The sequence below is a fragment of the Morus notabilis genome, unplaced genomic scaffold, assembly GCF_000414095.1.
Source record: "Morus notabilis unplaced genomic scaffold, ASM41409v2 Scaffold235, whole genome shotgun sequence".
Taxonomy (NCBI): domain Eukaryota; kingdom Viridiplantae; phylum Streptophyta; class Magnoliopsida; order Rosales; family Moraceae; genus Morus; species Morus notabilis.
Genome location: NW_010360036.1, coordinates 11,706 through 81,558, shown reverse-complemented (window position 1 = coordinate 81,558; position 69,853 = coordinate 11,706). Strand labels below are relative to the sequence as shown.

The 69,853-nt window shown below is 33.4% G+C and overlaps 9 protein-coding genes across 11 annotated transcripts in view; 7 read left to right on the top strand and 2 right to left on the bottom strand.

The window, feature by feature from the left end:
- The first annotated feature begins 3,871 nt into the window (after positions 1 to 3,871).
- On the top strand, positions 3,872 to 5,496 carry LOC21401035 (phosphatidyl-N-methylethanolamine N-methyltransferase). The gene is made up of 2 exons (XM_010095738.2): positions 3,872 to 4,150; positions 4,964 to 5,496. Exons 1-2 carry the CDS (start codon positions 3,906 to 3,908, stop codon positions 5,211 to 5,213), a joined length of 495 nt encoding a protein of 164 aa, XP_010094040.1. The 5' UTR covers positions 3,872 to 3,905; the 3' UTR covers positions 5,214 to 5,496.
- Positions 5,497 to 7,912: 2,416 nt separating this feature from the next.
- On the top strand, positions 7,913 to 10,174 carry LOC21401033 (autophagy-related protein 8C). The gene is made up of 6 exons (XM_010095736.2): positions 7,913 to 8,164; positions 8,304 to 8,366; positions 8,785 to 8,840; positions 8,943 to 8,995; positions 9,638 to 9,756; positions 9,842 to 10,174. The coding sequence occupies exons 2-6, from the start codon at positions 8,330 to 8,332 to the stop codon at positions 9,934 to 9,936; spliced, it is 360 nt and encodes a 119-aa protein (XP_010094038.2). The 5' UTR covers positions 7,913 to 8,164; positions 8,304 to 8,329; the 3' UTR covers positions 9,937 to 10,174.
- A 5,547-nt stretch (positions 10,175 to 15,721) lies between these two features.
- Positions 15,722 to 18,560, bottom strand: LOC21401031 (ankyrin repeat domain-containing protein 13C). The gene is made up of 2 exons (XM_010095734.2): positions 17,041 to 18,560; positions 15,722 to 16,379 (listed from the first exon to the last, which is right to left on the bottom strand). Exons 1-2 carry the CDS (start codon positions 18,412 to 18,414, stop codon positions 15,984 to 15,986), a joined length of 1,770 nt encoding a protein of 589 aa, XP_010094036.1. The 5' UTR covers positions 18,415 to 18,560; the 3' UTR covers positions 15,722 to 15,983.
- An 11,283-nt stretch (positions 18,561 to 29,843) lies between these two features.
- On the top strand, positions 29,844 to 34,101 carry LOC21401029 (arogenate dehydratase/prephenate dehydratase 1, chloroplastic). The gene is made up of 11 exons (XM_024164067.1): positions 29,844 to 30,603; positions 31,432 to 31,499; positions 31,577 to 31,669; positions 31,756 to 31,956; positions 32,381 to 32,461; positions 32,546 to 32,641; positions 32,758 to 32,835; positions 32,951 to 33,040; positions 33,124 to 33,191; positions 33,356 to 33,437; positions 33,655 to 34,101. Exons 1-11 carry the CDS (start codon positions 30,315 to 30,317, stop codon positions 33,709 to 33,711), a joined length of 1,203 nt encoding a protein of 400 aa, XP_024019835.1. The 5' UTR covers positions 29,844 to 30,314; the 3' UTR covers positions 33,712 to 34,101.
- Positions 34,102 to 34,755: 654 nt separating this feature from the next.
- On the bottom strand, positions 34,756 to 37,748 carry LOC21401028 (lactoylglutathione lyase GLX1). 2 transcript variants are annotated; one of them, XM_010095731.2, is made up of 9 exons: positions 37,656 to 37,748; positions 37,243 to 37,400; positions 37,032 to 37,156; positions 36,393 to 36,457; positions 36,102 to 36,314; positions 35,804 to 35,851; positions 35,580 to 35,687; positions 35,326 to 35,478; positions 34,756 to 35,078 (listed from the first exon to the last, which is right to left on the bottom strand). In XM_010095731.2, the coding sequence occupies exons 2-9, from the start codon at positions 37,365 to 37,367 to the stop codon at positions 35,028 to 35,030; spliced, it is 888 nt and encodes a 295-aa protein (XP_010094033.1). In that variant the 5' UTR covers positions 37,368 to 37,400; positions 37,656 to 37,748; the 3' UTR covers positions 34,756 to 35,027. The 2 variants fall into 2 exon arrangements, with proteins under 2 accessions (XP_010094033.1, XP_024019837.1); XM_024164069.1 differs by having other exon boundaries at positions 37,243 to 37,405; positions 37,656 to 37,743.
- Positions 37,749 to 47,814: 10,066 nt separating this feature from the next.
- On the top strand, positions 47,815 to 49,626 carry LOC21401026 (5'-adenylylsulfate reductase 3, chloroplastic). The gene is made up of 2 exons (XM_024164059.1): positions 47,815 to 48,148; positions 48,607 to 49,626. The coding sequence occupies exons 1-2, from the start codon at positions 48,099 to 48,101 to the stop codon at positions 49,550 to 49,552; spliced, it is 996 nt and encodes a 331-aa protein (XP_024019827.1). The 5' UTR covers positions 47,815 to 48,098; the 3' UTR covers positions 49,553 to 49,626.
- Positions 49,627 to 55,126: 5,500 nt separating this feature from the next.
- On the top strand, positions 55,127 to 57,878 carry LOC21401025 (5'-adenylylsulfate reductase 1, chloroplastic). The gene is made up of 4 exons (XM_010095728.2): positions 55,127 to 55,271; positions 55,629 to 55,784; positions 55,884 to 56,016; positions 56,475 to 57,878. The coding sequence occupies exons 1-4, from the start codon at positions 55,187 to 55,189 to the stop codon at positions 57,499 to 57,501; spliced, it is 1,401 nt and encodes a 466-aa protein (XP_010094030.1). The 5' UTR covers positions 55,127 to 55,186; the 3' UTR covers positions 57,502 to 57,878.
- Positions 57,879 to 64,534: 6,656 nt separating this feature from the next.
- LOC21401024 (glucan endo-1,3-beta-glucosidase 1) lies at positions 64,535 to 67,763 on the top strand. The gene is made up of 4 exons (XM_010095727.2): positions 64,535 to 64,946; positions 65,027 to 66,301; positions 67,148 to 67,175; positions 67,356 to 67,763. Exons 1-4 carry the CDS (start codon positions 64,844 to 64,846, stop codon positions 67,504 to 67,506), a joined length of 1,557 nt encoding a protein of 518 aa, XP_010094029.1. The 5' UTR covers positions 64,535 to 64,843; the 3' UTR covers positions 67,507 to 67,763.
- A 1,165-nt stretch (positions 67,764 to 68,928) lies between these two features.
- Positions 68,929 to 69,853, top strand: part of LOC21401023 — a 2,509-nt gene continuing 1,584 nt past the window's right edge. Inside the window, exons 1-2 of one of the 2 annotated variants that reach the window (XM_024164082.1) lie at positions 68,929 to 69,491; positions 69,730 to 69,853. The exon at positions 69,730 to 69,853 is cut by the window's right edge and continues 22 nt beyond it. In XM_024164082.1, coding sequence (XP_024019850.1) covers positions 68,978 to 69,491; positions 69,730 to 69,853 — 638 coding nt within the window. In that variant the 5' untranslated portion in view covers positions 68,929 to 68,977. Of the gene's footprint in view, positions 69,507 to 69,729 lie in introns of both variants that reach the window. The other variant, XM_010095726.2, reaches the window with a different exon arrangement.

Below are 69,853 nucleotides of genomic sequence, written 5' to 3'. Positions count from 1 at the left end.
TAAATGAGAAAAAAAAAAGTTGTCGACAAATTTTTTTTTTTTTTTCCTCAAGGGGATGAATAAATCATTAACCAAATATAAATTTCTTAGACATAAATGGATAAGTACACATATAAACACATATTACAAATTGGCACGTTGCTAGCTACTAGAATTGTGGTGACATAGATTCAGCCATTGAAATTCCTTATCCAACAAGGACAATAGCAAGGTTATCACAAATTAAAAAGGAAAAATAAAAAGAATGAAAGAAAAAGAAAGAAAAAGAAAAGACCATATAACAAGGCCAACATCATGACAGTTGCAATATTTTTGAGTACTATGTAGTAGAAATAACATGCATCCCTTTCTTGGGACCATTAGATACTTCGAGCAACATGTGTTTGCAATGTGTCCAGTATTAACGTTAATGCTTTGCCACACATTTACAATACCTTTTTTTTTTTTTTTTGGTTTTTGAAACATATAATTCTATTTAATTATTATTATTATTATGTGTATGCTTTCTGTTTATGAGGCGAAAAAAATCAAATAATTTGCTTCACAAACGTATTGGAAGAATAAAAGCCCAAGCAAAAATTTTATAGGTAAAAGGTGAATTTATTTTGAGAAAATGAGACAAATATCTTTAGAATACATGAATCTAGATTTTTATTTTTTATTCTTGATTTAAATTCTTTTTAGTTAAATAACTATATTAGTTAAAAGAGTATTAATCAAAAATAATAAATAAAAATCTAGACTCATACACTTCAAGGATAAATTAATAATTTTATTCTTTATATTATTTTTGACTAAAAAAGGGTTAATTCTTTTTTGTGATGATTACACCACATGAGAAATTTTCATACCTTAATTTAAAATTTAACAAAATTTTCAAAATATTATAAATATATCAAAAATGACATAATTATTATCATAATAATGTCATATTTTATACTATATAATAATATATTCATTATTCTAATGATATCAAAATTTCACTATTTTTGTAATATTTTAAAATTTTTGTTATATTTAAAGTTTGCCATCCAAATTTTACTAGTGCGTAAAGAACCTTTCATTTTTCAGATAAAAAAAATACACTAATAAGTAATAACATTTCATTTTTTACCGGTCATAGTGTAGTAAATAACATATATTTTAAAAAACGGTAATTATACGAGGTCTTATCCGTTAATTGAGAAAATACCTGAAATGCCCCTATTATTCTTGATCTCTCTCTCTTCTTCCCATCTATCCCCCACGGTCGTCTCTCTCTCTTCCCTAATCTTCAGACATCTCTCTCTTTCTCTCTGGCTCTCTTCTCCGATCTCTCTCTGTCCTCTCCCCACGTTTCTCTCTCTCCCCCCGAACTCAGTATGCCGTTCTCGGACTAGTGGCAGTGTGATTCCCTGGGCTCGCCAAAGCTTGGCCGTTGAGGTGGCAGCGGGATTTTCTTGGGCTTGCCAGAGCTAGGATGTGGAAGCGGCGGCAGCGGATCTAATTTGCAGAGATGGAGGGAGCAAGTTTTTAGCAGTTTTTTTGTTATCAGATTTGATTTGCAGGTTTTTTGTTCGTTTGGTCCTGAGTTTATGATTTTTGTTGATCTAAATTTATGAGATATAAGAATTTAGGTATTTTTGTGATTTTTTATCTTTTGAGATGTTAATTGTGAAAATTTTAAAAAAAATATGATAAGTATAATACTTATCGATAAATACAGTATTTTACTAGCCGTTGGAGTCAGTATTTGATATTTGGATGAATATAATAAATATGATATTTATTCATAAATATGATATTTATCAATAAATATGATATTTATCAATAAATATGTTATTTATTAATTGTCAAATTTTTAGATTAATATAATAAATATAATATTTATCAGTAAATATAATATTTATTAATAAATACAGTATTTTACTAGCCGTTGAAATTGGTTTTGAATTTTTAGATTAGTATGATAAATATAGTATTTGCTAGTAAGACAGTATTTATTGGTTGTCAGAGCCGGTCGTTGGCGATGGCTGCATGTCGTCAGAATTGACTATCAGTCACCGACATCGTCCATAATCTTCATATTTTTAAAAAATATAATATAATATTCCTATTTTAAAAAATATGTTGTAATTTACTATTTTTAAGAAAATATAGGTTTGGAAGAGGAAAGAGATGAAAAAAAGTTTAAGGGTATGTTTTGGTTTTTAATAATATTTAAATTTTAAAATATTAAATTATGTTATAATTTATCTATTTTTTTTTAAATAAATGTTATAATTTATTAAGTACTTTATTAAATATGATATTTTTTTTCTTTTTTTTTTTAGATTGATTGATGTAAGGTAATTTTGATGAATATTCTTTAAAAATATATGAGTTATAATTTTATTTTTTTCTAATTTATAATTTTTTTAGTTAAATAATTATACTAATAAGAAGGTATTTATCATGAAAAAGGTCTTGATTCACGAAGTAAATTCTCTATTTTTTCTTGGTGTGAGGGGTATGAGAGTCCGGGAGCAGTATGTCACGAAGTGGCCAATTGCTTGGCTAACCACCATAATATGGGCCCAAGTGGGCCCATCTGTTTACATCATAACTTTGGGCTTAGTTCTCCCGAGTCCCAACTCCACAAAGGCGGCCACCCCACCCTACTCGTGAAAGAGAATCATGGATAGCATCACGTTTCTCGTTTCGTTAGTCCGATGAATCGGAAATAATTATATTTTAAGAGAGTTGACGCTACTTGTTCTAATTAATTCAAATCATAATTTAAATTTTTTATTATAGTATTTTTTTTATAAAAATTTAAATTCAACTTTTTACTATAATATTTTTTTTTATATACTAAACTAAAATTTGAGAAAAGAACATGCCTTGGTGTTTTGTAAAAGTGATAAATGTATGGATAACTAGATTTTATTAGTATACGACCTAAAAATAAATTTATTTAAATCATTCTAAATAATTAAGTGATATTATGATATTTTATTTTTTTTTATTAATTGAGTAATAATTATTTATTTTTAAGTGGAGCGGCATTAATAATATTTTTTATCATCTTAAATTGTATTTCTAATTTTTTTTTCTTAATTTATACCCGTTTACTCTATAGTAAAAACACAAAAGCTCGTCAATAGAATGGAACAAATATATGATCAAATTCTACTTAAAGAATAAGTCCGGTTTCACTTCCACCACCACAAGTCATTGATAATGTAGGGACCTCAGAGTAAGACTCTGGAGTATTGACCTTTGAATCCATCCTGAGGGGAAAAAAATCCTAATCGTTGCACCTTGTTAGGCTTCAATATAAGTATGTAGCAAATAGTAGAATTTTAAAACTAAATTAAATAAATAACCGATTTTAAACTATTTCAACTAAATAACAATTTAAATGATAAATGAATCATTTACTGTATAAATAATACATTCACGGTTAGTAAAGATATTTTTTTCACGTAAATTTTCTTTAATAACGGGTAAAAAGAATTATTTCCATGTAAATAAAGATTTTTTTAAAATTTTGTACTATGTAAGTTATTTTTTACCAATCGTAAAATAAATTATTTACATTTACTACATAAACTGTTATTTATTTCAAAGAGTTTTAAAATATATTATTTACTTAAAATTTAGTTTCAAAAATATTATTTACTACCAATTTCTCAATAGTTAGGGGGAAAAAAGACGCAAGAAAAACGAGGTAAGTGGCTTGGGGTCCTTCAGTGGGCTTGACGTAGGCCCACAATGTATTCATTCCAGTTTGTTTTGAAACGGGCCGAAAGACAAAAGGGACGAGAATATCCCGGCCCATATCCAATTCTAAAGTTCTTTTCGCGAGCCTAGGAAGAAAGATCGTTCGTTGCCTTGTTTTCCCGAGAAAGTGAAGGAAAATAGGCCAGAAAAAAACGGAGAAAATGAGCGTAGCAGCAGCAATTGGAGTGATCTCACCGTTCCCCTTCTACTACTGGCTATGGAATCATCCGCAAACATGGGTGGACCTTTGTGGGAAAGGGCGGGACCCATCGAAAGTGATGGCCACGTTTTCTCATTTCCTTAAGCTCATTCAATTACTCTCTCTCTTCTCGGTTTCTTCCTTCTTTTGGCCTCCACCTCTCTACTTTTGGCCTCTTATTGCCTTTGGCCAATTCCTAAACTTCAGGTCAGCTTCATACATTGATATACACATATACATATATATATATATATATATATATGTTTTTAGGCTGTGATTTGATATAATAAAGTATGTGATTTTTCTTGATTTCCCTTCGGAACTTTTGCTATTTTTATCAGTATGTCTTTGGCTCCAATAATAAGTTATAAGCAATTACCATGACATTACATTACTAAAACCAAAAAACAAAATCTAGAGGGGTAGGAGACATTTGGGGTTTCCTTGTTATTTTTGCCTTAAAAATCCTAGTATTAGTTCATGTGGTAATCTAGAGTCGGTGTTCATAGCTATATTAATGTGATTATTTGCTTAAAATTTAAATACAATGTCCTTTTGATGCTTTTAGAACTTCATTGACTCTTTTTGGATAATTTTATGCCGGTAGAATTCTGATTTGAACCGTAGGGTGGTTTGGTTGGAGGGTTCAAATCCTTTGAGCCCAATTGAGGTTCAACCAGTCTTTATTTACAAAAAGTAAAAATGGATTTGAACTCTTAATGTGACATTTAAACCCTCAAAATAAAAAGATTTCTAAATCCAAATCTCATTTGAGTTCTCAAAGTTTGAACCCAAGTTCAAACCCCATAATTCAGAACCCACATGGTTCAAACTCACCCTGTTTTAAACCCCTTTTCGAAAGGAACCATTAATACGTTTCAGAGAGTTTCACATAAGTTTTAATTTTGATGAGATTTTGCCCAGATCTAATATTCAAAAACTTGCACTTTTACTGAGTATTGTGACATCATGTTGTTTATGTTACCTACTAAAAGTTTTGGTGTCAAAATCAAACCTCAGGGTGTACCAATTGCTAGGTGAATCCGGGACTTACTATGGAGTGCGGTTTGGGAAGAACATTCCATGGGTGACAGAATTCCCATTCGGGTTTATAAAAGATCCTCAGTACATAGGAAGCATCACGAGTTTATTGGCTTGCCTATCTTGGGTGCCTTTTCAATACATTCTCTTGTGGATTCTGGGCTATGTCTTCATGATACGTCTAGAAGCAAAGGAAGATCCTGCTACTAGCGCCAAGCCGCTCTCTTGATTCGTGTCTGCGGCTTGGATTCGGTTTTCATCCATTACTCTTACGAAGGACGAACTAAGAAGAAATTCTTCTATGTTCCAAGTGACACTAGATTTTTTTCAGTGTCTAGTTCATTTGTGTTGTCGTTGTTGTTAGTACTATGACATTAGAGATTTAAATGCACTAATTGCTGGTTTCTTTTGAGACGGTATTTTTGTTTCCTTTGTTTCTTTATTAGATTATGGCTTTAGCTTCTTTGAAAACTTGTATGAGAAGACGGCCAAAAAACTGGCTTGAAGACTAGAGGTGGTGAAGCAATGAAAACTGGCTTGAAGACCAAATTTAAACTCCGTTCTGTTGATTCTAAACTAAAGACACGAAGCCTCAGTTTATTTTACTAGTTTAAATTACAACTTAAGTTTTTACTACATAATTTTTTTTTATAAAAATTTAAATTTAACTTTTAATGTTTCAATATTTTTTTTAAGATGAATTTACTTTTTAATTTAAGTTTGTTGAACGTGTAAAACGAACAAGATGAATGAGTTGTTTAGTTAGGAGATTCGTATCCCGATTCGAATCATGATTCGTGATTCGTTACAGTAATTTTTCTTATAAAAAATACACATAAATTAAAAATGGTTATAATCTTATGATTCTAATCTATGAATCAAACGTCTTCGAGATGCTCAGATGATTTTTCATGTGCCAGATGATTCGCCAACTCAGATTATCTTCTGCACTGGAAATGAACAGTTTTCCCAACAAAACGATGAAATAACATTATTGAAATCTAACTTTATACCTTTCTAATAATATCACATCTGAAACGAAATGGAGAGGGCGACCAATTCTCCTTTTACCTTTTTATTATGGCTTCAAATTTGGAATCTTAAAACATGTTCTAGAGTTTGTCCTTATTTCTTTCAGCTAATCATGTTGCTGAGTTTGTAATTGTGAATCTAAATATTTTGAAAATTACTAATGGCTAAAAAATTTAAAAAATGGAAAGAAAAAATAATGATAAGTACAGAGAACTACGAAGTATGAAATTTACAAAAAAGTCTAGCTACTCCACTGCATTTTATCTCTCTCTCAAATCCGCTATTACCTTTTTCTTTACATTCAATATCCTCTCGTCCTTTCCCAAATAAAAATTCAGCAAAAACAATTAGAGGGATAATATGTACTTTAGAAATGATCAAAATCTTATTAAAAATAAAAAATAAAACACACGCAAAGTTAAAGAAGTTTTTATGATTAAAAACGGAGTTATACTGATAGAATATGCAAACAGTAAATTGTGATTGCAAATGTAGTCTGAAGGTAATTTTATGCATGCCTCCCACACAAGGCATATTGTTTAAAATACAAATCTCTCCACTTTTAAGTTAAAAAAACCACATAATATGATGACATAAGGGTAATGGAGTACTGTGAGGGGCTTGTAATTACAGTTTGAGTTGGATCATCTTTTGGGTATTAAATATAAAGACTAATATGAGATCACTCACATACTTACCCTTGCCGTTACTCGTTAGTACATTCAACATAGTTGGGGTGACGCGCTCCTCCTTTGAGGGCTAAGACATGCCGCTAGGGCCTTCAGCAAACATCCTTGATAATTATGGAGATCCTTTTATTAACCATTAGGAGGTATGCTAACGTTGACTGTTGTTAAGGTTAAATTATGTTCCTCATTTTTCACAATACACGTGTCATCGTCTCGGAGAATGGGGTCAAATTATGAAATTGCCAGCCAAAACAGGCTTCGAGCAGCCGGCAACTCGTGGGGTCCCAGCGCTGCCCGAACGACTAATCCAACAACTCGCCAGACAAGCAGTCAAACGAACATGTCACCACAGCATCTGAGAATTAAATACGAATATCACATCTCCAGCGAGAATATTCGGCATTAAACCAAGGGATCACATCCAGAAAAGTAAAGGAGAAAGTTAATCATCCCACATGCTTGCTCACTAAGCATCATCCCTATAAGGAAAGATTTCCTAGAGGATCATTAATCAAAAGTCAAATAGGAAACTACCCAAAGGCTTATTTTCAACCACTAAGAGCCTATAAATGCATACCATAGGTGTCCAAGGGGTTCACGCATTCCTACACACGCTTTCACCCCTACAAGTATATTCTCTCTCTTTTTACATATTTTTTAGTATTTTTCTTACACTGTTTCTCTTTGTATTTACAGAGAATATCATTGTAATCATCTTCTTCGATCACAATAAAATTACTAAAGACCCTACAGTAAATTACTAAAGACCCGACAGTAAATACCCTACAATAAAACTACTATAAAATCTCTCTATCTTTTTTTTTTATGTTGGTTTATTTCATTGCTTATGCAGTATTGATGTCATCTTCCGAATTCAATCATTGACATCCTAATAAACCGTTTAGTTCGCTGATTTGAGTTTTTAATTTGAGTTGAGATGTGATTTTATGTGAGAGCTTTTTACTGTAACAAAAAAATTAAATGTGATTATTTATGAGAATTTTTTACTGTAATAAAACTTGAATCAGCGAAATAAACGATGACATATAATTATAGATTTCACAATCAACACAACAGCGGTCCCTCTTACAACAAAATAAATAAATAAATAAAAATTTTAAAAGAAAACATGTTAACCCTTGCGCCGCACCACACTTAAGCGGTGTCGTTCGGTTAACTTGAGTCCGGAACAAGGAATCCCACATCAGATTGTGCGACAAAACCTTCCAGAAGAGCAGATGTAATGCAAGTGTAGGTTCCGTGTAGATATCGGAAAGAAAGCTCAACAAGTCTCTTCTCGTAAAGCCCACGAAAGCATTACCCATAAAAGCCACAAACAATCATTCTTCTACAATAATCTCTCTCTTCAAGTTTTGATTTTGACTCTTTGTTTGTTATTTTCCGATCATCCACCTATTTCTCTTTCTGAGAAATCTTGACGATCGCCGTTTCGTGTTTGGTATGTTGTTTTTGTACATCCCCTTTGCAAAACTTGTGATTGGTGCCTTTGTTTTGTAAGTTTATATATAAATATATGCCTTATTCTGGGTAAGAGATGATTTGCGAGTTTGTGATGTTTCGCTGTTTGAAATTCGCAGAGTGCAACAGAAGTGGGAGTTTCGCCATGTCCAAAACCTCGTTCAAGCTCGAACACCCTCTGGGTTTGTTTCATTTCTGAATTTTATTTCTGGTTTTTTTTTTTATTTAATTTATCGTTTGTGGGATTTTCTTTTCTTTTCTTTTTTAAGAGGTTAAATTATTCAAAGGGCAGCTATGATTAAGTCATGTACAATTGTAATTGTAATTGTATCCATTTCTTTTCAATTGCTATGAATTGGAGAATTAATTTTTTCTATTTATTTCTTTGGGGAAGTTTTAGGTTCATTTAATTTATTCTGAGATGGTTTACACTGACTACAGAATGAATTTGCTTTTTTCAAAAGTTTTCTTTTTTTTTTTTTTCATCGTTGGCTTTTGGATGACTTTCTTTATGTCAAGTTGTCTATTCTTTACTCCTATCATCATCTTTTCTTAAGTTATCATTTCGTTTTCTGATGGTTTTGATCTTCAACAAAATAGAAAGGAGACAGGCAGAAGCTCGTCGCATCAAAGAGAAGTATCCTGACAGAATACCTGTAAAATTTTCACTTTTATCAAAATTTGTAATCTGTTTTTAGTTCCTTTTTTTTTTTTTTTAAATTCATTTGAGTCATCCTAATCTGAGTACGTTTTTGTAGGTTATTGTGGAGAAGGCTGGAAAGAGCGACATTCCTGACATTGATAAGAAAAAGTTAGTAGTAATCTATTTACCCTTCTGTTACAATTATTTATACTACAATAGAGAACTGTAGATGAAATCCTCTGATTTTATTTATGTTCTAGTTCCTAAATTGCACAACATACTTCTTAACTAATGTCAAGCTGCTAACTTTCCCTACTATAAAATGCTGCATTTGACATAGGCGCAGTTTGAGATTGCTTGTGCAATCCCTGAAAGCACTATGCAGAAAAAATAAAGATGAAAAAAGAAAAATAAAATATTAACAATTAGAGTATTTGGTAAAAGTAAACAACAATACTTTGTACAGGCACCAATACTGGCATGTTTGGCTCACATATTTAAGTCAGTGATTTTGATTTTGAATTCAAATTTTGTGAGAGAACTCATTGACAGGAACTTTTTTTATTCAAATTTTTTATGAGAGAAAAGTATTGTAACAGAATCGGAATCATGAGCTCAAACGCATGAAATAAACGGGTCAGTGTTCGAGTTATTTTGTCTTTTGAGAAGCTGGGTTTTGTTAGTTTTTAACTTCATCCAAGTTTTTCGTGCTTGTTAATCAAAACTAAGATAAGTTGATGGCTTGAAGGTCCTCTTATCAAAATTGTAATGCTTTTTTTTTTCTCCCTCTTTTCTGTTTATTGCTTGCAGATACCTTGTCCCAGCTGATTTGACAGTTGGACAGTTTGTATATGTTGTTCGGAAAAGGATCAAGCTTGGTGCTGAGAAGGCTATATTTGTCTTTGTCAAGAACACCTTACCTCCCTCTGGTGAGCTGCGATCCCTTTTCATTGAGCTAATGTTATATTTATTACAAATTGCTTCTTTTAATTCGTCTTCCCCTTCCTACTACAGCTGCTTTAATGTCTGCACTTTACGAAGAAAACAAGGACGACGACGGATTTCTTTACATGACTTACAGCGGAGAGAACACCTTTGGATCCTTTTAACAGCCACAAGGCTCTTGTGTAAATGCAACTTGAAATTTGTACATTCTCGCATAGTGCTTCAAATCAACGTTCTATCCTCCCAAATAATGATTCAACTCTATTGGGATCAAGAGGTTCAATACCATTAATGTTGTGCTGGAACCACATACCTGGCATGGAAGTCGTGGAAGTACATGTATGACATGTTGATTTGGGTTAGAATGGATGGAATTTATCGTTCATTTTCTTCTTTTTTTTATTTATGTATGTGTGTGTCTATTTATATATATATATATATATATATATTGGCCGTTCACTTCGTGGATCACATTCGAGTAAGTTCAATTTAAGTGTAAAATTGAGCCGAGTTATGCGTTCACTAAACGCAACTCGAATTTTAAACTCGAGTAATAACTCGAGTTGGTGAGTTTTACCTACCTCTTGTTTTTTCATTACTCAAGTTTGATTTTATAGTGCGGATTTTCTCTGCAGAAAAGAACATTTTTTTATAATTGGAGTTTGGCTTTAGTACAAGTGAACACAAAATTCAAGTTTTAAATATCAAATTAATCTCTTCCTAAATACTTAACTCAAAATTCAAGTTAAACTTAAATTTTTTGTAACTCAAATCAACAAATTTAAGTTAGTGAAGTTAACGTCCTACTTTTACTTCGGAGTTGAGCTTTTTTGCAATAGATAGATAGTTGTGCATGGTTGGACATCCTTATTGGAAGATAGATTTCATTGAGTGTACTGGTTTTTCAGTACAATAACTCCATAAAAGCTAAGAGAGAGTATAATAATCAAACTAAGAAACTATTACACATTGGATGAAGAAGCTTAACAAAATTGTTGGGGGTTTTCCATTCAATTTCGATTCAAGCAAAGCAACAAAGACATCCTGTATTTAGCAAACGAATAAAACTTATTTTATTTGGAGGGGCCCTTTTTCTGGCACTGATTCTTGATCCATTTGATGCCATTAGATGTCCCACTTTTGATCTTTTGCGCTCCTGCCAAGGCTGCGGCTTTGGCTTTAGTTAATCCAGCCTTGCCATCTCCCTTCTTGTTGGCCCCAGTATCCTTTTTGGAATTTGTGTTGTCTTCTTCTTCCAATGCTCCGATTCCCCCAGCGCCCCATTGGTCGGCCCAGCTCGGAGCTTCACTTGCCATATTCTGCCAACAATCCAAACTTTGATGAGATCACCAGAAAGCCAAACTATTTTTTTTTTCCCCCCATTTGTGAATGAATCCAAAAATAACAAGAAACCCCATTAACCTTTTCCTCAGATCACTACTGATGGTGAAGTTGAATAGAATAATAATACAAGAATGCAAAAGTTCTAACCAGTTAGTAAAAGAAAACCTAAAATATTAAATCTTGCTGCTTCCTTACCGATCCAAGTACTTTGAAAGATCTCAGACTTTTAATTTATGTGAAGATGGATTGCTCTACATGCCATGAGGTATTCATATGCATTCAGAAGTCATACAGAAAAGTAAAGCTTTTGTGTGCGCGATCATTAAGGATTTCCATGTTAGAAGAAGGATCTGCGTCTGACATGGTAGAAACTGAATCTAGTAGAGAGTTTATGTGTCAAATCAAGCATTCACATATAGAGAAGAGGGTGAATCAAAAAGCATCAATCAGAGAAGTAGAGAAAAAGATCGAAACAACTCAATATGATAGCTAAGACTTAACTGCAAGTTGCATTTAAAAGTATTGATTTTAACACTTGCAATAACAGATTCAGATAGGTAGCTAGATATTATGAGAGAGAGAGAAAGAGAGAGAGAGAGAGCACCTGATGAAGAAGATAAAAAAGATTTCTTGAGAAAGTTGACAGTGTTAATGGAGAATATTAGGTGTTCCAAGGCATTTAAACTCGAAAAATAATAAAATAATAAAAAATAAAAAGGGGCACATGTAGATGGCCTGTCTTTCATCACCATTTCACCACATTGTTTTTAAAAGACTTGCCAACTCACCGGTTTCCATCAGGAGAAGCAAACGTCTTTTGGCATCTCTCATTACTTTGTTGGTGGTCATTTAAATTAATCCCCACAGATCTTAATCATATTCCATCTTCTCCTTATTAATTAATTAAGGTATATCTCACATCTCATCCTAATTAGCCCATAAGTTTGGACTACTATTATGCTTTTGCCTCTTCCAATAAGCAACTCAACAATTGTGTTTTGTCCATGTTACCTAATATACCAAGATCAATGAGCTCGTTTGGTTGGAGGATTCGTTCTCTTATTCGAATTATGGTTCATGGTTCGTTACAGTATTTTCTCTCATAAAAAACACACATAAATCGAAAATAATTCTAATCTCATGGTTTTAATCCATAAACTAAACGGACTCTAAGAGTTATCTTCTACTCCTTGTTTTACTTATATAAAATTATACACTACCGCCATTTTAGTGTGCTAATAAGGTCGTCCGTTCTCCTTAATAATATTTTAAATTTGAGTCAATCTTACCACAATAGTAATTGAGAATTATAGCTCATTTAGTTTGGGCCCGTTTATTTCGCTGATTCGAGTTTGTAATTCGAGTTGAGATGTGATTTTGTGTGAGAGCTTTTTACTGTAGCAAAAAAGTTAGATGTAACTATTTCTGAGAGCTTTTTACTGTAGCAAAACTCGAATCGGCGAAATGAACGGAACCTTTGTTGATTTGAGTTTTTAATTTGAATTGAGATATGAATTTATTCGAGTTTTTAATTCAAATTGAGATATAATTTTATATAAAAAAATTTTATTATAACAAAAAATATTAAATATAACTATTTTTAAAAATTATTTATTATAATAAAACTCGAATCGCTGATCTCTCACACGAGACAGGCTAAAATGTTTTTAATTTAAATTGAGATATAATTTTATATAAAAAAATTTTATTATAATAAAAAAATTAAATATAACTATTTTTAAAAATTATTTATTATAATAAAACTCGAATCGCTGAGATCTCTCACACGAGACAGGCTAAAATTTGTGGCTCCCCCCGCATGTGAGCTTTAGCATCTTTGGCCAATGACTAATAATTGAGTACTTGCAGTACTTTTTCTCAATATTTTTTTCCCTGTCAGATAACAAGTCCGTACTAGTAAATCCAATACAATATTTTCCCTTTTTGGTTAAGCCAATGCCATGATTCAATCAACTATCTATGACCACGCCACACACTCACGTCTCTTTTCACTTTATCTGAATAACAAACCAATGTGAAAGCTACTATTCTACCTTTGGTAAAGTTAACAGAGGTAATTCAATAAGAACATCCCAGAAATATTATAATGGGAGACACCATGATCAACTGGGTTTTCTCTGGTGCTGAGTACTGAATCATTGCATTGCGGTTAAAAGGATTCTCTTCTTAGCATATTCCGGTAAAGTGCCTGAAGAAGCTTTAACAGTTCTGGTAACTTTAAACATGGTAAAATTCTCTCTGGTTAAAGTCAATGCCCAATTTTTTTGTTTTTTGTTTTTTTTTGTTTTTTGCAACACAAGGCAATTTTGGCTAATTTAAATGGGTTCTTTAGTGCTGGTTGTTGGGTCTGCAATAATTTTTTTCTTTTACTTGTGTAAATTTCAAGGATGAAAATTTACTTAATATTGGGATTGGGAAGTTGGTTTTGTCATTTAAGTCCATGTTAGTACAGATAAATATGTACTCTCTTCAATCCTTATCTAAATATGATGTGTTGTACTTTTCAAAGTATTGGCATATGAGGATAAGAACATGTTTCTTAATGTGATTAACAGTGACATCTCATCAAGATGGAGCAGTGGTAGAAAATCCAATGGCAACAATCATATGCGGCCGCTCCTAGAATTATTAGACCACTCATAACCAATGAGAACAAAGATAAGTAAGTCCGTTTGATTTATGAATTTAAATAAGAATTTAAATTTTTATGAAAAATAATATAATAAAATTGATTAAATGTAAATTTTTACGAAAAAAAAATAATGTTTGAACGGGTTCAAATTTATTTACCAAACAATGATTCAAAAGTGATAGATAATACTTGTGAGGCTTCATCTGAGATGGATTTCTCTCCGTATTTATTGTGGAGGTTAATAACTGACAGAACTTCACATGACCTTAAATTTCACGAATTGATATTAACAACTTTCTTGACTATTTGCCCAAGTACGTAGCACCTATGCATGTTTGAGTTGTGAAAATTGAAAGAGAAGTTGGACTCTGCAGCCGTAGTATTTAAAGGGGGAGTTGGGACATGATAGGGATTTGAACTTCAATCCGAATACTCCTTTTGATCTTTTTTTTAATTCCTAATTTATGTTCATTTGAGGTCACGTGGGGTGATAAAATCTTTGCTCTTTGGGTATTGGGTGATGAATTGGATGATGAATTCCGTTTAGTTTTATGACATTAATTTAAACAAGACAACTAGAAAAGAGATTGTACTGCATAATTGATACTTATGGACACCTATATAGAAAAAAAAAATGTTAATTATCACCGATCGTCATCATCACTATTGGTTTTTTTAACTAGTTAGAAAATTGACATGTAGAATTACATAGGGTAGAACTTCGTATTTTAAATTATAAATCTTAACAAGTGAATTTACAATTGATTATAAATAAATACGGATCTATAAGTGCATTTAGTTGGTGTATTCGTGTCATCGTTACAGTATTTTTTCTCATAAAAAATACACGTAAATCAAGAATGATTTAGAATCATGATTCTAAATCTATGAATCAAATGTCCACTAAATTTAAGAATTGACGTGTAAATTTATAATTGATTATAAATATATGGTGATGACCATTTGTAATAATACATAGCATTAATTAAAGAAAAGAGAGGATTTATTTTTCATTATTTTTTTAAGGGGAGAGAGGGGATGTTCTAATTTCCCTCTTACCTTGATATGGGATGGCATTAGAAGAGCCATTCAATTGAAGTTAATGCAAAGAGTCTTATCAATCAGATTAACTAGTAATAGTATGATACTGCAATTCAACACCCGGGCCCAGTTGGTTGTGGAATTAATTGATGTTTGCATATTATGGGAAGCATGTGAGATTTCATCCTGACTGAACCATTCATTTAGCCATATGAAGAGAACCTGTTGGTACACACAAAATGGCTGGAGTCATAAATGAAGACCACGGAGAGTGATATCATATAACTCCTTCGCATTGGTTTTGTGGATACACCAATTACATGTCAAATTTTTAGCGTCTTAATTAATATCTAATTAATTACTTCATAACATGTTATTTAGTAACCTAAACATAATATAAAAAAATAGTTAAAAGGTATTTTAAAATTTTAATTAATATGACATAATTCAATTGGTTAAACACCAATTGAGACATCAAAATTAGCATGTTATGTGAATCCTCTCTGTTCTTGTCTTTTTAATTTTCAAAAGCGTGCATTAAATGACCATAAAGTTTAGGGTTTGCAGGTTTGTTTATTTACGCAACTCATGTTATGACTTAAATTGTGTACGTGAAAGAAAAACACTGTAATAAAAAGTTAAATTTAAATATGCAAATGAACCCACCCTAAATAACTAATCTCTAGCCCTAAAAGATAAAACTCCATTTCTTCTTTTACAACCACGATGTCTCTGTCTTTAAAATGCGGTTTCTCCTTTTAAAAAAAAAATGCGGTTTCTTTGCTCAAAGCCATTGGTATAAATACTAAAAGAGGAAAAATATCACATGAGGTTGTTAAAGATGCGGAATCTTTTAGTGAGGCACTAAACGATCAGAAAAACTGCATATTTAGAGCCAAAGATAACCCGGCCATACCAAAGTAAAACTTTGATAAAGAAAACAAAATTGTTAGCAGCAAAACTACGGGAAATCAATACAAGGAGTACATATGTTGTTGCCCAACAAAATCTCCCTAGACCATATTCCAAAAAGATAATAAATACTGCTAATTTGATGGTATATCTACAGTGTATATTAAAGTTCACAACACGCATGTTTTACAGCCAAAATCTATCTAACAACCATTTTTCCCTCCCTCCCTCCCCCCCTCAATGTCGTCGATTTCTTTTCTTTTACTTGGACTTCCTAGTCGACTTAGATTTCTTCATTTTCTTAGACTTTTCATCAACGCTTGTCCATGTATATCCACTTGGAATAGCAAAAGGGTCAGTGGTGTCTTGTGCCACAGCAGCAGCAGCCCCTTGTTGCTGCTGCTTGCTGGCTGACCCCGACTGGCTGCTGTTTCGCCTTAGCCATGTCGACGTCGACGACGACGACAGAGACGAAGACGACGGTAAAGACGAGCAGTGGCTCTGTGACTTGTGCTCCTCTTCCGGTTGGCTTCTTCCGCCGTAGTAGAAGTGTCTTGGGCTTGAGAGTGGAGTGTAGAATTTCTCCACTGGTTGAAGCTCAACAAACTTGGTGAATGTTATCACAACTCTCACTGTAGGGACCACCGGTATTGCCACCTGTTCCATCGACATACATACAAACAGAAACAACATCTTTGATTAATCAAATTTGACTATATAATTGTTTGGTTTTGTCCGACATAGACATGCACTAAACAATGAGAACCAACAAAAAGGTTAAAAATAAAGAAATCCATCGCTATTGGCCATAGGAAGTTAACCGTTAATGATAGCCATTCTTGATCTAGCCACGTCATCATAGTAGGTGGGTTGGACTGACGTGGCAAGATCGAGGTCAAACAAAATTCACTTTTTTTGATTGGTGGGATTAGATTATTTGAGGTGGGGCACTCGTAGTCGGGATCTGAGGAATCAAAAGGGACAAAAAACTTGGACCCCAAGATCCCATGTCCGTGAAAGAAGAGATTTTGAGGGATGTGGGTCCACTTGCCATATCACCGTCCGCTCTAAATCGGACCCATTATAGTCTTCCACGTCAAATCACCGACCATCGGCGTGTCCCCACAAAAGCTTCTTCGCCATTCAGAAAGACTTTCCACGGTCTCATTGGTCAGAAAGCACAAGGTCGTTGGTCGCTTACTGCTTGGAGCATCAAAAGCAACAAAAAGAAACAAGCAAAGAAAAACCTCCTAGAAAAAGCAAAAAAGAATAACCGCGACCCCACACAAACCAAGACCCTCTGTGGGGCCCTCCTTACCTTGACCGGAAAACTGCCCGGCGGGAACTTGGTGGTCAGCAACTCCCTCATCCTCCTCACGGCCTTCACCTTGTTCGCCAAAATGTCCAGCAACGGCAGGAGCTCCTCCGTCTTCAGCGGAAACTGCTCCGTTAGCCACACCGACGGCTTCAAACTCCTCACAAACTCCTTCTCCTTCGTCGGAGGTGGCGCCGCCGCCGACAACGCCGCAGAGGAGGACCTCCTCCGTGATGGAGGAGGCGCTGCCATCACGGACGGAACGTCCACGCTCTCCCTCCCCAAAGCCACGAAGTCCCTGTCTTCCCTCACGAAGCTACTGTGCCTCCGCCGATCGGGAATTCCGAAATTCGGATTCTCCGCCACGAGAAATCCATCGTCGTCCTCGTCAAGCTCAAGAGGGAGCACTTGCTCGCTCCCGGCCACGTCGGCGTCTCCTCCGGCGACCTTGCGCGACCTGAAGCTGAACACCACGTTGTGGACTTCGTAAACCCTAGCTTTCCACTCTCCGACGTTTTCCGTCTTCTCCTGTCTTCTCCAATTGGTCCTCCCCACGAGTTCAGCCTTGGTGACGTCCATCCCCGGCCGGTAAACGCTTGTCTGCGAGCAGACCCCGGCCATATCGGACTCGCTCATCGGCGCCCCGACATTCTCGAAGGCGTCGAAGATTTTCCGATTGTCGCGATTGAGGACAAGCAGCGATCCCGACGGAATGTCGTGGCTCTGGTCGCCGTCGCCGAGGAAGAGGAAGCTCTGATCGGCGCGCTGGATCTTGAGACCGTCGAAGCCTGCCAAGGACGTGTCGGCGCGGAGATTGCCGTCCCGCTTCCAGATCTTGTACGTATCGGAGGGAGCAATCTTCCCGACGAAGGGAATGACGGAACTCTCGAAGTGGAAGGAGATCTCCATGTAGAAATCGCGCATCCGGCGGAGAACGGCGATGGCACGTGGCAGGCGGCGGCGCCACTTGGTCCAGGCTGAGCGGTGGTGGAGGCGGAGGAGGACGAGCGCAATGTCGGAGCTCCGGCGACAAAGAGCCTCCTGCAGAGGATTCCATCCTGCAGAGTTCTGGAGAGACACATCGGCGCCGGCGTTAGCAAGTGTTCGCGCCGCAACGGCGTTGTTTAGGCGAACGGAGAGGTGGAGAGGAGTCTCCCTGTTGGGGACGTCACGGCGGTCGAGGACGGCGGAGATCTTATCGGCGAGTCTCTCCTGGGCAAGCGAGTCGGACTCGGTGTGGATCTGACTCGGCTCGGCGAGTCGAGGGAGGGTGGAGACGATTCTTGACAGAGTGGTGTGGTCGCCGAGGACGACGGCGTAGTGAACCGGACTGTGGGCGTAGTCCTCTGGCTTGATCGCCGACGACGACTTCGCCATGCGTTTTATCTGTAGTAGTCTTACGTTGATAAGGCAAAAGGAAATTACTGTCGTAAAATGAATGGGTCAGAGCAGAGAGTTAAGTGTTTTTGCCGCTTGTTGTTTTGATAATGCGTTGGCTTTTTTACTCAGCTGATGAGAGAGAGAAGAAGGGGAATGTTATGGGGGAACGCGCACAGAGAGGGGTAATTTCGTCAAAGCGGCTTTTAAATTTTCATTGGGAAGTGTGTGGGGAAGGAGATTGGGAATACATGGCACACCCAGGATATTTTGATATGAATTATAATTAGTGATTTATTATAGTATTTTTTTTATAAAAATTAAATTAAAAATAATTTTAAATTATCGTTTTAAATCTCAAACGTCTACTCAATTGGTGCGACTTTTGCTTGTGTTAAACCAGTGTCTCTGTGTCTTTAAATATTTCTTTTCTTTTTAGAGCCTTTTTGTTGGGAGTATCGTTTTCTGATTCGAATTATAATTTATAGTTTATTATAGTATTTTTTTTATAAAAAATACACATAAATTAAAAATAATTCTAATCTCATAATTTTTTTTTTTATTTTATTTTATTTTTTTATAATTTTTATTTTTTTGAGTTGGCCAGTTGGTGGGTGTAGTAATGTTAGAGACTGTAGCCGCGTGATTCAACTGCTAGCTACATTTTCTCATTAATGGGGAATTTGAATTTTTTTTAAAGCTCATTAAACCGGCAGTTAAAAAACAGCAAGACAAATTCAGTAAGGAAAAACAACAATAGACAAATTATTTTAAAGAATGCGACATGACATATACAATATTACTTGCTTTACTCGGGGCCTGTTGTTTCTTACGTGAAGTCTGAGATTGCTAGAAAAGAGGGAAATGACCCCATGAAAAATGCTTTGTTTTGTTCTCTTATTAGTTGTTTCAAATACAAGAAAAGTATTTTGCCTACTAAACAAAACAAAAATAAAAAGGACGCCGTCGTTTTGTTGGCAAGAAAAAAGCTTCTTTTTTCTTTTCTTTTTGTTAGTCTAATAATCCATGTGTTTTGTATTCCTTTTTGTTTGTATTTTCAGTTTGATAGATTAGAGACTAACAATTTTCTTTCCAAATACCTGGAATATATTAAATTGGATGTCAATCAAACACTGCAAAATTTTTGGACAGCTCAAAATTACAGATTAGGTTTGCTAAAAGCCCGTTTAGTTTGTTAATTTGAGTTTTTAATTTGAGTTGAGATATGATTTTATGTGAGAATTTTTTTCTGTAATAAAAAAGTTAAATGTGACTGTTTCTGAGAATTTTTTACTATAATAAAACTTAAATTTTAGACTCAAATGATAAAATGAACGGAGTCTAAAACTCGCATAAAAAATAAAAATAAATAAACAACATGAGAAATTGAGAATCCCAGAAATACCCAGAGGGCATACACTGTGGAGAGAGAGAGAAGGGAATTTTGGTGTCTGAGGAGTCAGAATGATTTTGGGGGTGGCCCAAACTAGAGATGAGGTGAGATGATAGGACAGAACAGTGAGAGTGAGTGAGCGAGCGTGTGGGAGTTGTGTCGTGACCGCAATGCGACTGACTGGGAACAGCTGAACAGGGAACGTGTTTGGTTTCACCCGGACCATTTCCTCTCCATATTTGACATTTTCCCTCTCTTCTGTGAAAGCAATGTTGTGATTTATTTATGGGCACATTCTCTCCTCTCAATATATCAAGTTTTATATATTTATATAAAATTACGTAAAATTTAAAATATGTAAATTAATGGTTAGAAAAACTTAACATATCAGAATGCTAGGTGTACCTGAAAATCTCATTTATAAATATTAAAAATATGACAAATAGACATATGATCGTCTTATTCTTAACTCGAATCACAATTCAAATTTTTACCACGGTGTTTATTCTCACAAAAATTTAAATTCAAATTTTTTTTTTGTTGTAAGTGTTTTCTCTTAACTCATTCCTTTCCAAAAATAAACATAAAATCTTATTATATTAAATATAGTAAAAAAAGTATTTTATGAATAGTACAAATTGATGTCATTATAATATTTATCTTATATTTTGTAGTATAACAACATGAAAATTATTATGAATTTCACTCTTATAAACATACCATCTAGTGTAATTTTTATCTTTTATCTTCTTTTTTTTTTTTTTGCTGAGAGTGTAATTTTTAACTTTTTGTTAATTTTACATAAGAGAACAGAGAGAGTTTGAGGGATGAAGAGCATACAGGATAGAGAGAATAATAGTAATTTTTTATATTGTTTAACATAAGAGAAAAAGAGTCGAAATGATGAATGATAATTATTTACTTAATTACTATATTGTTTGTTTTACTATAAGTTAATAATTTATTTTGAAAGATACAAAAAAATTTTTAATTTAAGTTTCAATAGATCAGTTGAATCTTTTTGTTAATGGAATGATCCAAAATAGCAACGCTCACATTTAGATGGGTATAATAGTGAAACTTGAGTTGTGAATAAGTGGAGGATGAGTTTTAGATTCTTTACCATTACATTAATTGGCAAATTGATTCCTATTATAGGCATAAAGTGGGGATGTGAGGACGCCAAGGATCTCCATTTTTAGTGGCAACAAAAATTCTTCAAATGAGGATATAATTTATAAACTAAGACAAATTTAGGGGTATATTTATACAAATTACCCTTAACTTTACATATTTTGACACACCACTTCTATATTACTCTATTTTTTCACCTTTTTCTTTTGTCTTTTTTCCTTGGACTATTATTGCATTTCAACACCTCTAACTAATTAGTAGTGCCATTCCAAGATATTTGATTGTTGTTATGCCCGACGGATCGTACATTTTGGACAATACACGTTTAAAGTAAGATAGAATTTTTTGTTTTGTTCTTTTTTTTTTTTAATTGTTGTGTTTTGGCAATATATGTATTAGCAAAAGGAAACCAAAGAAATTAAAAAAGATATCGTGAGGAAGCAAGAAAGCCACCATTTTTACTGAAAGGCGAGAAGTAAGGTGTTCCGCTCCCTTTGGGCCCATCTGTTCCTTGAACATGCTACAAAAACCCAAAGCGGGTTTTTTGTTTTGCCCCAAGGATGAAATTCTTTTTTTTTTTTATAAGACAAATCACTTTAATTTCACATTAGACTTTAATTTACAGTTTGTTTGCGGGATTTTTTTTACCGTGGAATCCCAATAAATGCTCCACCGGTGGAACACTACTTTTTAACCATTAGATTACTTTTTTAACAGTCAGATATGCAATAAAAATAATTTCGTGTGGCGTACTATAAATTTTTAATAAGGATCAAGTTAAAAAATTAATCTAACAGTTAAAAAAATAGTGTTCTACCGATGAAACACTTATTGGAGTTCCACTATAAAGAATCCCCTATTTGCATTGTAACTTATAGCGAATCCATCTTACTAAAGATAAATGAGGTTGATTTGTTTCTCACATGGGTACATTTTTTCACCAAAAAAAAATTAGTGAATTCGCATTGTAAATATATTATTATAAGATTTTTATCTTTTACTCATGATTAATATATTTTTTACTAATACAGTTATTTAAATTAAGAGTATTAATCAAGTATAAAATATAAAAAATTAAAACCCATACATTTTATGGGTACCAAACATAAAAGAGAAGAGTAAGCGGAGATACTATAATTCAACTATACATTTCTCATGCGTGGACGCATTTTTCGTTGCTCTTGATACATTTTTGGTTCTTCATCTGACATTATATAGAATTCAACCAAAAGTAACGTTTTGGTTGTTTTGATATTTGTTTTTTCCTTTTCTCCCCTTAACTATTGTATTTTCAGATAAGCCCCCCTGAAATATTGTCTCTCAATTGCGTTCCTATTTAAATATCCTTTTTCTACAAATACTATTTTTCTGATATGTGCCCTCTATATAATTTTACTATTCAATCTAGTGGATTTTCTTTCTCTAATATGCTCTACCTCCATATTTTTTTACTTAAACTAAATTTTTAAGAGTATAATAAATAAAAAACTAAATTTTAAGAAAGTTTTAGGCCGCATTCACTTCGCGGATTCGAGTTTTCAATTCGAGCTGAGATGTGACATTTTCTGAGAACTTTTCATTGTAGCAGAAAAAGTTAGATGTGACATTTTTTGAGAGTTTTTTACTGTAAAAACTTAAAACTGAAAACTTGAATCGATAAAATGAACGATCCCTTAGATTCAGATTTCAGGTATCCGAAAGTTTCAACAAAAAAGATTTTTTTTATAAATTTATTAGAGCTAGTACATTCACAAAGAATACTGCCGCATCACAAAAACAAGGCCCGTACAGGAAGCAGGGCCCAAAAACTATTACTCTCTTGTGAAATGTGAACGGGTGAAAATGGGCCCGATAAACTCAACATCGACTATCAGGGATTTTAGTCCAGAAAGTGTGCATGGATCATGATTTTTTCACTTTTATTTTTAATTTATAATTTTTTTAGTTAAATAATTATACTAATAAAATAGTATTTATCGAGATTTAAAAGTAAAAATCTAAATTTGTGTACTTTTAAAGGTAAATTCTACAATTTTCTCATCTTCCTCACAAGCTTGGCCATGTCATGTACCGCAGTACAACATCTAAAGAAATTGAAATCAACTAAGGTAATTTAAATAAATATTATTTAAAAGTGCACGAGTCAGAATTTTTACTATTTATTTTTAATTTATAACATTTTTAGTTAAATAATAACAACAACAAAATAGTATTTTATTAAGAGTAAAAGGTAAAAGTTCAGACTCATGAATTTTTAAGAGTAAATTTTCTGTTTTTTCAATCAAAGCGACTATCCTCTTTACTTCCTCTATTATCATTATTTCGCAAAATTAGAACATGTTCGGATTGGCTTAAAAGAAGTTGTTTTTAGCTTATTTAACTTAAAAGCTGTTTTTGAGCCCGTTTGAATGTATATTCTTAAACTGGCGTTTGTTTAAGTTAAAAAAAGAAAAAAAAAAAAGTGAATCAGTAGGCAACAAGCAATTAACATGCCTGCTTATTCTTGGTTTTCATGTTTTTTTTTCTGGCAATATTGCCTGTCTAACCCCTGATTTTTTTTTTTTTTTTATAATTATCTAAACCCTGATTTTATTTTGTTAAAAAAATGCTTTTATTTTAACTCTACCTTTTGTTGCAATTGGTTGTTGTGAACTTTTTATATGAGCATTAAACACGACTCACGAATACGATCCATGTACAATCATAATAGAGATCAACGTACGTGATGCTTTAGTCGTGTGTCAAATTTTATTTTTTATTAATAATTGAACTCTTTATTTATCATTGTCTTTAAACGTTTGTTTCTCTCTAAAAACACCAAAATAGAATAAAAAATAAAAATAAAAGCCTCCTTCGCCCCAACTTTGCCAATGACGAACCTCAAATCTTCAAAACCCACATAAAAATAAAAATAATCGAAGTTCCCAAATAAAATTTCAAAACAAACCATATTGTGCAACACCCAACAAAAGTCAAAAGACTCCGTTTTGTTCACTGATTTAAATTTTTAATTTAAAGTGATATATGATTTTATGTGAAAATTTTTTACTGTAAAAAAAATTAAATGTGAAATTTTTTAGGAAAATAGTAAAAAATATGCCAATATGAAAAGCTTAAGAAAGTATATAGGCCAATTTTTAGTTATATAAATTAATAGGCCATAACTTGTCAAGTTATGGTTCATAACCAGATAAGTTATGGATAAACTTGTCAAGTTATGGTTCATAACCAAACAAGTTATGGACAAAAACCGTCAATAACTTGTCAAGTTATGGTTCATAACCAGACAAGTTATGAATAAAAATAGTAATTTGGTCTATTTATTAACTTATGTAAATTATTGATCTATTAATTTTAAGTTAACTTAAATCTTAACTTATTTTTCTCTTTTTTTAAATTTTTTACTGTAACGAGACTCAAATCGATACAGCGGTCCTCATAAACTAATGCAAATCACTAGTCCACAACCCATATTATTCTAATTTCGATTTCTCTTCGACACCCAGAAGCCAGCCAGTCAACAATCACTAGTCACTAGTAGTAATCATAAACATCAGAAAGCATTGACTGTCCAATACTGTGGGGCTTTGTTTGGATTTTCAGCTTGGTCTCATTTTGTAGGCAACCATGCATTACCATATTACCAAACGCAGCCTTCTTTGACCCTACACATCACTACATATTTTGTGGGGGCATTTATGCCTTGCACCACAAGTAAACTTACAATCCAAATATTTCCAGAATTTTCTTTATCAAGATACTTCCAGGAACCACCAGAGAATTCTCATTTCCTCGGATTTCACAACATTAATAATCAATCCAAGTTATATCTAGTACATGTCGTGTGTGTGTATATATAATGAACAATGGTTCCTCAGCACACAAAAAACCAGTTCAGACACAATCAGTTGTGATCATTCGACTCATTTTGACAGCTTAATTTGAAAAAGGGTTCAAGAAAATCTCCATGGCTCTCTTCTCAAGCTTGTTTGGCTGCTTCTCTGATTCTAGCAGAAGGGTCTCAGAATCTGGAGAAGAACTGGAGCAGAGAAAACCCAGCGGGGAATTAGCTCAACTTTGTAGCCAAACAGCAAAATCGAAGGACAAGAATAAGGAAGTCCCACCTCCAATTCTATTGAGCAATTTCCCTGTAGGAATGAAGTTCTCTCTCTTGTGAGAGCATAAAATTAGCACGATTCTCATTTGTTTATTTGTTTACTGTTATTATTATTTGTTATTCTTAAGCATCATTTTTGCTAGAAGTTTTCTTTTTATAAATTGGATGTTGGATTTTATTGTTAGTTTTTTTTTTTTTTCTTTCTTTTGGGTTATGTCGCAATTTTGAAAGGATTGTATTGCATTGATATGCATTTTTAAAGGAAGTGTGTGTTGTTAATATCACTACCAGATTCAATCAGATATATATTGAGAAGTTTTCATTTGAAAGATGATCACAATCTCAAATTGAAATCTATTTAGGAGTACAAAGTTAACTTATTTTTACAAATAAAACAAAAGTAATTGAGCAAAAAAAAGAATAATACAAACGCAGTGTTATAAAGTTGAAAGACTTTATACAATCACTTTATTTTTATGAATAACACAATTTCATTAAAAACGATAGAAAATGGCAAGCAATGACCCAATCAGATTATTATTAGATTCCCTACCACAAAGTACCAACCATTTCAGTGTTGGGAAAACATGCCCTCTTCACTACCTCATCATCGTATTACTGCGCGAGTTTAATAACATTTTCTTTCTTCCACTTAAAAGTTTTCGGCCTATAAAAAAGCACCTCAAAAACTATCTCAAGATTTGGTAAACAAGAACAATAAAAAATTAAAAAAAAAAAAGGTCAATACTTTATCCAATCACCATATATTCCACCCAACAACAATAATAATAGCATCAACGACAACAAACAAGAAAGTTAAATTAATTCCAAGCGTTGCTTTTAGACCAGAAAGAACTAGAGTTAGGTGAATGAAAAGAAAGAAATTCAGGAATGTCCTTTACTATATAAATGCATATATATATATATATATATGCGCAATACAGGGAGGAGGGTTTGTTATTTTTCACTCAAATTCAAAAAAAAATTGAATTCAAGTTATAACTTTATTTAAGTTCATATTCTTTTATAAAATTTAAGTTTGAGCTTCAATTTTAATTTGAGTTTGGAGCTAAAATCTGAGTTCAAGTTCTTCCTTCAACTCAAGTGCATAAATTCAAACTTAAGTTAATGAACATTATTTTTTCTATTCTTAAAAACGTTATAATTTTTTCGTTTTAATTCCGATTGAGATAATTTTTTTTATGCGTTCACAATGAAAAGACGAATAAAACCCCACTCATATACCATATTGAAATTTTTCATCACCATTAAATTTTTATTAAAATACTATCTAAATACAAACTCAAGTTTTGACCTACTCAAATACAAACTCAAAAAGATTTTCATCTCAAATTATAATTCAAATATACGTAACTAAACACAAACTCAAATTATAACTCAAATTCAATTCAAGATCTACACTAAATTCATCATAACTCAAAAATATAATTGAATAAGCCCGGAAATAATAAAGAGGGGTCTACCTAGATTGACTGCTTTAACAACTAGTTTGTATTTAGACAATTGGGAATTGGCAAACTATGAGGAAGATTGCTTTTATTCAGAATCACCAACTTGGCATTTATATAAAATGGATATAAGACAAAATAGGAGTAATCTTTTCAACCTTATTAATGTGCCAAAAGAAAATCCAATATTATGTAACTTGGACTATATATATATATATATATTTGTTTTTTTTTTTTGAGAAAAAGAAAAGCATCTTAGCTAATCTGCTACTGTATGTAGTCAAAAATAAAAAACAAAAAAAAATTGATAAACAATTGCTATTATGGTAGGTAAGAGAATTTCATGGCTTGTCGTGTGAAGCAAGCTTAGAAAGATAATGAAGTCATGACCAACAGAAGTTAGAAAAATTGATAAACAATTGCTTTTCTTTTTTCTTTTTTTCTTTTTTTTTGTCCTCCAAAAATTTTGCACAACTATTGGCTAATCCCACACAAGACTTTTATTATGATGATTGTGAAAATCCCTGAATTTCCAAAATGTCCTCACCAACCCTCAAAAGTAGAAATGAGTAGAATATCAAATATTAATGGGACACAAAACAATCAGCTCTGTGAAGTGTGAACAGAAAAAAATCAAGTCATGACCAACAGAAGTTACTTTTTTTTTTTTTTTTTAATGCAGAACTTAACTATTCAAAATGACTAGTGAATTCCCGTTAGTTTAGGAGATTTCTCTTTTAGTCCTTGAAAAAATAGATTATTATTAATTTTTTTATTTTTTAATCGTTAAATTTACATTAAAAATTATTTATTTTACATATTTTTTTAATTTATTGTGATTTTAAACAAATTTAACTATAAAAATTTGAGATTAGTGATATGCCGACCTACCAAAAAAAAGTCTCATAATTTCATTACTTTTCAATATTTGACAAATGTCATAATCTTTCAAGCATCATCCCAAAATAGTATTTTACGTGGAAGTATTGAATAATGTTGGGTAGACCATAGTCCATAGGCAAACTTAAATATGTCCCTTTTTTTTTTGGTTGCATCCTACTGTTTGTTTGATAAAAAGATGAAAGATACCCTCATTAATTTTTCTTTTGTTTGGTGGGAAAGAAACATTTTTATTTTGTAAACTTTAGTTGTAGTTTGCTGAAAAAAAAGAAGAGTTTCCAATTCGAAGGCAAATTTTGTAAGCCAGCATTAGCTATATATAGCTGCAACAAGTTACATTTATGAATGATCAAACCAATAATTTGAAGGGTTAATCTCATAAGTAGTTCCTGAAGTTTAGTCTCAATCTCATTTTAATTCTTAACTTTTCAAACCTTGCACACTTGGTCTCTAAGGTTTTATTCTATTTCAGTTTCGATTCTTATGTTAGTTTGGTGTTAAATATTTGACATAATATATGTAGAAATTATGGACTAAAATTAAAAATATATAAAGTTTAGAGATTAAACTAATATAAAAAATTAAAAATTAATTTTCACAAGTAGACCTAAAATTTTAATTGTTTCTAATTTTTTACTCTAATTTACACATATTCTATAAAATTTTAACATATAGTTAATGAAAGGATCGAAATTGAAACAAAATAAAATTTCATTGACCATATGTATGATGTTTAAAAAATTAAAGATTAAAATGAAATTGCGTGTAAACTTCAAACACTATTTATGAAATTAACCCTAATTTAGAAGGAGCTACAAATAGCAAGAGTATTTGGCAGTTCTTTTTGGTAATCACGCATACAATTGTTGCCCGACAAAAGAGTAGAGAGGGAAAGAGAAAGAAATAGAGGAGAATTTAGTGGAGGAAAGGAGAAGAAAATGAACAATAAGGGAGAAATCTGAACATTCATTTTTTGTTTTATTAATTAAGTTTGAATTGCAATAACAATGTTTAGTCCTATTTACAGGGAATAAAAATAATAAGAAAGGGAAATTGACATATAACGAAAACTACCCAAATATCAACATTGGGGTAATGCTTATTTAGATGGCAGAAAATTTTGTTCTCTTTGAAGGTCAATTGAGGAGGTTAGTAGAGGACTCATTAAGGGGGCGTTTGGTATGGAAGAATCTTTAAGTGGGAATGAGAATCTTCACATATTATTATGTTTGGTACAAGAGTTGTGATTTTTATATTCCTAAGAATATCAATCTCATGGGATTCATTTTACCCCAAAATGGGATAATCTGAATAACACTCAATATGGTGTTATTTAGATTCCCAGTAATATCAATATAGTGTTCTTACCCGTCTGCAGAAAAGATTTACATGCATAACCAAACGTGGTAATACACATTTCTTAGGAATCATATTCTCTTTTATCACTTTCTCAGTAATATGATTCCTACCCATTACTGCATACCAAACACCCCATAAAGAGAAAGTTTGGCAAAAGCAAACTAGTAATTTGATTGATAAAGCATGAACTCAACTTTACAATATAGGCATAAAAATATATAAACAATTTGAACGCTCATATATTTATAAGACGATCTAACTTAAAGTTATGTTATCATACTCCGCCATAAGATTTTTTCTTATTATATTCAAAACTCATCACTTTTACACAGATTAAGAGATATTATTAGGTACGGATTTTTTTTCCCCATTCTATGTGTACTTTTTCTACTTCATATAAATATAATTGACCAGGAATTTAAAAATGAAACAAAATCATTTGCTTCACAAATTTAAACAAAAATTTTAATAAAATTTTATGAGAGAAAATAATATAGAAAAAAAGAATACTCATGTTCGTATTTCTTCTTATAATAAGTTTTACTTTTCAATCTTCATTTAACTTGTGATCGAATCAAAAATAATATTAAAAAAAATGACTTTTTCTTGTACGATATCTCCACCGTTAGAGTTAATTTTTAACTGTTAAATCTGATTAAAATATACATAATAGAAATTTGTGATATAAATATAACATCTCAAAATAAAGAGCTATCGATAGCTAATTTTTTATGATCGTATCAGAAAAACTTTAAAAAAATAAATAAATAAACAGTAAAAGAAGAATAAATACGACCTTCCTCCATTTCTCACCTAAAATGTTAGGAGGATGTTGAGGCTGTAAATGCAACTGAGCCCCACAGCCCGCAGAATATCTTCCTACCCTTTCTTAAAGTCTTACCTCTTCCATTCATTATTCTGCATACTTGTTACTTGTGATACAAAGTATGTAGATATAAACATATAATATAAACGTATTTTTTGAAATGATATACATTATTAATATATATATATATATATGTACACAAGCCTTGTATCCTTTAACTTTCTTGGTATTAATACTCGATCAAATTTCGTTCACATTGCTTCCTTCACTTCACCTTTGCTTCTCTAAGCGTGCCGACCCTCTCTCTCTCTCTAAAAACCAAAAGGAAAGAAACGTGTAGCCAACATTCTGCTCACCTAACTCTTTTTACAGCTCTCTTGGTCTAACAAGTGAAGTACTTGTTAGCTCAAACATTTTCCTTTTTTTGACCTTGCCCATTGTATCTGAATTCTTAAACAAGAGCGTGTGTGTGTGTGTATATATATATACACACACATACGTTTAGTGGGGTGGGTCCAAAATCCACCACCATTCCCGTCTACCTTGACAATGCGCAACTGGGTTTCACCAGAACTCACCAACACCAACAACAACACAAATGCACCACCAACCACACTCTTATGAGTTTGGTTTTGCCTGAGACTTTTTGCTTTCTTTCTGGGTCCAGAGAGAGAGATTTTGAGATTTGGGCTGTCATTATCTATGGCTCTGAATGGTTCACCCATCTGGGGTTGTGCTAAAACTCCTTCCCATTTGGGTGTCTCCGATTGGGGGCCAAGCCGTTCTGGGTTTTCGTTGAATTTGAGGTGCGACCTTCGAAAATGGGAATGTCGTTTCTTGGGTTCTTTGGCGGCGGCTCAGACTCAGAGAGCAACAACTCCTGTTGATGATGAGAAGCCGTATCTGTCTGTGGCTGATACTTCTGGCCCTATTCAAAAGGCTCGGAACAATGAGTCCAGGGGATTTCACAAGGATTTGAACCTTCTTCCCAGTGAGATTTTACACAACCATACCTCTATTTTTTTGTCCCACAAATATTTTTCATGTTCAATTGTCATTGTGAAATATGTCAACTTTAACAACTGGAGTTTGAAGGTTAAATGAAAAGCTTAGCTTGATATTGATATGATATCTAAATGGTGGAATTAGCCTGAAATGTCGAATATGTTTTGGCCCTGGGTAGCTTGTTGATTCAGATTTATTACATGAACAATGCTAAGAATCCCAACTGTTTTAATTGCAACTTACGTATGATATGAGTTGTCGTTATTGTATCGGTATTCGGTAGGTGTTAAAAAAATACTCATGTTAATTATATTAAAAGATTGCATCTACCAGTGAAACAATATACTGTCACATAAGTTCATATCAAAAAGTTGGAATCCCTGATACTACTCTAATCTTATAGCGATAGCGTGGATTACTGTTCAAGGACTTTTTCTTTCTTTCTTTCTTTCTTTTTTTTTTATTTTTATTTTTTTCTGACGTTCGTGAGTGTTAGGACACTCAATTAAAATTAAGACTTAATTCATAACTTTAGCGTGCAGTGTGTCTTACTTGTTCGCTATGTGAGCATGAGTAGGCGGTTTCTTACATGTTTGTAGAAAAAGAAAGACGAATAATGATTGATCTTCTTATGTAGATATGCACAAATCTCAGCTTATGGTTTGAATGGAATGAAATTATGTGTTGCTTACAATAATATGACCAAAATGATGTTCATTGTTTTGAAACCATTTTGGAAGAATAAGAAAATTCTCTATTTCCAACTCCCTAAACTGTTTCTTGTTCAATATCACGGCTTGAATAAAAAATACAGAACCATTGACTGCAAATGATCTCTCTTCGTCTCCGGCAGATGGTTCAAAAGTGCGAGTTGCTTACCAGGTAAATTGCTTGGTCATCTGTGTTGTTCTTGTATCTGTACCTTTCTTCATTCTGAAGATAGCTTGTGCGCTCTTTAGGGGTTACCAGGAGCATATAGTGAAGCTGCTGCGTTAAAAGCATATCCAAAGTGCGAAACTGTCCCATGTGAGGAGTTTGAAGCTGCTTTCAAGGTTCAAATTACGATTGTAATCTTCACAATCATTGAATCTCTTTTGCTTTTAGTGTACCCTGATTACATGAAAATTCTGTTTCACAGGCAGTTGAATTATGGTTAGTAGATAAGGCAGTTCTTCCTATTGAGAATTCTGTTGGGGGAAGCATCCACCGGAATTATGATTTACTCCTTCGCCATAGGCTGCACATAGTTGGTGAAGTGCAGTTGCAAGTGAACCACTGTCTACTGGGATTTCCCGGTTCAGAAAAAGAAAAGATAAAACGTGTTTTCAGCCATCCTCAGGTTGGTACCCTTTTTTCAAGAAGTTTGGCAATAACCCTCCTTTTATCCTTCAGGAAATGAAAATGTTGCAGAAAAATGCTCACTGTCTTTCGACACATTCTCATGGGACTCTGCGATTTGGGCCACAGTTCCATAAATGTAAATCTAATACTTGCTTAAGTTTTAAAACCCAATCCAACAGTAAAAAAGGGGGTTTTAACTGCAAATCAAGAAACGAATGGAAGTGAGTTTTGATATAACACATTATTTATGAGACTTGTTTTGACTTGTGCTGCTTCTTGCACTTTTACAAACTAGACATGCACATATAAATGGAGAAATTTCCTTTGGGATATAGTATTATGCTAAGCACCTGTGCGTCCAAATATCTACAAAATTTTTCCCACATCGTAAAAAGATTTGTTGCTAACATTCTCATTTGCAGGCTCTTGCTCAATGTGAAAATATGCTAAGTAATTTAGGCGTCATCAGAATCAATACTGATGACACTGCTGGTGCTGCGAAGGTTATACATACAAGTTTTCTCTGTTACGTTAGAATATTCGGTAAACGTTGTTGGAGACTAAACGTTTCCAACTTTTTTTTGCAGATGGTGGCCTCAATTGGCGTCAGAGACACTGGAGCTATTGCGAGTGCTCAAGCTGCAGAAATATATGGGCTTGACGTTCTTGCGGAGAAAATACAAGTAAGACTACTTTCACATTCACTTTCTGGGTCACCTAGACAGTGCAGTATTTAAATATTCATTATTTAATATAAAGTTGCAGTTCAATTTGATTTGTGCCCCCATTCATTCTCCAGGATGATGACGATAACATTACTCGTTTTCTGATTCTTGCAAGAGAACCCATCATTCCAGGAACTGACCGACCATATAAGGTCCTTCTGCCCATTTCTTTCTTTCTTCGTCTTTTCTTTTTCCTTTTTCGGCATATAGTTATATTTTCGTATGGTGTTCTGAAGACATAATGACATGTATGTAATTCTTCTATAGACGAGCATTGTTTTCAGTTTAGAGGAAGGTCCCGGGGTACTGTTCAAAGCCTTGGCAGTGTTTTCTCTGAGGGAAATTAACTTGACAAAGGTAAATTCATGCAAAACTTTGACTTAATCTATTTACTTTTTTGGTATTTGGTCAATATGTCTATAGGATTTGATCATTTTCAGATAGAGAGTCGTCCACAGAAACAGCGGCCACTGCGAGTTGTCGATGACTCTAATGAAGGAACTGCCAAGTGAGTGACATTTCCGTTTTTGCTAAAGTAAAGCTGTCCTACTCTATGTATCTTTTTGCATGCATTTGTGTTCGTATTATATTTTGTTAACTTGTGGTCGATCTAGGTAATGCAATGACGACGTATTTTCCATGCTTCACAAATTGAATAATTTGATGTTGCAGGTACTTTGACTACCTCTTTTACGTCGACTTTGAAGCTTCTATGGCGGAGCTTCGTGCTCAATATGCTTTGGCACATCTTCAGGTCAGCCTTTAATATCATTCACTTGGAAATGCAACATTACTAGAACTACATGTTATGGCGCGTGTCCAATATATGCTTTAACAAGTTATGGCAGGAGCCACAATCTCTTTCCTGATTACTGCCAGTGCTACATATTTCTGATCGTTTTAGATGACATCATAATCATATCAGAATCAGAATCATACACGGATCTGATGAAGATCGACTTGTTTTGTAGGAAATTGCGAGATTTCTTCGTGTCCTGGGCTGTTATCCAATGGACATAATTCCTTAGAATATACAAGGAAATGACAATAGTTCTGTCCCATACATATTCAATATGGGCAAAAACATGGAAGATAATTCGACCTCCTATGTTGTAAATACGAAATTATGATCTTTGTGTGAGCCAATGCCACAAGAGAATAAAAAACCTTGGATCACCGATAAATTTTCCAAGCTAGGGAGCAGAAATTCCATTCAAAAGTGTTCTTATTTTTGTTTATCTGGAAATGTATATCATTCTTTTTGTTCGTCGACTGAAGGCTACCGGGACACTGCCACTGCCACCGCCGATGTAACTAGGAGAGTCTCAAGCTTACATAGTTCAGTTCTCTTCTTATTTCCTTTTTGTGTTCTGGACTTTGTTTGTTTAACTTGGTGGTTATTGATGATTTTTCTCACATATTTTGAGATTTATTTCTAACTAGACCTTCATAATGGCCTCGTCACTTGTAAAGCTGTATTTACTAGGTTACATTACAGGAAGCTATTTTATCCGAAAACATTACATGAGCAATTGTTACGTATGAGAGACGGCCAACCTTGGCCGGTTTATCGTATAGTATACGTCTAAATTTATCATGTTTATTCTTGAGACCTCACGACAAAAAGGAGTACAAACAGGACACACGAGTGGAGTGAATTTATCAAAACAAGCCAAAAAAAGATTTGTTCATTGGCCTTTTCGGGGGATAGGTCATTTCCATGACATACGTCAAAAGTAAATCTATTTTTGTGTTGATGCCCAAACAAAATATTGCCGTCAGCTCACATTATCCTTTCGTCGGCAGAAAAAGAATTTTCTTGGGAAAATTCCGTTTTTAAGTCACGTGGATAGATTTTCTAAAAGTCTACAACGGGTGAACAGGAGAAAGAGTTCATTTTCTGGCTTTGTGCCGTTTTCTTGGTCAGAGAAAAACAGAGGAAAAAGAAAAAGAAACTCTTGGTCTGCACATTCGGTGTTCTTAAGTTTTGGGATGTATTCTTTACGAAAAATATCAGAAACACTACTGGTTTTGATCGTGATATGCTTCTTTTTCTTCTTCTTTTCTGATTCTTTTAGAGAAGATAATAGAATCATATGATATCTCCAGGCTAGGCAATTGCATAAGGGCAGTGTACACAAACATCAAATTCCTCGCAGTCAGGTCCACAATAGCTACACGAGGAACTGCAACACACAAGTAGCTATCCCAAAAGAGGATTTACAAAGCGGCAACCATAATAAAACAGTCAAATACTGGTTGCTACAGTACTAGACACTCATTTATTCATACGAGATATGTCTTTTAAGTGCCTAATGCATCCTAAATATCCTACATTACGCATTTAATCTTCCTTATTGAGTTCATTGAGGAAATCTTCATTGTCAACCAAGACCTACAAGTGCGGGCCGAACAAAAGAATCATGAGAAGAAAAGTTGATTATTTAGTTGGTGCATATAAATTCAGCATTATTTCAATAAATTAACACTCTTCTGTCACTGGTTATTAGTGGTATAGTGGTTTAGATATCTTGTTTGTTTGGAAATGTGTAACTTGTGTCTGAGTACTCTAAACTTGTTCTAATCAAAATCAAACAGATGAACTAAGATATTAAGCTTTAAGGACTCTAGTGAAAACTCACGGTTTTCCAGCCATCTGGATCAAGAAAAGAGACAATCTTGGTGTTGATTCCAGGAATTGGTCCTGCTTGTCGAGTAATCTTTCCTCCAAGCTCTTGTGTGACCAAGTTCACAACCTCACCACTTTTGTATACATCGTTGGTACTAATGGCAATCTGGTATCATTAAAAGAATAACCAGGTTAAGGGAATTCTTTTCATAATGAGGGGGGAAAAAAAAAAAAAAAAAACCTCAAACAGAAACTGCATTTGATGACCTGGGCATATGCATTTCCCTTGGTATATTCAGTCACGCCATAATTGTAAGTCAACTCGAGAACAGTTGTCTTCTCTTCTTCGGCATACCCCAACATGGCAATGGTGTACTGCACAACGCATGAAACAACAAAAACGGAAGAATCCATAAGTTGCAATGTAGCTTAAGGATAACTTAGATCCTATCCATTCAGCTAAACATGATGCTTATAATCATGAAACGAACCTTGTACTCAGGCCTATCAACCCTCTTCACTACACTCATCCCCAAAGCCTGCACAAAATGAAAGCCAAGAAAGCTGTTGGTCATAACTTCTATCAAGGTTAAGACCAAAATAAGATAGAGAACCTCATAAATTGGTACTTCACACTTTGTTCCACTCCTTTCATTCATTCTCCAGGCCCCAATGCTATTATATATACCTCCTATATTCCTTTAAGTCTTAGTTCCTGGAACTCTGTACAGAAGCTTCGTCTGACTAGGAAAGGAGGCTATATAGCAACAAAATGAGAGACTATATCACCTTTTCGTAAAACTTGATAGAGCGCTCCAAGTCACCAACACGAAGCATTACTTGGCAAAGTGGTTCAGGAGTTGATTCCCGTTGAATGAGCTCGAAAGTGTAACCATCAGGGTCCTTAACAAATGCAATGACAGACTTTCCACCTTTCACAGGACCAGGCTCCCTGGTGACATTGCCTCCCTTGGCCCTAACGTGTTCGACCAGTTTGTAAACCTGGGTTCGATGGGAAACAAAGTTCATTACATCACTATGAAAAGACAGTCTGAGATTTCGCAACGTGAAATGACTTACATCTGGAGTTGCTATAGCAAAATGTCCAAACCCAGTGCCAATATCATATGAAGTCACGCCATAATCTGTGATCAGAAAGCAAATAACCCCCTCAGAAACCATATCATTGAGATATGTCAACATTCATGCCTCCATAGAAAAATCTACCTCCGGTACTTTTTCTCAAGGGAAATAGAAATTCTTTCTTGCTATAATTTTTTCACAAATTTCTAAATATCCTAGCTAGGTCGTTTTTTTTTTCCTCTCCCTAAAAACATGAAAAGGAATAGAGAAAGATCTTGATTGCTGCATCTGGATTAAGAGAAGTGAAGTCTAAGAATCAATTAAAAGTCAATGATTTTTTTTTTCTATAATTAAAAGTTAAAGAAGTTACTACGTTAGCATATCTTTGTCTTCATTTGCCATATCATATGAGAAATTCAAAACTATGTACTTCATTGCAGAACTAAAACAATAAACCAAAGAAGTAGCCAGTTCCCAGATAATTTCTCTGGATCAAAATAAGGTTCTTAAAAAAATGTTTGAACTGTATCAAGAATTTCATTCACTTCACAGCTCAGTATATAAACAAGAAAACAGATTTTAAAAAAATGAAATGAAAAGAAAGATGAGATGATATAAAGTTATAAACAGCATTACTGTATGTTAATTCAACAACAAAGTGAGATTCCTCCGGGCCAAACCCGAGAAAGGCGTTCGAGTATTTCTCCTCCGGAATGTCTCTTTTCCTCAACAGCTTCATTCCAAAAGCTTCAGTATAAAACCTGAAAGTAGAAAAAATAAAAGAAAATAACAAAAATGAAAAATATATATCATAACAAAAACTTGATTATTAGATAAAGAGCCGTACTTGATGGTGCGATCAAGATCACCAACACGATACACAACATGAAGGAATCGGCGATTGTCCTTTTTCGGCCATTCCAACAATTCAGCGTTCGGAGCAACCGACGATGCAGCTTCAGCCTCCGCCATATTATTCAACAATCAATCGCTACTATACTTCTTCTGTTCTTCATTTCATCCACACACAAAATTCAAAATTCACATCAAAACAAGTATAAGTGTACACGATCGATCTTCTAATCAAAATTCCAATACTACAGCATCAACATAAAAAGTTTCACATTGATCAAAAACTGAAAACTATCCGATAACATCAAATCGGTACATCATTTAAGGGAAATGCATCAATTCAAGTAGATCAAATGATCAAATTGTCTCATTTTCCAAATTAGAGAGAGAGAGAGAGTGGGAGCTTACCAGAGAGAGAGAGTGAGAGTGAGAGTGAGGGAAGTTTGACAAGAGTATTAGGCTAGCTGTGGAAATTGGAATGCCCTAGAAACCACCATAACTCTGTGTCACTGCAATTGGACAAATTTATAATATCTGCGCCTGTGATGTTTCCGAAAGTGACAGGCCTGTTACTGGTGTTTTTAACGGACAAGTGTAGGTGTGCCTTTTGTTCTGTTCCTGACCTCCTTTCTGGGCTCTATTCAGAGAAAAAAAAAGTCAAATTTGCATTTTAATCCACCGTTAAGATTTTTTTTTTATTAAGATTTAAAATTAATTTTTATAAAAAATAAAGTCATATTGTTATAGTATTTTTTTTATAAAAATTTAAATTTAATTTTTTATTATAATATTTTTTTCTTATATACACAATTTAAATTATGTAAAAGAATGAGCCTAAAAAGTTGATAAGCGTCATTTAAAAACGAGAGACACGTTCTCAAAAATAAAATTAAATAATAATTAGAAAAACGAAAAAAAGATTACACTTTTTGTAAGAAGGATCAAGTTTTGGTAAAAGTTGTGGTTTGCAATGAGAGCGTTGTTATCATCAGTGAAGCCTCTTTATGTTACCGTTTGATTTATTCGTGGTGGAGTTGTTAGAAGAAATGGACAGCTTGGAATCGTTTTGATTCTTCCTACAACATGCGCGTGTTGTCTTAGTAAGTGAGTGACTGATCACCTTTTGTGATTTTGCTTTTACTAGCTTTTTTTTTTTTTAAAGTTTTTAGGCAATCCATGTTATCAGTAGTCTTAATTTTTAATTTTTTATCTAGTTAAAATTATATGAGATTAAAATTTAACAGTTGAAATGTAAGAAATTACTAACAGTTTATTTTTACAGGACATAGAAAGTCTTTTTTTTTAAATGAAAATGAGAATTGCATTAGAAATGGACAGCTTGGAATCGTTTTGATTCTTCCTACAACATGCGCGTGTTGTCTTAGTAAGTGAGTGACTGATCACCTTTTGTGATTTTGCTTTTACTAGCTTTTTTTTTTTTTTTAAGTTTTTAGGCAATCCATGTTATCGGTAGTCTTAATTTTTAATTTTTTATTTAGTTAAAATTATATGAGATTAAAATTTAACAGTTGAAATGTAAGAAATTACTAACAGTTTATTTTTACAGGATATAGAAAGTCTTTTTTTTTTTAAATGAAAATGAAAATTGCATTTCCAATCAGAAAAATATAATCACTATTTCAAACACAGAAGACCCAAAATGCATTTAGCGAGTCAATCTCAATGACAGAGGCTCGATTAAAATGATCAATGACAGAGGCTCGATTAAAATGATCAAGAGAGTAACACATGCACGGAGTTCTACCAAAGGGAAATTAAAGAGGCACACAACTAATCGAGCACAAAATTAGCTCTTTTAAACACACCAAAAACACCATAATAGTTGATGGGTAACTCTCATCGATTGAAATTGAAAGACTAAGGCCTTCGCGGATTCGAGTTGAGATGTGATTTTATATGAAAGCTTTTCACTGTTGCAGAAAAAGTTGGATGTGACTTTTTGTGAAAGCTTTTAACTGTAGTAAAACTGAAATTAAAAATTTGAATTGGTGAAATGAATGAAGCCTAAAAACACTAAAGCCTACCACAACACCGCAAACGAACATGACTTACGGACTAGACAGAAACTACAATGGAGAATAGGCAAACCACCTCTGATATTATGGAAGTAAAACGGAAATAAAACATCAAAAAAAAATGCGAAAGAGGCCGATAGAATGCCATTATTGAATGAAACAAATTACTATGACATAAACGATAGGACTTGGCCTCACGAGAAACCTCACTGGCGGTCCACCAACCACCACGGCACTAGAGGCTAGAGCTAGAACTGCAACGCCGGCGCATGGAAACCCCCCTCAGTCGTCGCCACCACTAAGCCCGGCGCGACCTCCAAAGGAGCAGGCGCTGCACTACTGATGTGAAATCCCCGCACCACCCATTACCCGTAAGCCACCCATTGTCAGAATCGGTGAAGCCTCTCTCGTCAGATCTGAGCAATCCACCAAGCCCTCAACAACTCTGCAGCAATCCAAGGGTCCCAATCTTCAATGTGGCCATTGTTAGAAATCAATAATTTAGTAAAAACCATCACCCAAAAGCCAAAAACATTCATGTTAGATCATCAAGAACTAATAAATCTATAAGCGGAAGTGTACCTGAATCCATATTGACTGATTTCTCTCTAGAGTCGTGCAGTTTGTCTTTCAGATCAACACGTTTTCCTAGAGAATCCTTTAACTTTCTCTCTGTATTCTTTCTAATGATGGGATGTCAGAATGAATGAAAATATTACGTGTGATCTGGGGACCATAACTATCATTTATTGATAACTTCCCTGTTATCTTTTGGTATTTCTATTTTAGCCCATCATAAAAATAGAAATTACCCTCAAGTCTCTACACATTAAAGGCTCACACCCTATTAGATACATTAAAGCCTAAAATACCAAAACCTTAGTAGATCACTTTTAATTGGGTTTAACCTTATATGACAGCCTGTAATACATAATTATTCACATATAAGCCCAACTTTAGATTAAGAATCCAATAACCATGTCACGAGAATGCTGATATGCGCAAATATAACAGTCGACCGTTCGCCAGCGCGGCTCCACAACCACATGAAAACTTCGTTTCTTATGTTGCGGAATAGAAGCCATCCCCAACTGAGTAGCCCTTAAGAACATAGAGCACCATCTCTAGGATCGGAGAATCGAAGGTCAACAGTGCGGCAACTGCAAACTCAAGCCCAAGAAGAGTGGCGTACTAAGGAAAGTTTCAATTTTCAAACCCTAGTACACAAAGAAAGAGAGAAAAGTCACGTCACAACCTAAATAGGTGCTAGCTGAGAAAATTACATCACAAACCAAATAAATTGCGAGCATAAAGTCATTAATGCTATGTTGGATAGGAGGGATAGAAAAAAGGAAAGAAAGGGAAATAAAATATTTAGGTGAAGGAACTAAATAATTTTTTCTCATATTGTTTGGTAAAAGAGAAAGAAAAGTAAAAATAAATAAATAAATTTAAGGCATGTTACAATAATACCTCAATATAAATAAAAAAATGATGAATGTCGAAGATTAAAATTGTTATTTTACATTTCATTTTTTTGTCAAATTTTTTTCCTCCTCTTTTCTTCTCAAAATTAGAAGGATTAAAAATTAATGGCCCTATAGATTTTTATTTTCCTTCATTCTTCATTTCATCTTTACCAAATAACTTAAAATTCCATTTTTCCCTACAAAATCATTCATCTATTTTCTTTTTTCTCTCTTTTTCACCCTACCAAACACACTGTAAAATAAAAAATAAAAAACAAAAAAGTAAAGGAGAAAAACAAAACAAAAGGGTAATTTGATTTTTGTTGCATAAAAAATCTTAACAAGCTTCTCAAGTAAAATAAAAAATAAAAAAAAAAGAAGTAATTACATTAAGTTTGAATATGAGCGGGAAAAGCCCATTATTGGCCCATCCTTAACTAGGAAAAGGCCCATTCATATGAACGAAACCGCCGGTTTAAAATTCACTAATTTTGATAAATAAACGAGCTGTCGTATTATTTGAAACGATAGATAGTCATAGTTGCAAGAAAAACGACTTTGCACTTAACAGGATAAACTACAAGTCGTTTTTCCACGTAAAAGATTTCAAATTTCTTTAACAACTGACATCAAAGGTAAAATTTGCGGTTCGGTTCTTAACTTCTGGTTCTTCTCAGTGAAGCTGCCCATTTAATTCTCTGATTTAAATTTTTAATTCGAGTTTATATGTGATTTTATATGAGAGATTTTTACTGTAGTAAAAAAAAATTAGATGTGATTGTTTATGAGAGCTTTTTACTGTAGCAAAACTCAAATCAACGAAATGAACAGGGCCATTACAATCGTATTTGGAATTGATTCTGTTTTTTATTTTTCACGTTTTTTAAGAAAAAATGAACGGTGTTTAGCACAATAAAAATAAAAAATAGAAATGAAAATGATTTTTTAGTTTAGTATAAAATGATAGAAAAATAAAAAATGACTAGTCATTTTTTTTTTCATTTTCTCATCTCTCGATGAGAGAGAAAGAAAAAGAGATATTAATGATTTTTTTACACTAAAAATAATTTCTTAATAAAATTACTAAATACATTTTTAAAAATAATTTATGTCTGAAATTAAAAATATTTTTATTTTTATTTTCATATAAAAAAATAAAATTATTAACGCGTCCTACTATATTTTTAAATTAACTTTTACTTTTTAAGTCAAATTGTCGTTTACTATCGGACGATAATGAGCTTTGGGAACACAACCGACACGACATGACATGTTCCTTAAAAAAAACCGACATGACATGTCGTTTTTATCTCACAACAGCAAACTTGTAGAATACAAACGACATGTATTATTCTGAAACGATAGGAAACTTCTAAAGTGAAGACGACTGTATTTATTTATTTCTTTCTTTTTTGATAATTAAGTGAAGACGACTGTTGCATCACGAGTTTTGCAATGAAAATAACTTTTTCTAGAATCTTCGTTTTTTTTTTTGAAGGGAAATCTTCGTATATTAAATATTTGTATCAAATGTTTCGCATCACGGCAATTAGTATGCGTACTTGCATTAAATGACAACTGTAAAGGGTTAATTTTACATATAAATGCTTCGTCAGTATTTTATTATCTCAATGAGGTTACGAGAATACATGGCCGTTCATTTTATTGATTCGAGTTTGTAATTTGAGTTGAGATGTGATTTTGTGTGAGAACTTTTTACTGTAATAAAAAAGTTAGATATGACTGTTTTTGAGAGCTTTTTACTGTAGCAAAACTCGAATCAGCGAAATGAACGAGCCTTAATTCTTTAAAACTATTTCAAAGTATTAAATATGAGATAAAAAAAAAAAAAAAGTCGATAAAAGCATGACACCAAACTGCCATCCTTTCCAGGTCTTCATTGAATTAATAATTTAAAACTCAATATTCTCACCACTCATCAGCTCCCTTTTGATTTCAAAATGGTTGATCATTTCGAAACCAGTAACTGCATAACAATAAGAAGAGTCCATTAAGGAAGATTTTCCTTTAAAAGATGAAAAGAATATTCAAACAAAAGTACAATAATAAAATATGCCTAAATGAACATCAGGAATTCCTCTTCTATAATTGTCGACTAGAATTTATCTGAAGCAAACATAATCAATTTTATGTTTTACTACCTTTCTATAGAACTGATGGAACAATCCAAATTAGCAACGCGAAGCTTTACATGATTGAGTGGCTAATAAATGCTTTAGATCCGTTTAGTTCATTGATTTGAGTATGTGACTGTAGTTAAAAAGTTAAATTTATTTATAAGAGCTTTTTACTTTAGCAAAACACGAATTCTAAACTCGAATTAGCGAAATGAACGGGGCCTTAATCTCTTTGAGATTATCCTTCACAATATGGCACAAAAAGTTTGAACCATTCACTCCAAATAAATGAAAAAAAAAAAAAAAAACTTAGAGCAATGACTTTCTACATATGCCAGAAGAATATACTATCCGAGGAGCAAAATATATATGTATATATATATATATATTTGTTTATTCAAGTTTTAACAAACATATGAACTGGTGAAATTCGGAAAAATAGTACCAGATCGTTATTGCAGAGTCAACAAGTTAATCTCCATTACCTTAACAGGTCTTCATTTGCTTATAATTGTAGTTGCTTTTTTTGTTCTTTTGTTTTTCAGATGTTAGGTCATAGAATTCAATTTTGGAACTTTGTCCAATATTTCGTTCCTCAATCCAACATAAAAGACAAATCTGATTAATTATCAGTATCATATAAACTTATTGTAATGAGTTTGTAAGTTGTATCCTGTCAATAATATAAGAAATTTAGCATAAGGAGAGTTAAATTGGATTTTCATAGTTTATGATACTAATTATACAAGAAACCATGTTGTTTCTTCAAATTGAAGCTTCAGACGAGCAATATATGCCGCCTGCTGCATTAACTATATTGGGTTTTAGGTTTGCTCAATTGATGATATTATTATTATTATTATTATTAGTAATATTATATATGCATTTGTATGTGTGTATGCATGCTAAGAAAAAATAGAAACTAAAAGATTGGTAGACTATAGATTCCTACGAAATGATTATGGTCCAGGCTAAGTGTATATGACCAAAGAATATTCCACTTTATACAAGGTGAATATTATTATTATTATTATTATTATTATTATTTTATTAATGCTCCCAAAAGTATCAATATTCCACTTTATACAAGGTGAATATTATTATTATTATTATTATTATTTTATTAATGCTCCCAAAAGTATGTACCTTGTTTTAAAATGCCCTTTAATTTTTTAAAGCGATTCAAAACACCTCTTAATATATAAAAAATGATTCAAAATACATCATCCGTCCATTTCCGTTTATAACTTTAACAGATTACTGACATGCCATGCCCCACGGCGTCGACCCAAGCTGATCTGGTCTCCAACTCACGGACCTCATTGAAGCCAGCCTCCTTTCGCCCCACTTTGTTGTTAGCTTCAGCCTGTCCCCAATCACCACCTCCCGAGGTCGTCGGACCTTCTCTGCCCCAGATCGCCGCCGATTTGCAGCTCTAGTCATCGAAGCCATCCTTGCAAACCAAAAACGTAGTCATTTTATTTTATTTAATATTTATTATTATTGATTTTTATTAGTTGAATATCTTTAATTAACTTTTAAATACTCATTTCAAGTGTCACATATGCATTTTTTCATCCAAATGATACGCATAGATGGATGGAGGGAGTGTTTTAAATGACTTTTTATATATTAAGAAGCGTTTTGACCTGTTTTGAAAAATTAATAACACTTTGAAACAAGGGTGCTCAATGCTCATGAAAATTATACAAAAAACCATTTTATATCAATTTACTTCTTTCCTTTGAGTAGGTTCTAATCTAAAATACATATATAACACTAATTTTGATGTCGTCACGTATGCATTCGACAATCTATAGCGATGGCAATAACAATTTGTGAGAGAAACAACCCATTTACGTTTGGCATCCCAATTTGCCCCTTCTTTTGTCTCTTCTGACGCTAAAGTGCTAACCGAGTCAAAAGGATACGACACTACTAATTAATCATTTATTATTGTTAAGTATTGCAATTTGCTTATGCATGCTAATTTCACTAAAATCATTGTTGCTAAATAATAAGACATTTGGATTTTGGAATATCCTAACCTACAAGTGGATGGAGGGAAGAATAAAATTAGGAAAATATATTGTGACCTCACCTAGTCAACTTGTTTTCATCAAATTGGTTTCATCATTGTTTTTTTTATTTAGAATAAAATTGTTTTTATTTCAGATTCTTAGTTTGAAGTCTAAAATAAAAATTTCATAACAAAGTGCTCCACTAATTACATTCTAATACGTGGAAAAATATGTGCATTCTAAAACTTTAAAAAAAAAAAAAAAACTTAAGTTAATTCCAAGAAAAGCACCACACATATATCCAACGTATAATTTTTCTTCAGAGCAAAAAAAAAAAAAAAACGTATAATTGTGTGGTAGCCACAATACAAATTGGTCAATTTTTTCCCAAATGAACCCAAAATAATGATATTGTGGAGTCAAATCCTTTGATCCACATACAGGGGTGTCCATCAAACTGAACAAGTCTTGTTAGAAACGAATATGAGACGAGGACTATTAAGGAAACGTTTGGTTCATGGATTAGAATCATGAGATTAGAATTATTTTTGATTTACGTGTATTTTTTATGAGAGAAAACACTGTAATAAACTATAAATTATGATTCGAATTAGGGTACGAATTTTCTTACCAAACGTCCCTAAATGACACGCAGGACCACAAAAAAGAAGATAAAGAAAAAGAAAAGGCATTAATTGGCTGAAAACAAAAATATTTGATGACGATAATTCAATTTAGCAAAATAACGCCAGGCATATTCTGGAATTAACCGTAGTACTCACTAGATTATATGCCAACCATGCTATGTGGATATTTAAGTGTTGATGTTTTTTTTTTTTTTAATAAAAAAAAAAGTGTTCATGACATAGGGAACGCTTTCAATTTTAAATGGTTAAGAAAAAAAAATAGATAAATCAGTCTTTTAACAATTCACCAAATTATATTTGATTTTTGTTTGAATGGGAAATTTCATTGTAATTTATAGCAGTTGTAAACTTTCGGGTTTTTTTTTTCTTAAAATCCCTTTTAATACCTTTTTTTTTAATGAAATTTCAGTATAATATATTTGTATCTTCTATACTTGGTCTGTGTGAGGCTATGATCAACTGAATGATACGAGCCATTTCTTATTGACCGTAAATACAAATATATATTTTTCCAATACATGTCGTAGTCATATATATACCTGAGCCAGAAATTTATGTTTTTAATATGAACCAAAGAAAATATCTGAACCAAAACAGTTATTATGCGAAAAAGGAAACACAAATTATTATTGAGATGGCGATGGGAGGACAATAACATGCGCTCGATCGATTAATATATGTCTGGTACAGGAAAATTGAAATTGTCCTTGCGGCCAAAATTCTTTACTTTTTTTTTTTTTCCTTTCTTTTCTTAACACTTGAAGCGCCACTAATTAGTACTAATTATTTCTTAAATAATTTTAATGAAACCGCTTTTGTGGTAATATTATCATATTATTGTCCATTGTTGTAAAACTTGAAAAAATAAGTTTATTTGTCCAGTTTTAATAAATTATTAAGGTCACGTTCTTTTTACCATTCGAATTAAAAATTAATAAATTTAAATATAAGCACATTTTTGCAACATTGTTTTAAATATGGATCATATTTAAATTAATATTTACCAAACATGCATGGGCATTTTTTATTGATAATGAAAATGCAATTTGTAAATTAAATTAATAATCACACATGTCTAAAAACTCTTATAATTGAACACGAAAATACTATGGATAGATAAAGTTTTTAATCGCTAAATCACCCTTAAAATAATATTAATTAAATACTTTTTAAATCGTTTTAAAAATACGACAATTTAGCGCAAGAGGATGAAAATCTAACGGTTAGCAATGCGTAATATTATCACTTTTTTTAAAAAGAAGTTATACTACCTCTTAATTCTCCTTGTATGTTTTATGCGCTAAATGACTGTTATTAAAGTTTTTTTCCCTAACGTAATAATTATGATATAGTTTATTAAAAAATTATTATCTTTTTTTTTAAAGGAAAATACCCAGAAGAATCTATTAAAAAATTATTAATGTTTTTTTTAAAAAAAAAGGAAAATACCCGGAAGAATCCGAGAATTGACCATGCGATGGCTAAAATCTACGCCAAATTTACACGTCTCAAACAAGAAGCTTTCACGGCTGTGAAAGGGCGGGCCACGTGACGAAAGAGATGACAGAAATAAGAGGTGAAACCAATAAAATTCAGCCACGTAAGCAGCACACTTTGTCTCTTCGCAGGACGATATCACGTCCAGATTCAACGAACCAAGATGGCCGCCCTTTTATTCGCATTTCTATATCTTTCCTACTGAAAATAATCGACCTCACACAAACGGGAAAACCAAACCAAAAAACAGAGGAGAAAAAAAGCTTTCAATTTTCTGGGAAAATGGCGTTTGCTGTTGCTTCTCCTTCATCGACTGCAATTTCTGGTCCTCCTTTTTCTTGTTCTAGTGCCTCCTCTGAGCTTAAAGGTACTTTCTTTGTTCTCTTAATCTGTGTTATGTCGTTTGATTCTGTTTGGTTTCTGAGAAAAAACAGAGGAATGCGTGAGAAATTTGACCTACAGTTCTTAAATTTCAACAATAAGTATTTTGGAGCTTATGCGGTGGATCTGTTTGGGGAAGCTTGTTTTCTTTTAATACGTTTCATTTCTTTCATTTTCTCTGTTTTTCTTGTTTAATTGAGCCTTTTTGAGGAGAAAATGGAACCAAATTTACTTTTTCTTGGTGAAATTGAAATTTGGCAATGTTTTGAACTCTGAACCTTGAATCTTTAAGCGAAATTCCTTGATCTTTAAGCGAAATTCCTTGAATCTTTAACCTTGAATGTAATGCTAAATTTTCTTTCGTTAATCTTTTGCAGCTTTGCAGATTGGTTCAGTTAGGTTATTGGAGCGTTTTCATGGCCAGTCTTCGGCTCTTAATATCTCTCAAAGAAAGAGCGCAGTGAAGCCTCTAAATGCCGAGCCTAAACGAAACGATATGATCGTGCCATTCGCGGCGACCGCTATTGCTCCTGGTAAAGATTTGTGTTCTTTCTTTCTTTTAATTTTGAGTTTTGATTATGGGTTTTTTTTAAAAAAAAGTAGAAGCCGAGGATTATGAACAACTGGCTAAAGACCTTGAAAACGCTTCCCCACTTAAAATTATGGACAAGGCCCTTGAGAAATTCGGCAATGACATTGCAATTGCGTTCAGGTAATCTTCATTCTTCGATCGCATCATTTCGATTTATATATTATGTTTTCTTATATGATGATACGATTTTGGGTCCATTCTTTAATTTCGTTGTGTTAAGTCTTCAAATTTACGTCGATATGGAAAGATACATTTTCTATTTCTTTAATTGAATATTCCATGCTATGAAGATTCCACTCCGAATTTCAACTGATACCCTGTTTTGCGTAATTTATTTACATTGGTATGGTTTGTCTGAGACTGAAACACAGTAATCTGAAATGATTGTACTTTTACGGTTACAAATTAGTATTATATGATTTAACCTCCCTTTAAAGCAGAAACTTTCCAACATTACATGAATTCCACTAAATCTGCCTAACTATAGTTATTTTAATGTATCCTACTTTATTTAATGCCATCAAAGAACAATCATCGGCTACGTGATTGATTATTAACGCATATGTATTCTTGTGCAGTGGAGCTGAAGATGTTGCTTTGATAGAGTATGCTCATTTAACAGGTCGTCCCTTTAGGGTGTTCAGCCTGGACACTGGGAGATTGAACCCGGAAACGTATCGATTTTTTGATGCAGTTGAGAAGCAATATGGCATACGCATTGAATACATGTTTCCTGATGCTGTGGAAGTTCAGGCATTAGTGCGGAGCAAGGGTCTCTTCTCATTTTGTGAGGACGGGCACCAAGAATGCTGCCGGGTGAGGAAGGTGAGGCCCCTCCGGAGGGCCCTGAAGCGGCCGAGAGCCTGGATCACTGGTCAAAGGAAGGACCAATCTCCAGGAACTAGGTCTGAAATTCCTGTTGTCCAAGTAGACCCGGTATTTGAAGGCTTGGATGGTGGAATTGGCAGCGTGGTGAACTGGAACCTTGTGGCAAATGTCAGTGGCGTTGGCATATGGAACTTTCTTCGCACCATGGATGTAACTGTGAACTCATTGCATTCGCAGGGGTACATCTCATTAATTGGCTGTGAGCCATGCACGAGACCGGTTCTACCCGGACAACACGAGAGAGAAGGAAGGTGGTGGTGGGAGGATGCCAAAGCTAGGGAGTGTGGCCTCCACAAGGGAAATATCATGAAAAATGACGCCGCTAATGCAGCCACTGTTGACGAACAGGATGCCTTACTCTTGTATCTTGATAGTTCTTGTGATCGTTGGGTGATTGATTCAGGAGCATCGTTCCACTTTACGGCCCATCGTGATGTCCTGGAGAATTATGTTGCCGGAAATTATGGTAAGGTTTCTCTTGCTGATGGTGGATTTCTAGACATTGTTGGTATGGGAGATGTCAGGTTGAAAACACCTGATGGGTCTGTGTGGAAGATCGACAAGGTGAGACATGTGCCCAAATTGATGGGCAATTTTATTTCAGTGGGGCAACTTGATGAGGAGGACATCATGTAACCTTCAATTGTGGAGGATGGAAAGTCACAAAGGGGGCCATGGTTGTTGCTCGGGGGAGTAAGATTGGAACCCTCTACATTAGTTGTAATTGTAGGGATACCGTAGCAGTTGTTGAAACTGCTCTTAATACAGAGCAATGGCATCATAGGCTCGGACACATGAGTGAAAGGGATGAAGTTGCTTCATTCTGCGGTAAATTTAGAGCGGATGGCGAGCAAAAGGAGTATGCTAAGGCGGGCGGAATTGCAGCTTCAAAGCTTCCCCACAATTCTTTTCTTCCCTGAACACTCAGCTCAGCCAATCAAGTATCCCTCAGAGAGTTCTTTGATGGCTTTTGTAAACGCCCTTCAGTGATGCTGCTCATGCACATCATGAATCAATAAATGGCCTGTTATCCAAGGACTGAAGTCCAAGGCTCCCATGAAAATTTTGTGGGTAAAACATAGATTGGAGCTGGAGTCAACAGATAGTTGGCGAAACAAAAGGGAAATGGCCTTCATACATTCATTTTAGCAATAAGATTATTTCGTGTTCTTTTTGTTTGAAACCTAGGTCAAGGAAGTGTAATTGTGTTGTTTATTGATATCTTCGTTGTGTTGCTTTGCTTCCTGTCAGTCGCTAGAAGTTTTGAGGGAGGGAGCTTTTGTAGTCTGGGATTATTTCGTGTTCTTTTTGTTTGAAACCTAGGTCAAGGAAGTGTAATTTTGTTGTTTATTGATATCTTCGTTGTGTTGCTTTGCTTCCTGTCAGTCGCTAGAAGTTTTGAGGGAGGGAGCTTTTGTAGTCTGATACTATTCTTCTCTCTGGTTGGATGCCTAAGAAATGTGGATCTATTTGATATGTCAAATTTAGATTTTTCGTTCCTATCTTCCGTCTCTCATACGAGTGTACGTCTTTCTTTTCCAAAACTTGAAATTCTTTTAAGGATTTGGCAGTGAAATCAAATTTCCTCTCCTTTTAACTATGTGATTTGATCTTATAGTTGAAGCCCATGGTAATTACAAATTAGCAGGCCTCACTATCTCAGAATCGGCTTATTAATAATTCCAACTCGCAGAAAACATTCTCTAATACATATAGATATAGTTTTTTCATCTGGGAACAGGCATACGGTACAGAGCAAGATCTTCTCAGTCCAAAGGAGTAAAACAAAGTTTAGGGGGAACCTATATGTAGTTTTGAACTAAAATTTTCACCCATTTTTTTGTCATGTGATTATATTATGATCTAGTGGTTAGAAAGGGGTGATATTGTTGAGGAATCTCTGGTTCTGGTGTTGGTGTAAGGTATCGAGAATCCTTTATGTTGTGTTCATCAAGAACTAGGATATCCTTACCCATATCCTTGTTAGCATGTTTTAAAGTGTTTTGGCCAATACAAATGTTTTTAGAAGACTGTTGTGTTCATCAAGAACTAGGATATCCTTACCCATATCCTTGTTAGCATGTTTTAAAGTGTTTTGGCCAATACAAATGTTTTTAGAAGACATGACATGTTTGATAAAGAAAAGTATTTTAAGACAATAACTTGATTATTGCTATTGACCCCATAATGAATTGATTTAAAGTTTTAATTAACATTTTCTTAAGATAAAATATCTTGCGAACTGGTAAACCCGCCGATGGCCTAGACATGATATGGAGATCGTATCCGTGGGGTAGAACTCGAAATCCGGATGGGCCACTATTGTGGTGCTTGCCCTTACATTGGTCGGAAGTAATTTAATTACTTAAATTACGTGTTGGTTGCATGTAATATGAAATTTAAGTTTATTTACCTTTCAGTAAAAGATTGTTTGATTCTGAATGATTCTTTCGGGCCTGTACTTTCATTTATTTATTCAGTTTTTATTAATTTTTATCATACTAGGTATTTCACTCACTTTTTTCTGTTTTCAATGTTTTAACCCCCCTTCAGAGTTAGCGGTTTAGATTTACATCATGACAAGTAGAAGCCAATAGATTAAAGGCACGAGATTCGAAGTGATATGCTTGTTCCGAATTTACAGTTTTTAATTCTGAGTTGTACTGTATTTCTGTATATAAACTGTATTGATCGACATTATCCCATAATTGTATAATTTTAAACTTTATGGACTGTTTTAAATATCGTTTGTAAAAGAAATACTTCGAAGTAATATATTTTAATATCTATGTTGGTATTTGTATATTTTATTTTATTTTCATGAATTTTTCTTAATTAATTTAGTTTAATTAAGTTAATTTTTTTTAATTATATCTCAATAATCACGGTCTCATTTTTTAGGCCGTGACAAATTACTGGAAAAGAAAAAGATAAAATAATAGATAAAAGCGGGCAAAGCAAGAAAAAACAAAAAAAAGAAGTAAAAAAAGCCAAAAAAAAAAAAAAAAAAAACGTTTCGAGGAGATTTTATGTACTATATAAATGGCTTCCTAATGCAATTAGGCTTTTCGTAAAACTTATGTGATGCGGTTACGAAAGGAATGGGCCAACAGTGTATTTTTTTTAAAGAAAGTCAAAGAGATCTTTCTCATTGTAAAGAACTACTCACTAGCTAGAAGTAAGTGGCACGTTCCAAGATATCCTCGTAGAAATACGTAACCCCATGAAACCTCTTCTTCTCATCATATTAAAGGGACGCCACATTCAGGTGAGCCGCCCGATGTCGATCAACGTTACCTTTGAATTTGGCTTCCCTGTCTAATCGTATCTTTGCTGTTGATGGGGAGCTAGTTGGGGGTCGGGGGATGGAGGGGAAATCCCTTCCGAAACGCTTCGCACATACGTGAAACGTTTCGCAACATCCCGTTCGAAACTTATTCGCACTTATTATGTAGGAATAGATAGATAACTAGATTTTTTTTTTTATTTGGTATCCTAATAATGTTTTGATATAAATGATTATGAGGTGCAAGATTATTGCTTTCTTTTTTACGCTTACATAAGTTTATACTTTCATAAAGCGTCCATCACGGTTCATTATTGCCCAACCGTGGTCCCTTTCTTCGTCGGTACTTTGTTGCCGTCACTGGCTTCGGCACACAATAAATGAATGAATCACAAAGAACATATCCTTCTAGGCCCCCAAAGGCCAAGATTCTAATTGGCGTTTTCATATGACTTATATTATATTATTATTATACAAAGGAGATTCTAATAGCTGTAAATTGTTAGTTGCGAGAGAAACAACCCATTTACGTTTGGCATCCCAATTTGCACCTTCTTTTGTCTCTTCTGACGCTGAAGTGCTGACCGAGTCAAAAGGATACAACACTACTAATTAATCATTTATTATTGTTAAGTATTGCAATTTGCTTATGCATGCTAATTTCACTAATCAATGTTGCCAAATAATAAGACATTTGGATTTTGGAATATCCTAATCTACAAGTGGATGGAGGGAAGAATAAAATTAGGAAAATACATGGTGACCTCACCTAGTCAACTTGTTTTCATCAAATTGGTTTTTTTGTTCATTTTTATTTTTTCAGAATAAATTTTTTTATTTTATTTCAGATTCTTAGTTTGAAGTCTAAAATAAAAATTTCATAACAAAATGCTCCACTAATTACATTCTAATACGTGGAAAAATATGTGCATTCTAAAACTATTTTTTTTATAAAAAAAATTAAGTTAATTCCAAGAAAAACACAACACATATATATCCAACGTATAATTTTTCTTCAGAGCAAAAAAAAAAAAAAAAAACGTATAATTTTCTTGGAGTGTGAACTTTTTTGTATGGCTTTGGAGTTGTGAAGTGTGGTAGCCACAATACAAATTGGTCAATTTTTTCCCAAATTAACCCAAAATAATGATATTGTGGAGTCAAATCCTTTGGTATTTGATCCACATACTGGGGTGTGTCCATCAAACTGAACAGGTCTTGTTAGAAACCAATATGACATTAGGACCATTAAATGACACGTAGGACCACAAAAAAAAGAAAAAGAAAAAGCATTAATTGGCTGAAAACAAAAATATTTGATGACGATAATTCAATTTAGCAAAATAACGCCAGACATATTCTGGAATTAACCGTAGTATTCACTAGATTATAGTTTTTTTTTTAATAAAAAAAAGTGTTCATGACATAGGGAACGCTTTAAATTTTAAATGGTTAAAAAAAATAGATAAATCAGTCTTTTAATAATTCACCAAATTATATTTGATTTTTGTTAGAATGGGAAATTTCATTTTAATTTATAGCAGTTATAAACTTTCGGTTTTTTTTTTTTTTTAAAATCCCTTTTAATAACTTTTTTTTAAAATGAAATTTCATTATAATATATTTGTATCTTCTATACTTGGTCTGTGTGAGGCTATGATCAACTGAATGATACGAGCCATTTCTTATTGACCGTAAATACAAATATATATTTTTCCAATACATGTCGTAGTCATATATATACCTGAGCCAGAAATTTATGTTTTTAATATGAACCAAAGAAAATATCTGAACCAAAACAGTTATTATGCGAAAAAGGAAACACAAATTATTATTGAGATGGCGATGGGAGGACAATAACATGCGCTCGATCGATTAATATATGTCTGGTACAGGAAAATTGAAATTGTCCTTGCGGCCAAAATTCTTTACTTTTTTTTTTTTTCCTTTCTTTTCTTAACACTTGAAGCGCCACTAATTAGTACTAATTATTTCTTAAATAATTTTAATGAAACCGCTTTTGTGGTAATATTATCATATTATTGTCCATTGTTGTAAAACTTGAAAAAATAAGTTTATTTGTCCAGTTTTAATAAATTATTAAGGTCACGTTCTTTTTACCATTCGAATTAAAAATTAATAAATTTAAATATAAGCACATTTTTGCAACATTGTTTTAAATATGGATCATATTTAAATTAATATTTACCAAACATGCATGGGCATTTTTTATTGATAATGAAAATGCAATTTGTAAATTAAATTAATAATCACACATGTCTAAAAACTCTTATAATTGAACACGAAAATACTATGGATAGATAAAGTTTTTAATCGCTAAATCACCCTTAAAATAATATTAATTAAATACTTTTTAAATCGTTTTAAAAATACGACAATTTAGCGCAAGAGGATGAAAATCTAACGGTTAGCAATGCGTAATATTATCACTTTTTTTAAAAAGAAGTTATACTACCTCTTAATTCTCCTTGTATGTTTTATGCGCTAAATGACTGTTATTAAAGTTTTTTTCCCTAACGTAATAATTATGATATAGTTTATTAAAAAATTATTATCTTTTTTTTTAAAGGAAAATACCCAGAAGAATCTATTAAAAAATTATTAATGTTTTTTTTAAAAAAAAAGGAAAATACCCGGAAGAATCCGAGAATTGACCATGCGATGGCTAAAATCTACGCCAAATTTACACGTCTCAAACAAGAAGCTTTCACGGCTGTGAAAGGGCGGGCCACGTGACGAAAGAGATGACAGAAATAAGAGGTGAAACCAATAAAATTCAGCCACGTAAGCAGCACACTTTGTCTCTTCGCAGGACGATATCACGTCCAGATTCAACGAACCAAGATGGCCGCCCTTTTATTCGCATTTCTATATCTTTCCTACTGAAAATAATCGACCTCACACAAACGGGAAAACCAAACCAAAAAACAGAGGAGAAAAAAAGCTTTCAATTTTCTGGGAAAATGGCGTTTGCTGTTGCTTCTCCTTCATCGACTGCAATTTCTGGTCCTCCTTTTTCTTGTTCTAGTGCCTCCTCTGAGCTTAAAGGTACTTTCTTTGTTCTCTTAATCTGTGTTATGTCGTTTGATTCTGTTTGGTTTCTGAGAAAAAACAGAGGAATGCGTGAGAAATTTGACCTACAGTTCTTAAATTTCAACAATAAGTATTTTGGAGCTTATGCAGTGGATCTGTGTGGGGATGCTTGTTTTCTTTTAACACGTTTCATTTTCTCTGTTTTTCTTGTTTAATTGAGCCTTTTTGAGGAGAAAATGGAACCAAAATTTACTTTTTCTTGGTGAAATTGAAATTTCGCAATATTTTGAACTCTGAACCTTGAATCTTTAAGTGAAAATACTTGATCTCCGGGAATGTAATGCTAAATTTTCTTTCGTTAATCTTTTGCAGCTTCGCAGATTGGTTCAGTTAGGTTATTGGAGCGTTCTCATGGCCAGTCTTCGGCTCTGAATATCTCTCAAAGAAAGAGCGCAGTGAAGCCTCTAAATGCCGAGCCTAAACGAAACGATATGATCGTGCCATTCGCGGCGACCGCTATTGCTCCTGGTAAAGATTTGTGTTCTTTCTTTCTTTTAATTTTGAGTTTTGATTATGGGTTTTTGTATGTGGCCTTTGACCTAACTGGGAATTGTTTTAAATTTGCAGAGGTGGAAGAGAAGGAAAAAGTAGAAGCCGAGGATTATGAACAACTGGCTAAAGACCTTGAAAACGCTTCCCCACTTGAAATTATGGACAAGGCCCTTGAGAAATTCGGCAATGACATTGCAATTGCGTTCAGGTAATCTTCATTCTTCGATCGCATCATTTCGATTTATATATTATGTTTTCTTATATGATGATACGATTTTGGGTCCATTCTTTAATTTCGTTGTGTTAAGTCTTCAAATTTACGTCGATATGGAAAGATACATTTTCTATTTCTTTAATTGAATATTCCATGCTATGAAGATTCCACTCCGAATTTCAACTGATACCCTGTTTTGCGTAATTTATTTACATCGGTATGGTTTGTCTGAGACTGAAACACAGTAATCTGAAATGATTGTACTTTTACGGTTACAAATTAGTATTATAAGATTAACTTCCCTTTAAAGCAGAAACTTTCCAACATTACATGAATTCCCACTAAATCTGCCTAACTATAGTTATTTGAATGTATCCTACTTTATTTAATGTCATCAAAGAACAATAATCGGCTACATGATTGATTATTAACGCATATTTATTCTTGTGCAGTGGAGCTGAAGATGTTGTTTTGATAGAGTATGCTTATTTAACTGGTCGTCCCTTTAGGGTGTTCAGCCTGGACACTGGGAGATTGAACCCGGAAACGTATCGATTTTTTGATGCAGTTGAGAAGCACTATGGCATACGCATTGAATACATGTTTCCTGATGCTGTGGAAGTTCAGGCATTAGTGAGGAGTAAGGGTCTCTTCTCATTTTATGAGGACGGGCACCAGGAATGCTGCCGGGTGAGGAAGGTGAGGCCCCTTCGGAGGGCCCTGAAGGGGTTGAGAGCCTGGATCACTGGTCAAAGGAAGGACCAATCTCCAGGAACTAGGTCTGAAATTCCTGTTGTCCAAGTAGACCCAGTATTTGAAGGCTTGGATGGTGGAATTGGCAGCTTGGTGAAGTGGAACCCTGTGGCAAATGTCAATGGCGTTGACATATGGAACTTCCTTCGCACCATGGATGTACCTGTGAACTCATTGCATTCGCAGGGGTACGTCTCAATTGGCTGTGAGCCATGCACGAGACCGGTTCTACCCGGACAACACGAGAGAGAAGGAAGGTGGTGGTGGGAGGATGCCAAAGCTAAGGAGTGTGGCCTCCACAAGGGAAATATCAAACAGGAAGATACGGCTCAGCTTAACAGCAATGGTAATGGAGCTGCTGCTGAGACTGATATTTTCAACTCGCAGAATTTGGTCACCTTAAGCCGGGCTGGGATAGAGAACTTGGCAAAGCTGGGGAGCCGGAAGGAACCATGGATTGTTGTGCTCTATGCCCCATGGTGCCAATTCTGCCAAGCTATGGAAGGATCATACCTTGAATTGGCGGACAAGCTAGCGGGTAGTGGCGTGAAAGTTGGTAAATTTAGAGCGGATGGCGAGCAAAAGGAGTATGCTAAGGCGGAATTGCAGCTTCAAAGCTTCCCCACAATTCTTTTCTTCCCTGGACACTCAGCTCAACCAATCAAGTACCCCTCAGAGAAGCGGGATGTTGATTCTTTGATGGCTTTTGTAAACGCCCTTCGGTGATGCTGCTCATGCACATCATGAATCAATAAATGGCCTGTTATCCAAGGACTGAAGTCCAAGGCTCCCATGAAAATTTTGTAGGTAAAACATAGATTGGAGCTGGAGTCAACAGACAGTTGGCGAAACAAAAGGGAAATGGCCTTCATACATTCATTTTAGCAATAGATTATATCGTGTTCTTTTTGTTTGAAACCTAGGTCAAGGAAGTGTAATTGTGTTGTATATTGATATCTTCGTCGTGTTGCTTTGCTTCCTGTCAGTCTCTAGAAGTTTTGAGGGAGGGAGCTTTTGTAGTCCGGTACTATTCTTCTCTCTGGTTGGATGCCGAAGAAATGTGGATCTATTTGATATGTCAAATTTTAGATTTTTCGTTCCTATCTTGTGTCTCTCATACGAGTTTATGTCTTTCTTTTCCAAAACTTGAAATTCTTTCGAGGATTTGGCACTGAAATCAAATTTCCTCTCCTTTTAACTATGTGATTTGATCTTATAGTTGTGTCCGTGGTAATTTGATTAACGCTTAAAAGTGTTGTTTACAAACAGTCAATTATAACACAAAAATACGATCTCAGCCACAGAAAAACAATAAAATAAATAAGAAAGATTAATAGAATAAGACGTTAAAGAATAATAAATTAATAAAATTAATTAATGAGAGATTATGTTTGTGATTTTGTTACGAATAAAGTAAAGAAAATAGAAGAAATTTGTGTTAAGAAAATTTAATAGTAAAAATATTAAGGTGTCGAGAATCTTTTATATTCGTTTAGGCTTTAATTTACAAAATAAAATTATCAAATAAATTAAATTCTTACGTTGATTTTAAAAAAATTATTATTATAAATTACGTCAAAAAACTCAATGAAAAACTCAACTCTCACATACTATTGAGCCTCTTTATTTTTAGTGTTCGGGAACTACCAAGTAATTAAGGAAACAAATTTAAAAAATGGGAAAATTACAAAGAAATAGAAACAAAATAAAATTACAATAAAAAAAGAAAAAAACAGTTATTTAATTTTTTTAGGAGAAATCTGGCTGATTGAACTCTGACTGGGAGGAAATCTGTAGAAAGGGAGAGCTTTGAAGACAACTTGTACCGGATTGAACATTGTTTCTCAGTATATATTTTAATTCTTCTGCAGCAAATTACAAAGTGATATTAAAAAAAAAAGAAGAAGAATTTTAGCGGTTCCTGCCGCATTTTTGTGAATATAACATCGTGTTGGAAATAGCTGAACTTTCTCACAAAAGTTGGCAGAGTGATCAGCTGGACGGAAAGCACGAGGAGGAAATTTAGGAGGAAATTTGCACACTATTTGTGAACGACAAATGTTATTAGATGGCATTATAAGAAACTGTCCTCCCATGTTATATGGACTACGGGCTCAACAAATTTCGGGTCATTCTCATCCATGATCCAATCTACCAAATTGTATTTTACCAAAAGATGAAAAAAGTACCCAATTGTGGGATTCTACGCACGTGAGGTGCAACTATCCTAGGATTCTAGTTTCCCAAATTTTTAAAAAATATGAAATGCGTTTGAAATTAATTTTAAAATAATTTTATTTTTAATAAAAAATAAAAATAGATTATTTTAAGAGTTATTATAAAAATAATTTTAAAATTATGTTTGATTGATTTTTTAAAAGATTATTTTAAATATAATAAAATAGTAAAATCGTGTTTGATTATAATTATTAATTTATATATCATAATATTATTAATAAGTATTAAAAAATAAAAACAAAAAAATAAAAATAAATTTTAACTATTTTTTAAATCTTTTTATAAAAATTATTTTGTTTTTATTTTCATTTTTAAAATATTTTTTAAACAAACAAACGTAATTTTATTTTTAATTTTTTTAGTTTTTTAAAAAACGTGAAAAACGTTTTGAAAACGGAACTAAATGCACGCACCCACAGAGAGAATCTCAAAGCCTCATTTTGCCAAAAGCATCTTCCCTTTCTCTTTATCATCCATCACCGCCACATGTTTCTACAGAAAACATTACTAATGTCCCTGCAAGCTCTAAACACTTAAGTAATGTTTAGTTAGAGGATTCAAATCATGATTTGAATTATGGTTTATAATTTGTTATAGTATTTTTTTATAAAAAATACACGTAAATTGACAATAATTCTAATCACATGATTCTAATTTATGAACTAAACGTCACTTTATATTTAAAATTATTATAAGAACAAAAGTCTTACATTGTAACAAATATTTTAAAGCCGTGAAAGTGGTTCTTTTTCGTGCTCTTTTGATAATAATTATTAATAATAAAAGAACAGCTATCTTTTTGTGTCCATTGTTTTAAGTGATATATATAGTTGAGCAACCAAGCCTCGATATAATTTTTTATTTATTTATTTTTCAAAGAAAGCAGCGACCGAGAAGGGTGGTTGAACAGTATTTTACATTATATACTCCAACGGATCAGCAACCTTTGCCCACCACAAAATGCAATTCCTTTTTTCATCGTAAAAGCTAGCATTCGTACAAGGAGCTCCATTAGCTTGTCTCATTTTGTCTCTTTTTTCTTGGCACGGATCATCTTCACAGTCAACTTTTTAATCAAACTTTTTCACTAATCACTGTTGATACACGATAAGGCCCTTACTAATCAGAAAAAAACTTTTTTTTTCACTATTTTGGTACAAGAGGGAATGTCAAACCTCGGCATTTAAATTAGTAATTTTAATTTTTTATAAGAGAATCCACGAGTGTGTTTAGTATCAATTCTGTTTTTATTTTTTTACGTTTTTTAAGATAAAAAACAAAAATTAAGGAGGAAAATGCGTTTAAAAGAAAAAAGGTGAAAAAAATAAAATGAAAACGGTCTTCGGTTTAGTGTAAAATGACTTAAAAACTGAAAATAAATTTAAGTCGTTTTTCATTTTCAATTTTGGGTGGATGTTTTTTTTTTTTTTTTTTTTTTAACAAGTAGGTGTGAGCTTAAATGAACTAATTAAGTACTCTTAAATTAAAAATAAAAATTGTATAACCAAACGGAGTTTCAGTTTTTTTTATATTAAAAATAATTTCTTAATAAAACTACCAAACGTATTTTTAAAAACGATTTTTGCCAAACGGAGTTTCAGTTTTTTTTATATTAAAAATAATTTCTTAATAAAATTACCAAACGTATTTTTAAAAATGATTTTTATCCCGATATTGAAAACATTTTTATTTCCAGTTTTATACAAAAAATAGAATTATTTTAGAACTAATTTCAAAAGCACCCCATTAGTTAGATTTTTTTATTTAAATTTTATTGAGAAAAAAATACTGAAACAGAATTAGAATTATGATTTTGAACACGTGAATTAAACGGTTATATCCATCACCCTTTATAATCAAACTTTACCATTATAATGAGAGCAAAAAAAAAAAAGAAGAAAGAAACAACTCTAACATTTAAACTCTGGAGACGTTTGGTTCATGGATTATAATCATAAGATTAGAACTATTTTCGATTTACATGTATTTTTTGTGAGAAAAAATACTGTATAAATCATGAATTATGATTCGAATCAGGGTATAAATTCTCCAACCAAAGAACCTTTCTATATTGTAGTCGTCGTTCCATCAAAATTATGAATTTGATCTTTAGCTAAAGAAGGAATTTTGAAAGCAAGCTGATCTTTAAGGCCTTTGAATAATTTGTCGTATGATTTTATGGAATATTTTGCTGACCCACTAAAAATATGAATATGAATAGATAAATAGGTTGCAGGTTTCCTGTACAGGCCCGTGACTCACAGCTGCTGGTATTCCGTACTTTGTTTGCTAGCAAAACAAGCACTCTGTTTGCCTGCTCCTTTTGGTCCTTATTCTCGCTGGCGGGGCAATGTCTTTCACATCAATTTTAGTTCTTTTTTTCTTTATTTTTTTTCACTTTTAATATATTTTACTTGCACTGTTTACTAATATTTAGTACAGAAAAATTAAATTAAATTAAATTTAGTACAGTATAGATTATATTTAAAATTAAAAATTATGCTGTTAAATCAAATTTTGTAAAATTCCTGATATTTTAATATAATAGTCGTATGAAAACATTCATCAACCTTATGTCCCTTTCGTTTGGGCCTAGAAAGTGCCTCTTAATTAATTAAATTTATTTGTCAAAGAAAATAATAAATAAATTAAGCCTTTATTTTCTTTTGAAATGACCAATTTTTTGCAGTTAAAAAGACTACGGTCTCACTTATTTTATCAATTTAAGTTTAAAATTTAAGTTTTATTATAATAAAAAATTTTAAAAAATTGTCACATAAAATCATATGTTAATTCAAATTAAAAAATTAACTCAGTACTCTAAATGGCCCTACAACGACAATTCACTGTAAAACGCGTTTTTTTTTTTGGGGTCCTTGGTCTTTTCCCTTTTCAATCATTAATAATAAATAGACTGTATAAGGTCTGAGAGGCAGATGGGAAATGAAATTTGAAATTTCACATCATAATTCATAAAAGCACTGCAATAACGTCTATATTCCTCTATATTTGAAATTGGCCAGCCTGTAATTTATTATTCATTCATGAAATAATTCATTTGTCCACTAATCAATAAACACCTTATTTCTCAAACTCAAAAGGTCCATAACACTTTTTATTAGTGCAAAGAATAAAGGGAAAGGTCCACAATAACGTTTACATACGATATTAGCTAATGATAAATTTTTATCAAATTTTGTTAATTTATTTTATTTTATTATAATCATGATATTGTCAAACATTAAGAAAAACATCCTATAAAAAACAAACACACAATACTAACAATAATATCCCACTACAATATGATGCCGATATTTCTAAGGAAAAAAAATAAATAAGCATAGAGATGAAACTCAATATAAGATTACTTGTACATAATTGAGCTCCGTTCATTTTATCGATTCGAGTTTTGTTATATTAAAAAATTCTTAAAAAAAATCACATTTAACTTTTTCACTACAATAAAAAATTATTATATAAAATCACATATCAACTCGAATTAAAAATTCGAATCAGTGAACTAAACGAGTCTCGATTACTTACATAAACACGAGTTAATTATTACATGTCCCCACCCTAAATTACAAAAAAGAAAAATGATGCTTTTTTTATAGAGTTGCGACTTGCATAAATCCCTAAAAAGTAAAAATTAACTTCAATTCAAAGTTTACTATTCGAGTTGCCCAACTAAAAAAAAAAAAATTTATAAACAAATAGAAATAAAACAAACACATGTAACTCACGAGCTTATGAATGATAAATTATTAATAAAAAAGAGTAACATTATGATTAATAAATGGATCTTAATTCTCACGGCTTATGAATGATAAATTTTTAATAAAAAGAGTAACATATGATTAATAAATGGATCTTAATTCTTACGGCTTATGAATGATAAATTTTTAATAAAAAGAGTAACATATGATTAATAAATGGATCTTTAATCCTTACGGAACTTTTATTGCAGCGACAATGTGGCAGCAACCCGCTTGGAAGGGGAAAGTATCAAATTGAAAAGCTTTTGTAAAATTCCTGATATTTTAATATAATAGTCGTATGAAAACATTCATCAACCTTATGTCCCTTTCGTTTGGGCCTAGAAAGTGCCTCTTAATTAATTAAATTTATTTGTCAAAGAAAATAATAAATAAATTAAGCCTTTATTTTCTTTTGAAATGACCAATTTTTTGCAGTTAAAAAGACTACGGTCTCACTTATTTTATCAATTTGAGTTTAAAATTTAAATTTTATTATAATAAAAAATTTTTAAAAATTGTCACATAAAATTATATGTTAATTCAAATTAAAAAATTAACTCAGTACTCTAAATGGCCCTACAACGACAATTCACTGTAAAACGCGTTTTTTTTTTTGGGGTCCTTGGTCTTTTCCCTTTTCAATCATTAATAATAAATAGACTGTATAAGGTCTGAGAGGCAGATGGGAAATGAAATTTGAAATTTCACATCATAATTCATAAAAGCACTGCAATAACGTCTATATTCCTCTATATTTGAAATTGGCCAGCCTGTAATTTATTATTCATTCATGAAATAATTCATTTGTCCACTAATCAATAAACACCTTATTTCTCAAACTCAAAAGGTCCATAACACTTTTTATTAGTGCAAAGAATAAAGGGAAAGGTCCACAATAACGTTTACATACGATATTAGCTAATGATAAATTTTTATCAAATTTTGTTAATTTATTTTATTTTATTATAATCATGATATTGTCAAACATTAAGAAAAACATCCTATAAAAAACAAACACACAATACTAACAATAATATCCCACTACAATATGATGCCGATATTTCTAAGGAAAAAAAATAAATAAGCATAGAGATGAAACTCAATATAATATTACTTGTACATAATTGAGCTCCGTTCATTTTATCGATTCGAGTTTTGTTATATTAAAAAATTCTTAAAAAAAAATCACATTTAACTTTTTCACTACAATAAAAAATTATTATATAAAATCACATATCAACTCGAATTAAAAATTCGAATCAGTGAACTAAACGAGTCTCGATTACTTACATAAACACGAGTTAATTATTACATGTCCCCACCCTAAATTACAAAAAAGAAAAATGATGCTTTTTTTATAGAGTTGCGACTTGCATAAATCCCTAAAAAGTAAAAATTAACTTCAATTCAAAGTTTACTATTCGAGTTGCCCAACTAAAAAAAAAAATTTATAAACAAATAGAAATAAAACAAACACATGTAACTCACGAGCTTATGAATGATAAATTATTAATAAAAAGAGTAACATTATGATTAATAAATGGATCTTAATTCTCACGGCTTATGAATGATAAATTTTTAATGAAAAGAGTAACATATGATTAATAAATGGATCTAAATTCTTGCGGAACTTTTATTGCAGCGACAATGTGGCAGCTACCCGCTTGGAAGGGGAAAGAATCAAATTGAAAAGCGCACTCAAAACTGCTCTTTTGCTCGTGCTTCCAGTTTTCTTTAGTCGGCGCACAAGGCCATTTTGGTCAATTCATTTTAAAACCAATGAATTCAAAAAAAAAAAAAAAACAAAAAGCAAAACAAAACCCAGCAAGACGTCAAGTTCCGAGTTCAGACTCCAGGGACTTCTTCTTCCACACTAGGATTTTCCTTTCGTTTCATCAATCGTCTTCTCACTTCTTACTGTAGATCTTTTTGCTCAACGCTCGAGGCAAACCCAGCATATAATAATTAATAAACAAAACAAAACAGGAATCATAAGTTATCCACCAAAAATATAAATTTTTTTTTTCTTTGGAAGATAATGCAAGGTTCTGTAGGTGAACCAGAAACAGAGGATGAGGAAGCAAAGCTCCAGTTCCTCTTCAATGGCGTCTACTAAGCTCACTCTTCTTCTCACCACTTTCCTTTTCTCTTCTCTCCCCTTTACATTTTCCCAAGGTAAAAAAAAAAAAAAAAAAGCACTAATCTTTACCCATTCCGTTTCTTTTTGCTTCATGGGTTTGCGTTAATTTTTGCAGCCAAATCCTCCGAAGACAGCGAGCCTTACGTGGGAGTGAACATCGGCACAGACGTTTCGAAACTCATATCTCCGTCGGAAATCGTTTCGTTTCTCCAAGCGCAGAAGATATCCCATGTCCGCCTCTACGACGCCGACCAGGACATCCTCAAATCCCTGGCGAGAACCAAGATTCGGGTCATGATAAGCGTGCCCAACAACCAGCTCCTCGCAATCGGCTCCTCCAACACCACCGCCGCTTCGTGGATCGACCGAAACGTCGTCGCTTTCTACCCCGAAACGCTCATAACAGGCGTTTCGGTTGGAGACGAAGTCTTAACCACAGTCCCTTCTTCTTCTCCTCTCTTACTCCCAGCGATTGAGTCTCTTTACAACGCTTTAGTCTCTTCAAACCTCCATACCCAGATCAAGATCTCCACTCCCCACGCAGCTTCCGTTATTCTTGACACGTTTCCTCCTTCTCAGGCGTTTTTTAACCAGAGTTTGACCCAATATATTCTCCCTCTTCTCCAGTTCTTGTCCAAAACCGGTTCTCCTCTAATGATGAACCTTTATCCTTACTACGTCTTTATGCAGAACAAAGGCGTTGTTCCTCTCGACAACGCTTTGTTCAAGCCCTTAACGCCTTCCAAGGAAATGGTGGACCCCAACACTCTCCTTCACTACACCAGTGTTTTGGACGCCATGATCGACGCGGCCTATTTCTCAATGAAGAATCTCAACATTACCGACGTTGTCGTTCAGGTGTCCGAAAGTGGTTGGCCATCAAAAGGTGACTCGAAAGAGCCTTACGCGACCATTGACAATGCGGATACTTATAATTCGAATCTCATCAAGCACGTTCTTGATCGGAGTGGGACCCCTTTACACCCCGAAACCACGTCGAGTGTGTACATATATGAGTTGTTTAATGAGGATTTGAGGTCTCCTCCGCTTTCTGAGGCGAATTGGGGTTTGTTTTATGGGAATTTTACGCCGGTTTATTTGCTTCATGTGTCGGGGAGTGGGACTTTTTTGGCGAATGATACGACGAACCTGACGTATTGTATTGCGATGGATGGGGTTGATCAGAGGACTTTGCAGGCGGCTTTGGATTGGGCTTGTGGGCCGGGGAGAGCCAATTGCTCGGAGATTCAGCCGGGCGAGGATTGTTATTATCCGAATAATGTGAAGAACCATGCTTCTTATGCGTTTGATAGCTATTACCAGAAGGAAGGCAAGGCTGCTGGGTCTTGTGACTTCAAGGGTGTCGCCACTATCACCACCACTGACCCAAGTAAGTGTTCATTGAGCTTGTCAATAGTGAGAAAAGTTTTGTTTTTCCTTGTATAGTCTGTAGTTAAGTTGTTAAGTTGGAATCAGAGAAGAAACAAATGTGCAGCAGATAAACTTGTTTTTCTCTGATTGATTTACTTGAGAGGAACATTCATTCAAAAAAAGGAAGGAAAAAGAAAAAAGTTGTCAAGTTAGAAGGTTTTGTGCTGCTAAATGAGATACCAAGTTTGGACTTTGGATAAAGGACTAGTTCTTTGATTTCCTTAGCTAACAGAACAAAGTAACAAACCCTTTTGTTCTCTTGCTTATTAAGCTTTAATCATTAGTGGCTAATAATGTGCTTAAGTTTAGTAAGAACCGCAAGGGCTTAATTTCTCTATCTGATTTATTACTCAGTGTTATCTAGTAATAGGACGATGTTCCTTTTTTTTTTAGCTCTGATTAATCACGAGACTGGAGAGTGGTGTGTGGACCCGGAAAGGCATATTTGATCTTCTCAAATGGGCAAGACAGAAAACTTGGAGCGTTGCAAATTACTTTTAGACATTGTTTTCCTATGCGAAATGATACTGTGATGATGATTTTTTTCTTTTCTGTAGACATTGTTTCTTCTAGCTAGTACTTGGAAACAGACGTAAAAAGATTCTGGACCTGAGGATAAGATTTTGTTTCGAGAGGATGTCGATTCTTGCTATATTCTTGCTGACAAACTACCATTTCATAATTGTTATGTTACCTTGAACCTACTTTAAAAGACTTGGGATATTAGTTTGTACAATTCCTCTTGCTCGTATACTTCATTTATGGATTCTAATTTTTCTTTTTCTTGTGGGAAATGTACTTTCAGGTCACGGGAGCTGCACATTTCCTGGAAGGTGAGAATTGGCCATGCACAGACTCTTCGTTGTTTCTTTATGTGGCAGAAAATAATTGTCAATAATTTGTTCTCTTGTGTTCTGTCGTTTTCTCAAAAAGATAAGCAGAAATAAAACCTTTTTTTTTTTCATTTTTTTTAACAATGTTCTTAGCAAAGTGTGTTTGATTTTTGGGTGCAGCAAGAAGATGAGCAATAAAACAAAGCAGGCAGTGAACTCAACTCATATAAGTGGTGCGGCGGAGAGATCGAGATTCATTGCCTTCAGCAGCAAGGAACTTGTTGTATCTTTCTCTAGTTTGTTATTCTTTCATCTAATGACTCCATGCTGAGATAGAAAATAAATCCCATTTTTCCCTTTTCCTTTTAAATAAAGTGTAATGTAATGTTGTTTATCAGAAACAGAGAGTGCAGGGCATATGATTTTTGGTGGGATTGAGGCTTCTTTTTTCTGTAATTAAGTTTCATTTCTAAAGAAGATATTGGTTATGTTGATAGCAGTTGTTAGCTCTTTGTTATTGTAATGCAAACTACTTTCTAAATTATAGAAACGTGAAGGGTTTATGATTTTTTTACCACAATTCTACTGGAGGGGCCGATGATAAAGTTGTCAAACTTTTTACTCTTCATTTCTACTTTTGTATGAAAATGATGAAGTTGTCAAACTTTTTACTCTTCATTTCTACTTTTGTATGAAAATGAAAACAATTTGGTGTTGGATTTGATTTTACTCACTAGTCACTTCCAAAACAGGGCAGGATATGTACAAAATAAGTAGTTTGCCATTTGTAATGTTCCAAAGTTTAGATGGATGAAAGTTATCAGAAATGTCCAAGACTTTTAATTTTATTCAGATGTGGTTCTTCTTCTTCTTCTTCTGAGGGTGTGTCACTGGGTTGGGTTTGGAGAGAGATTATGAGTTCGATCCCGTATCAGCAAAGAATGATAGAAAATGGTGTATTCAGACTTTGTGAAGCAAATTATCTCCAATTGATGCAAGAACCTTTTTTCTTTTTCCCTCTCTCTCTCTTCGGAAGGGTAAGAGTGATATATGAACTTCTCAAAAAGTAAATTGCTCATTATTGTGTATTTTGTCATGTTAAAGAGAACGAGTTATAAGTCGTGGAGGGTTGAGCAGAGTTACGTGCATGTTAAGTATAGTTTCATCTATAGAATTGCTCATTACTTGTGTATAGTTCTATGTATAGATTGGATTTTATTCACAATAATAAAGTTTCATGTAATACGCATAATATTTATCTGCTTTTATCTTTCATTGTGAACAATTATAATTCATCTTGAGTACTAGGTGAAAGAGTTTTTATACGTCATCATTCGTCGTTACGCCACTATCATAATTAGTTGGTGTGTAATATTCATGTGATTGTAAATACAATCTAATTGTAAATTTATTTTTGACTCCCAAAAATGGTATAAAATGCAAACATCTTCTCCTAAATTTAAAAAAAAAATAAGTAGAATATTTATTTTATTTGGTTTTTACATTTTTTTTTTGTGATTTTTATAACTTAGTACATGTGCATGTTTAGTTCGTTGATTCGAGTTTTTAATTTAAATTGAGATACGTATATAAGAACTTTTTAATTTTTACTATAATAAAAAATTAAATAAGACTGTTGTTGAAAACTTTTTATTACAATAAAATTATTAAAATAAGTGAAATAAACGGAGCCGTACTTTGCACTCTAATCGTGTAGTAGATACCGAAAGCCGTTAGCAAAGAGAGATTCAAATTTTGTGACCATATGACTCAAAATACATATTGGTAATGAATTTATTCAAATGCCCATTTCCTTTACCAAAACCTTCCTTCTTCAATACCATTTTCACATTGTAAACCCTAGGAGGACTCGCATTTCTCTACTGTCCGTACCAATGTCTTGGGCCTGCAAAGCTTGCACTTTCCTCAACCCCCCATCTCAGAAATCCGTTTGCCAGATCTGTTCATCGCCATCATCTCCATCTTCTACTTCTTCATCTTCTTCTTCTTCGATCCCAAAATGGTCGTGCAAAGCCTGCACTTTCCTGAATCCCTACAACATGACCAACTGCGACATCTGCGACACCAGAGCCCCGGTCTCCTCCCTCTCCAGCTTCGAGGATTTGAACGACACTGATCTCGACGCCCACCTCGATTCTTCCATTGGCTCTGTTTTCTTGCCCTTGCAGCCTTGCAAGAGGACGAGGATTTCGGACCCGGTTCGACCCGAGCCGGCCAAACCGAGTTCTCCGGATTTGGGCGGTGGGTTTCAGGCTGTTAAGCTCAAAGCCTCCGATAAGCCGGCGACTGTGTCCGGTGGGTTGGAACTTGGTATATTCTTGCTTTTGGCTTTTTGGGTTTTCTTGGGTTTTTTTTGTTTCTTTCTATTGATGGTAAAAAGGTTGAAACTTTTCTGGCTCGTAGTCTCGTCTCTGTCTGATATTTTCTTGGTTCATAGTCTTTTGGATCGTTGGTTAGCGTTTTAGCTTTATTCGAATAAAGGTTTCATATTTGTTTTGACTTTTGAGTTGTGTGATTTCTGACTTGTGTATAGAGGAGTCTGGTTCTGCTAAGGGTCTAAACAAGTTGAAGATTTTGAGCTACAATGTTTGGTTCAGAGAAGACTTGGAACTGCAGAAGAGAATGAAAGCTCTTGGTGACCTTATTGAACTGCATTC

Coding starts and splice junctions, on each gene's coding strand:
- LOC21401035 (XM_010095738.2), top strand. CDS start 3,906: ATGAGCGTAGCAGCAGCAATTGGAGTGATCTCACCGTTCCCCTTCTAC. Junction 4,151..4,963: donor GGCCAATTCCTAAACTTCAG/GTCAGCTTCATA, acceptor ATCAAACCTCAG/GGTGTACCAATTGCTAGGTG.
- LOC21401033 (XM_010095736.2), top strand. CDS start 8,330: ATGTCCAAAACCTCGTTCAAGCTCGAACACCCTCTGG. Junction 8,367..8,784: donor CAAGCTCGAACACCCTCTGG/GTTTGTTTCATT, acceptor TCAACAAAATAG/AAAGGAGACAGGCAGAAGCT. Junction 8,841..8,942: donor AGTATCCTGACAGAATACCT/GTAAAATTTTCA, acceptor ACGTTTTTGTAG/GTTATTGTGGAGAAGGCTGG.
- LOC21401031 (XM_010095734.2), bottom strand. CDS start 18,414: ATGGCGAAGTCGTCGTCGGCGATCAAGCCAGAGGACTACGCCCACAGT. Junction 16,380..17,040: donor CGGGCAGTTTTCCGGTCAAG/GTAAGGAGGGCC, acceptor TCGATGGAACAG/GTGGCAATACCGGTGGTCCC.
- LOC21401029 (XM_024164067.1), top strand. CDS start 30,315: ATGGCTCTGAATGGTTCACCCATCTGGGGTTGTGCTAAAACTCCTTCC. Junction 31,670..31,755: donor AGTTTGAAGCTGCTTTCAAG/GTTCAAATTACG, acceptor TCTGTTTCACAG/GCAGTTGAATTATGGTTAGT. Junction 33,041..33,123: donor GGGAAATTAACTTGACAAAG/GTAAATTCATGC, acceptor GATCATTTTCAG/ATAGAGAGTCGTCCACAGAA.
- LOC21401028 (XM_010095731.2), bottom strand. CDS start 37,367: ATGGCGGAGGCTGAAGCTGCATCGTCGGTTGCTCCGAACGCTGAATTG. Junction 37,157..37,242: donor GATCTTGATCGCACCATCAA/GTACGGCTCTTT, acceptor TTCTACTTTCAG/GTTTTATACTGAAGCTTTTG. Junction 35,079..35,325: donor ATCCAGATGGCTGGAAAACC/GTGAGTTTTCAC, acceptor CCGCACTTGTAG/GTCTTGGTTGACAATGAAGA.
- LOC21401026 (XM_024164059.1), top strand. CDS start 48,099: ATGGACAAGGCCCTTGAGAAATTCGGCAATGACATTGCAATTGCGTTC. Junction 48,149..48,606: donor GACATTGCAATTGCGTTCAG/GTAATCTTCATT, acceptor ATTCTTGTGCAG/TGGAGCTGAAGATGTTGCTT.
- LOC21401025 (XM_010095728.2), top strand. CDS start 55,187: ATGGCGTTTGCTGTTGCTTCTCCTTCATCGACTGCAATTTCTGGTCCT. Junction 55,785..55,883: donor GGCGACCGCTATTGCTCCTG/GTAAAGATTTGT, acceptor TTAAATTTGCAG/AGGTGGAAGAGAAGGAAAAA. Junction 56,017..56,474: donor GACATTGCAATTGCGTTCAG/GTAATCTTCATT, acceptor ATTCTTGTGCAG/TGGAGCTGAAGATGTTGTTT.
- LOC21401024 (XM_010095727.2), top strand. CDS start 64,844: ATGAGGAAGCAAAGCTCCAGTTCCTCTTCAATGGCGTCTACTAAGCTC. Junction 64,947..65,026: donor CCCCTTTACATTTTCCCAAG/GTAAAAAAAAAA, acceptor TAATTTTTGCAG/CCAAATCCTCCGAAGACAGC. Junction 66,302..67,147: donor TATCACCACCACTGACCCAA/GTAAGTGTTCAT, acceptor ATGTACTTTCAG/GTCACGGGAGCTGCACATTT.